The sequence below is a fragment of the Saccopteryx leptura genome, chromosome 3 (assembly GCF_036850995.1).
Source record: "Saccopteryx leptura isolate mSacLep1 chromosome 3, mSacLep1_pri_phased_curated, whole genome shotgun sequence".
Lineage (NCBI taxonomy): Eukaryota > Metazoa > Chordata > Mammalia > Chiroptera > Emballonuridae > Saccopteryx > Saccopteryx leptura.
Window position 1 is genome coordinate 64,603,422 of NC_089505.1, and position 69,354 is coordinate 64,672,775.

At 51.9% G+C, this 69,354-nt stretch overlaps 3 protein-coding genes across 4 annotated transcripts in view; 2 read left to right on the top strand and 1 right to left on the bottom strand.

Annotated features, from left to right (window-relative positions):
* Positions 1 to 1,126: 1,126 nt before the first annotated feature.
* On the top strand, positions 1,127 to 28,685 carry HIF3A (hypoxia inducible factor 3 subunit alpha). Of its 2 annotated transcripts, none has more exons than XM_066373812.1 (15): positions 1,127 to 1,166; positions 6,061 to 6,251; positions 7,307 to 7,452; positions 9,326 to 9,410; positions 9,715 to 9,827; positions 10,322 to 10,530; positions 12,213 to 12,319; positions 12,515 to 12,662; positions 15,475 to 15,593; positions 16,656 to 16,846; positions 17,796 to 17,900; positions 19,808 to 20,076; positions 21,033 to 21,150; positions 23,676 to 23,757; positions 28,506 to 28,685. In XM_066373812.1, the coding sequence occupies exons 1-15, from the start codon at positions 1,141 to 1,143 to the stop codon at positions 28,571 to 28,573; spliced, it is 1,977 nt and encodes a 658-aa protein (XP_066229909.1). In that variant the 5' UTR covers positions 1,127 to 1,140; the 3' UTR covers positions 28,574 to 28,685. The 2 variants fall into 2 exon arrangements, with proteins under 2 accessions (XP_066229909.1, XP_066229908.1); XM_066373811.1 differs by having other exon boundaries at positions 25,973 to 28,678.
* Positions 28,686 to 30,833: 2,148 nt separating this feature from the next.
* PPP5C (protein phosphatase 5 catalytic subunit) lies at positions 30,834 to 53,479 on the top strand. The gene is made up of 13 exons (XM_066373813.1): positions 30,834 to 31,032; positions 37,635 to 37,876; positions 44,875 to 45,022; positions 45,769 to 45,890; positions 48,010 to 48,075; positions 48,392 to 48,490; positions 49,375 to 49,480; positions 50,312 to 50,454; positions 50,599 to 50,686; positions 51,509 to 51,549; positions 51,631 to 51,809; positions 52,704 to 52,785; positions 52,977 to 53,479. Exons 1-13 carry the CDS (start codon positions 30,912 to 30,914, stop codon positions 53,037 to 53,039), a joined length of 1,500 nt encoding a protein of 499 aa, XP_066229910.1. The 5' UTR covers positions 30,834 to 30,911; the 3' UTR covers positions 53,040 to 53,479.
* A 15,859-nt stretch (positions 53,480 to 69,338) lies between these two features.
* Positions 69,339 to 69,354, bottom strand: part of CCDC8 (coiled-coil domain containing 8) — a 3,186-nt gene continuing 3,170 nt past the window's right edge. Inside the window, exon 1 of the mRNA XM_066373814.1 lies at positions 69,339 to 69,354. This exon is cut by the window's right edge and continues 3,170 nt beyond it. The gene's annotated coding sequence lies outside the window, so the exon portion shown is untranslated.

Here is a 69,354-nt window from a genome sequence, read left to right on the forward strand (position 1 = left end):
TGAACCAACCGTTGTGCCCAGGAAAACAGAATAAACTGGTTGGCCGGGTCTGGATCCCATGTCTCTGGAGCCGGTGGGGGTTATGGCCAGCTCTATTCAAACTAAGTAGACTGACAGCAGAGAAGAAGTGGTTTCCCAGAAGAAAACTGAGTAGGATATCGGGTGGGATACAGACTTCTGCTACAGTGTCCCCTGCCCAATGCTGCATCCAGAATATTGGTCATTTGAAGATTACATACGTGCGCGTGCGCGCGTACACACACACACACACACACACTCTCTCTCTCTCTCTCTCTCTATCCGTTATTCAGCTGTGGTGCTTTCTTCCTTCCTTGGTGACCTTGTACCTCTCCTTCCTTATTTCACTGGTTGAAAGATACCATTTCTCTATTGTTTTAAAAAGTGGGTGTGATTGAATTTTACACATTTACTTGACATAAATTTGACATTCAGCAGTGGGAACCTGAAAAGGGAGTTGGAGAGGCAAGGAGGTGGGGCTGGGGCTACCTATAGAGGACTCCAGAGGGCTCGCTGGAGGGTGAGGGCGGAAAGGAGTACTGAGAGGCAATGCAATGGTAAGGTACAGAGGGAGAGAGTTTGTAGAACTGGGGTGTGGTTTGGAAGTTAGGGATGTCAAGGAGAAGTGGGGACTCAGTGGATAAGGAAGAAGAGAGGAGGCAGAGCAGGGCGACTGGAGGGGGTCGAAGGGGCCCAACTGGGGAGTAGAAAATGGCGGGGTAAGCCGGGGTTGGGGGTTAGAGGGGGGGGGCTCGGGTGTAAAGAACAGAGTTAACTGGATGGATCAGAAGAGTTTTGGTGTCGGAACGTCGCGAGAGAGACTGGGTCAGGGAGGCGCGACCGCTGACCAAGCTGGCAACACCGCTGAGAAAGTAGGCGGCGAGGCGCGTGGTTGGGAGGGGGTGTGTGTTCCACGGTCTTCCCCCCTCCCCCTGGTCTTCCAAGTCTGCGTCTCTGGTCCCGCCTCTTCCTCGAAAGTGACAGGTGAATCAACGAATCAAAGTCGCTGGCAGGGCTCAGAGCAGCCAATAACATGTCGGGGGAGGAGCTGAGGAGGGGGCTCGCCGGGCAGGGGAGGGGGCTAGGGCCCTCCAAGGGCTCCCGAGCCGCGACGCGCAAGCCATGGCGCTGGGACTGCAGCGCGCAAGGTACTGGGGTTCAAGGGCAGGAATGATGAAAATTGGGGGTCTCTCCTTCTAGGGACCCTTGACCCGGGTGGGGAAGTGTGAGTGCAAGCTAAAGACGCCCCGAGACGGGCGGCTGGAGGCACGTCTCTGCCGCACCCTCTACCCTAGGTGGTTGCAGGGGTTGGGGGATTTCCCCAGCTGCCCCGCCTATCTTGCCAGGAGCGACTTCAGAGTCGTGATCCCCGATTTCTTGCTGCTCCGCATTCGCTTGCACTCCTGGTTGGGGGTGAAACTCCGGGTCCCCATGGAATTGAGAGTGTTACGTTTGAGCGGTTCCTGGGCTTCTGGGGGGGCGCGTTCTCCCTCCGTATGGACCCTCTGGCCTCTGAACCTCCAAGGTTGAGGTTGTTCTTTGCCGCCAGACCCCGAGATCCCAAGGGATATGGGATACACCCAAATCGAGCCTTCCCAGATATAGAGTCTCTTGGAACAGGCGGTCAGCTCCTAAGTTCAAGGTAAAAGAGATATCCTTTAATTGGACCATCCCTGACACAGTTTCCCAAACTTGGGATCCCTAGAAATATGCAGAGGCAGTCACCTTTCAGATGTTACCTGGGACTCTCCCCAGGGGCCCTTTTCTATCATTGTGAAAGGTAAAGTCACCCCCTTCAATAACAGGAAAACAGCCTGACCACTTGCCAAAGTTTAGGGCCTTATGTCCCTCCTCCACCCCACCCAGTCTCTGTGACTATTGGGGCAGGGGCACCAAGCCTTTTGAAGGGAAACCCAAAGGAGGGTGCTGTGCCTAACTCAGTGCAAGCCATGACAGGAGCAATGCCCAGCTGGGCCACCCTGGGCAGAGGGAGATTCCTGTGTTCAGCTCTCAGTAGGTGCAGATATGCTGGAGCCATCGGGAACCTGTGCTCTGGGTCCGCTGCCACGGGTCTTATCTGGATATGTTTGCATGGGGACCCCGGAAAGTGTCCTAGGCCCTTGGCATCCCCTGTCCAATCTGAGGCATCCAGGAAGCTTTGCCCCTTCCCTCCTTTCTGGCTTCCCAGGTCTGATTGGATCCGTCCACACCCATGTTTTTCACACCTCCTCAAGCCATCTCGCCCCCCCCCCCCAATCTATTCCAGTTTCTGGCTCTGGGCCCACCAGGGAACTCCATCCCATCCCCTCTGAGCCAGCCCTGGCCCAACCCCTCCCGGCGCCCCCTCCTGGCTGGGCAGGAGCCCCTCTTGGCTAAACAGAAGTGCTCTCCCTTCCCACCCAAGGCAAGCCCTTTCCTGTGGTGTCATCCCAGGGCCACACACCACCCACTCATAACTCGCACCCGGATCCCAGCCACACTCCATCCCCTCCTGCACTCCTAGGATGGCACTTGGTCCAAAGGTGGCCTGGGCGATGGTGAGTGGGGCCCCCATACCATCTCACCCCTTCCTTTCTTCCAGCCTGGGCTTACTGCCATCCCACCCCGATCACAGACATTCTCGGGAAGTTCCTGATAGGCACACTGCCTCAAAAGTCCTATCACCTTCAGGAACCCAGGTTAGAGGGTTCCCAAAGAAGATAGAACTTTTGGTATGGGCACCCTACTGGATTACCATATCCTTGGGAATGAGCATGTCAGGGAAGCAGGGAAACTCCTCGGGGCCCACACCCCAAATCCCTTCCTCAAATCCAAACCCTGACTTGGGCCTCTCAGGCCACCTCTGGGAGTCCAAAGAGGGTTCCTTCCTAGATACAGCCAAAGCCCCCCGAAATCCTCTACACTTTTTGCAAAACCCCAATACCCAGCTTGGGGTCAAAAGAGAGGCTCAGGAGCAGCCCTGAATGTGATCCAGGGTCACCCCACTTTCTCTGGGCCTTTGCTCATGGTTGGCCAGTTCTTCAGGACAGGGAAGAAATACACTTCTCCCTCTCCTGGTTTTTTGGGGGGGTCCACGCTCCAGTCCCCATTTTCAGGCCTCACCCTGGGGCCTCCAGGCCCTGGCCCCACCCCCTGTTCTCTGCTGGAACAGAGGAAGGGTGGCAAGGTTCCAGCTGCACGTCCCGAGCTGGGCAGAGTGCCAGGAGGCTGGACCAGGGCTGGGCACGGGGCCAGCTGGGGGGAGACTGTCCATCTGGGGGAATCCAGAGGCAGCTGGGGTGGGACAAGGGGAAGGGATCGAGGCCACTGGGCAAAGGAAGGGCAGGATAGGGATCCCTTGGCTGGGCACACCTGCCAATGCATGGCACTTAAGAGCACAGTTCCCTAAAGTCAGGGGATCAAATCCCAGTTCACCCACTTCCTGGCTGTGTGGCCTTGTGCCAGTGACTATCTCTCTGAGCCTCAGTTTCATATCCTGGAAAAATAGCAGCCATGCCTCCCCTCCCCCATACCACATCAAGTTGAAGAGCAGTGAGGTAACAGATCTTTGGGAGAAGGACACTCCATTGGTATGCAATAAACCATGTTCAACTCAGACAGAGCTCTGGCTGGAAATAGACAGACCTAGTGTTTAACTTGGCGCTGCTGCTAAAAGCTGTGTGGCCTCAGGCAAGTTCCATCACCTCCTTGGACCTGCTTCCTTTTCAGAAAAATAGGGAAAATACTAGTAGCTCCATGGTCATACTGAGACGCCTTGAACACGAGGGCATTGGTGGAGGGTCTCGGATCAGCAGTTGGGCTCCCTGGGCCCATGGTGCCACTGTAACAGGGAGGGAGATCGCTTTGCCTGCTTCTCAGGGTTATTGAAAGGATCTAACGGGGGTCTCTAGCTCCATGAGTGTTCAATACACCAACGCTATCATTACTATCACTATTATTTAGTCTTCTTCCCAAAGCGCTTGAGTAAAAGTCCAATTGCCAGTCCTCTTCTAAGCCCTTGATATATATTAGCTCATTTAATCTTTAAAACAACCCTGTGAGGTAAGTGTTATTACTATGCTCAGGGAGGCTATGTGACTTGTCCAAAGTCACACAGCAAATTAGTAATGGAGTCAAGACTGGACTCCTGAACCGGAGGAACTAGCCCCCACTCTGTTTAATAGGAAAGGCCAGAGACTCAGGGGTTTGTGGAGCCTGTGAGAGGCCCACATTTCCTGTCAGAGCACAGGCTGGGAGCTGAGGGGGGGTCTGCCGCAGCCACCAGCTGGCTCCTTCTATGGAGGGAGAGGTCTGCCACAGAGAAGATTACAGAGCCCAGCTGCCTGGAAGGTGGGGGCCGGCCCCACCCCCTGTTCTGTTCCCACTCTCTGTTCCCTCTGCTCAGACCTCCAGTGAGGCCCACCCACCCCCTCCCTCTGGGCAGGATGACAAACAGGGCTGGAACAGAACCAGAACAGGACAGGACGGAATGTCCTCTGGGCAGAGCAGGACTGGAGGCCCCTGCCTCCGCCCCCCAGCCAGCCAGGAGGGAAGGAATGGGGGCGATCGCTAGCTCTTCCACCCTCCACCCAGCCTGAAGAGTCTTCTCCCTCTACAGCCAGACAGGACAGTCTCCTTCCCCCTCTCCGTCCTGTCTGTGGGTGGCGCTGCAGATCTTCCTGGGAGGGAGGTTGAGGCCTCCTCCAGAAGGCCCTCTGGTTTCTAGGAAGGTATACCCCCCCACACACACACACACTTAAGAGTCTTGCTTCCCTGGGGTGGGTCACAAGGAGGGAGTTAGGAGCATGAAATCTTTAGAACCTCACTGCCTGAGTTCAAATTCCAACTCTGCCAGTTACTGGCTTTGTGACATCTTGAGTAAAGGACTTCCCTTTTTAGATCCTCAGTTCCCCTACTGTGAAATGGAGATTTAAACTGTTTCCTGCCTAGAATTCCCCTAGGATTGAATAAGTACACACAGGCAGAGTCCTTAGTACAGTGCCAGACACATAAGTGCTTAGCAAGTTATAGCTGCTTATTATCAATGGTTTTATCAATATTATAAATATAGATAAGATTATATATGCTATCTGTAATATACTGTATAATTGTTTTTAAAAAACTATAGTTATGATTCAGACAGACCTGGAGTTTGACTTTTAAGACAGTGGTAGAAACAGAAAAAAGCACTAAAACCTAGACATAGACCCAGAGCCAGAGAGACAGAGAAAATAGAAGTTTTCAAACCCTGGCTTTTCTCCTTCTAGGCAAAGTCTGCCTCATTCTGTGCCTCAGTTTCCTCATCTGTTCAGTGGGGATCATTACTTTCCTTCAAGGGCTGTCTGACTCTAAGTGGGTTAATGTATGTTACACACATGGCATAGAGACTAACATAATAAATGCTGAGTAAGTGGCATATATTTCTGACACAAAGATAACTAACTCATCCTTCTACACCCAGCACACCTCACAGAGTTCAGGCATTTGAAGTACATTAAAGGGCAGGGGTGAGTGTTTAGCTGTTGATTGGACAGAACCCTGGGCGGTTGGTTTGCTGTGTCACCCTGCGGGGCCCCTGTTGGTGGGTCCTTGAACTTTGAGATCTGTGCTCCAAGATTCTGAGGACTCAGCTTTGCTGAGGTGGGGGAAGGTCAGTGGAGGGGATTCTGGGAGGCTGTAGGGCAGGGGTTGGAAGACTGCAGGCATCTTCTTCATCCTCCTTCCCTTCCCTGGCTGTGGGCCAGTTCAGCCAGCCCCCTCCCAGCAGGAGGCCCCTCTGTCCCCCAGATGTCCCAAGGCAGGGAATAAAAAGCAGTTAAGTCAGGGAGGGCACAGAGTGGCCCTGTGAGGCACAGGAGGGCAGCATGGTTTGGCGCAGGGACAGATAAAACCCGAAGCTAGAAGCAGCTCCAGAGTGTAACCCCTCCAGGCCCAGACTGCTCCGGAAACTCCTTCGGGCCACACAGCAAGTCCGAGCCCCACGTGGCAGCGTCCCACGTGCTTGTCCAGTCTACCTCTTTCCCTTCCCGAGGGGCCGCCAGTGAACGCTTCCCATGCCCGCAGGTCGAGCACCGAGCTGCGCAAGGAGAAGTCCCGGGATGCGGCTCGCAGCCGGCGCAGCCAGGAGACCGAGGTGCTGTACCAGCTGGCGCACACGCTGCCCTTCTCGCGCGGGGTCAGCGCACACCTGGACAAGGCCTCCATCATGCGCCTCACCATCAGCTACCTGCGCATGCACCGCCTCTGCGCCGCAGGTGAGCCCCGCCCCTGGGAATTCCCACCTTGGCGAGGTCCCGCCCTCGGCAAGCCACACCCCAGGGAGGCCCCTCCTCCGGGAAGCCTTGTCCCGACAAGGCCCCGCCCCCTGACGTCTTCCCTGTCGAGTCACAGCTGCCGTGGAATCCACCTCCCCAGTGCGGCCCCGCCAGTTCTGGGCCTTCGGAGCCTGCCCCCTTAGACGTCTATCACTTGTGAGGCCCCTCCTCTTGGAATACACCCTTGGGAAGCCTTGCCTCCTTAGAACTTGGGATAGGAGGCTGGCTAACTCCCTAAAACGCCTCAACCCTCAGGATTTGGTCCCCCAGGAGGCCTTCTCGGCTAGGTCTCGTCCCCTTGTAATAAATATATCCCTGGGAGGCTTACTCAGCCCAATTTTTAATTTCTTGAGAAAGTCCCCCTTCCCCTCCTCAACTCCCTAGTTCTATTTCTTGTCCCATTAAGTAGCCATCCCTTTGAATTCCCACCCAGTTAGAATTCCACTCTTCAGGAGTCTTTCACACAGAGAAAGAAAGAGAGAGAGAGAGAGAGAGAGAGAGAGAGCGCGTGCGCTTGGAATCCGAGGACCCTTGAAAAGATTGTATTGTATGGAACGAGGAGTATCCTCCCTTGGGTTCTGCCCGTGAAACTTCCCAGACCAGAAAAAGTTACTTCTCTGGGAGGCTCTGCCACTTTAGAATCTGTCACCTTTAGAATTCTGTCCATCTGGAAGGTCCTGCCCCAAGAATTCAGAACCACTGGGAGGCTTGGCCCCTTTAGAATTCCGGCTCCCCCTAAGCCTTGGCCCCTTAGAATTTTGACCACTGGCAATTCCATCTCCTTAGAATTCTGTCTCCCTGGGGGGCCCCACTCCCCAAGAATTCCATTCTTGGTGGCTCTGCCTTCTTCCGTGGGATTCCAAGCCACTGGAATGTGTCCTCCTCACCTGGGGGGTTCCTATAATTTCCTCTGAGTGAGGAAGGGCAGAGGGGAGCTAGCCAGTGGAGCCTACGGCTAACTAGAGATGCCTCACCCACCCTGGCCTGGACACCAGGGGAGTGGAACCAGGTGGGAACAGGGGGAGAACAACTGGATGCCTGCTACCTGAAGGCCCTAGAGGGTTTCGTCATGGTGCTTACCGCCGAGGGAGACATGGCTTACCTGTCGGAGAATGTCAGCAAACACCTGGGCCTCAGTCAGGTGAGAAAAACTGCCTGCTCTGTGTCTGGTCCATACAGGTGATGCTGGGACACAGAGGTGACCAGGACCACCTTAGCCCTGCCTTTACAGGGTTCACAGTACAGAAGGAGACAGACATGTCACTGGACAGGGAGATTCAGAATGCTCAGGGCAGGGATGAGGCGGCCTATGAGGTGTGCAAGCCAGGGAAGGGTGGGCACCTGACCCAACCTGGGGGGAAACCAGGGTTCCCAGGAGGGGATGGCATTTGAGCTGAAGCCTGAAGGACTTAGCCAGTCAAAAGGTATGGAGAACAGATGGGACCAGCAATGACTAGCAATGTAGATAACTAAGGGAACAGAGCATTTTGGGAAAATAAAGACATTTATCCCAATTAGGTGCTGAGTACCATGGGAGAAGGTGAGAGAAAAAAAAGTATAGAGCAGCCATCAAGGACTAGAGAATTAGAGGCAGATTAGAAGGTTGATCTCCAGGGCACTGGGGAGCCATGGAAGGATTTTAAGCAGAAGAGAAATTGTGTTAGAGAGATCGAAACAGATTTACATTTTAGAAAGATCCCTCTAAGTGCTGCACAGAGATAGAATTGGAGCGAGTAGACTAGAGGCTGCAAGATCATCAGAGTGGATGCAGTGCCTCGGGTGGGAGAGGAGGAACAGGCACTGAGGATGGAAAAACAAACAAAAGACACTTGGGGGACAGAGCTAATTTCAGCTAATCCTTATAGCAAGTCCCACGAGAGAGTTGCCATTATTTTTCCTAGTTCATATAAATGGGCTCCCAGCTGGCATCTGTTCCTTTTCCCTGCCTTGTGACCCCACTCCGGGTACCAAGTTGTCCTTCAGTTTGAGCTCTTGGGCTTAGAAAGGTGAATGTCCTGAGCTAGAAAGTAGCAGAGTCAGAATCTGAATCCAGCAACAAGAGGAGCTGTCAGAGGAGGTAGAACCTGTCCTTCCCCCGTTCATCATTACCACTGGACTGGGAGCTTCTGGGGTCCCCTTTCCTCTGTGTCTCCTCCTGCCAGCACCTGAGCAATTCAGCTCATTGCCTGAATTGAAAAAAGGATTTGGGTCTTTGACTTGCCAAACAGGTGAGATTTGAATGGGGGAGGTGTCTCACCTCAGGGCCTTTGCACTTGTTGTTCTGCTTCCCAAAACACTCCAGAGAGCCACAAGACCACCTCACTAGCTTTCTTCAGTAATTTGTTCAAATGTCACCTCCTCAAAGAAGCTGTCTCTGACTATAGCCTCTAAAATGGCAGCCCTTCATTTCATCACTTTACCCTGCTCTAGTTTTCTTCATATTTATTATTATATTATTTTATGTTGCAACACCTTAGTTGTTCATTGATTGCTTTCTCATATGTGCCTTGACCGCGGGCCTTCAGCAGACTGAGTAACCCCTTGCTCAAGCCAGCGACCTTGGGTCCAAGCTGCTGAGCTTTGCTCAAACTAGATGAGCCCGCGCTCAAGCTGGCGACCTTGGGGTCTCGAATCTGGGTCCTCCGCATCCCAGATCGATGCTCTATTCACTGCGCCACGCCTGGTCAGGCTATTATATTATTTTATAAATAGGTTTTGTTTTGTTTTGTTTATTGGTCATCTTCCCTCACTAGCCTGTAAACTGAGTGGAAGGGACTTTGTGTCTGTGGTCACTGCTGTGCCCATAACATCGAGACAAAGGCCTGCCAAATAGTAGTATGCTGGAGAAAGAAAATGAATGAGTGAGTGAATGAATGAATAAATGAATGAGGAGACTGGTGACACAACCCTGGCTCCTGAATTAAGGCTAGGTTGATGGAGCTGGGAAGGAGGAGGTGGGCCAGGCCTTAATAAAATATTCCCTCCAAGACACCCCCTGCTTCCCTCTCTTGCAGCTTGAGCTCATTGGACACAGTATCTTTGATTTCATCCATCCCTGTGACCAAGAGGAACTTCAGGATGCCCTGACTCCCCGGCAGAGTGAGTTTCCTGGAGGCCTCTGTCCCCAACTTACAGAAACCGAGGCTGTGCCCTGCCCTCAGCCTATCCCCTCTTCCTCTGGAACACTGGACTGGACTGGAGAAAATGGGAAGAGGAGGATGTGGCCCTGCTAGGGTCTGGAGGAGCGTACCAACCCCGTGGGAAACCCTCTCAGGGTTCAGGTCCCAGTTTAAGGGATGAGGCTGGAGGGATTTTAGTAACCAGGATGCTGGAGGGAACTAGACCCTATCCAAAGCTGCCCCGGTAACCCACTTCTCCCCCTACCTCCCCATGACCCACCTAGGCCTGTCCAGAAAAAAGCCGGAGGCCCCCACAGAGCGGTGCTTCTCCTTGCGCATGAAGAGCACCCTCACCAGCCGCGGGCGCACCCTCAACCTCAAGGCGGCCACCTGGAAGGTGGGCAGGGCCTGGCCCAAAGGGGAGCCTGCTGGGGCTGCACCTGAGCCCAAAAATTCTTGCAGTGGGTTGGAGTCCAAGGGTCCTCTAGGCAGGGGACCCTGTTGGGACTCTCTCAGGGTGGGTCCTTCGGGAATCTAGGAGGTTGGGTGTCTGTGGAATTGGAGGTCTGGGGGTCCTTGTATCCTTTCTTCATCCAGATCTCTGTAGGTTTAGGGGGAATCCCAGCCTCCTGGGCCTAGAGTCCCCGTGGGGTTTATATCTGGGTCCTCAGGCCTTAATGAGTCTTAAAATCTGGAGATATTCAGAACCTCCTTAGGTCAGGTCTCTGTGAGGTTGGAAGCTGGGGGTCCTCAGAGCTCTCTGAGCTGGGTCCCTGCAGTCCTCAGGGGACTTCTCCTTCTCAGCTCCCTGTAGGCCCCACAGAGACATACCTCCCAGCCCCATGGCTTCCCCAGGTCCTTGTGCATCACACCTCCCCCCTCCCCCACCAGGTGCTACACTGCTCTGGACACATGAGGGTCTACAGGCCCCCTGCACAGACTCCCCCCACCGGGAGCCCCAACTTAGAGCCCCCCCTGCAATGCTTGGTACTCATCTGTGAAGCCATCCCCCACCCGGGCAGCCTGGAGCCCCCACTGGGCCGGGGGGCCTTCCTCAGCCGCCACAGCCTGGACATGAAGTTCACCTACTGCGATGAAAGGTGGGTGCTGCCCACATGCTCACCCGGCACCCAACTCCTCCTCTTTCTTTCTGCCCAAGTTTTCTGAGCTTTTTGTGGGTCTTTTTATCATTGATTCTCTCTCTGCCTCTCTCTCTTTGAGTCTTCCTCATAGTTTCTCCCTCCCTGTCCTGTTGCTTTCCTAAACTCGGTCAATTTATGTGACAAAGTTAGTACCACACCCAACAGGCAGTAAGCACTCAACAAACTGTCGTTATTAATTCTTACTCTTTCTCTTTTCCTCTCTCCCTCTCATCCCTCTGCTCTTCATTTTCTTCCTTCCTTCCTTCATTTTTCTGCATCTTCCCTCTTTCCCTCACCTTGGAGTTGCCCTTAGGAATGGCCACTGTAGGTTCAGACTGCTTAGGTTTAAATCCTGGCTGTGTGTCCTTAGCCAAATGATTTCACCTCTCTGTGCCACATTCTCCTCACCAGTCATACAGAATAACAGAACTTACTGTGAGCAGTTGTTCTGAGCACTCAGTGAGTTGCCTAGTACAAAGCACTATAGAAGCATATATTTTTAAAATCCTGGTTAGGCGGTGGTGCAGTGGATAGAGCATCAGACTGGGATGAGGAGGATCCAGGTTTGAGACCTCGAGGTGGCCAGCTTGGGAACGGGCTTATCTGGTTTGGGCAAAGCTCGCTAGCTTGGACCCAGGGTCGCTGGCTTGAGCGAAGGGTTGCTCGGTCTGCTAAAGGCCCACGGTCAAGGCACATATGAGAAAGCAATCAATGAACAACTGAGGTGTCACAACGAAAAATGATGATGCTTCTCATCTTTCTTCATTCCTGTCTGTCTGTCCCTATCTATCCCTCTCTCTAACTCTCTCTGTATCTCTAAAAAAATAAAATAAAATAAAAAATAAAATCCTTATTATCATTATTTTTATTTCTATTCATTCTTTCTGATCTTTCCTTTTGTGGTTTTCTTTCTCCTCTTCTCTTCCTCTCTCATCTTTCTTTTGCCTTCTTTTTCCCCCTTCTCTTCTCTTCACTCTTCCCATTTCCACCCTCTTTCTTTCCTTGTATTAGTTTCTTGTGGCTTCTGTAACATTACCATGCACACAGTGTCTCCAAACGACACATATTCCGTATCTCAGAGTTCTGAAGGTGAGAAGTCTGAAATGAGTCTCATTCATGAGACTAACATCAAGGGCATGTTTCTACTGTAGTCTCCAGGAAAAAATTTGTTTCTTGCTTTTGCAACTTTTAAAGACTGCCTGCATTCCTTGGCTTGTGGCCCCTTTCTCCATCTTTAAAGCACATCACTTTAACCTCTTCCTCCACCATCACATCTCCTGTCCTCACTCTGATCTCCTGCCTCCCTCTTATAAGAACCCCTGGGACTACATTGGGTCCAACCAAATAATCCAGGATAATCTCCTCATCTCCAGCCCCTTAACTTAATTACACCTGCGAAGTCCCTTTTTTTGTGTAAACTCATATATTCACAGGTTCAGGAATTAGGACAGGACATTTTGGAGGATCATTATTCAGCCTACCACACTCCTCTTTTTCTACTATTTCTTACTCTCTCCCTTTCTCTCTGTTACAACCCTGTTTCTGTCTATCTTGCTAGCTGGGGCTCCCTTCCCCTTCCCTCCACCCACCCTCCACCTCAGCCAGTTGAACTGACCAGGCTCCACTGTACCCCACCCCAGGATTGCTGAAGTCGCCGGCTACAGCCCTGATGATCTGATTGGCTGTTCTGCTTATGAGTACATCCACGCACTGGATTCGGATGCAGTCGGCCAGAGCATCCACACCCGTATGTGTTCCGTTCCATTTCCCTGGGCCTGAGCCTGTGCTGCGTGGCCCCAGCCAAACCAGCTAGCTCCCTGCTCCTTGATCCCCAAGGAACCCGATCTTCCCCGGTCCTTTCATACCTAACTCCTGCCCCCAGAGACTTCCCTCCCCAGTTGCCCCTTCTGTGGCCCTGAGCCCTCCCCGTCCCCCTCCCCAGTGCTGAGCAAGGGACAGGCAGTAACGGGGCGGTATCGCTTCCTGGCGCGGAGTGGTGGCTACCTGTGGACCCAGACTCAGGCCACAGTGGTGTCAGGGGGCCGGGGCCCCCAGTCTGAGAGTATCGTCTGCGTCCATTTCCTGATCAGGTAAGCGGGAGGAGGTGGGGTGACTACATACCTGGGTCTGGTCTGCATGTGTGTGGACAGGGGTGTGTGTGTATGTGTGCGTGCACAAGTGTGGATGTATGTTGTGCACACGTGTGAGTATACACACATACATGTATGTGGAACATGTGTAACTGAACACACGTAGGTCTGCATATGCATATGAATGTCATCAGTGTGTATGCTGTTAAATTAAAAAGACTATATTCAAGTCAAAATAAGGAATCTAGCAGATTCATGGGGACTTGTTTTGCTTTTTTTTAAAAATCCAAGTGTAATTTACATTTAGAAAATTTATTCTTTTTGGTGTATGGTTCTATGAGTTTGGGCAAAGGCATGGAATTGTATAACCATTACCACAATCAAGCTATAGAATAGTTTTACCACCCCCAAAAATTTTCTCATAGTGAAACCCACCCCGCCCCCAGTCCCTAGCAACCACTGATCTGTTCTCTGACCCTGGAACTTGGCCTTTTCTAAAATGTCATGTACCTGGAATTCTACAATATGTAGCCTTTTGAGTCTGGTTTCTTTGACTTAGCATAATATTTAAAATTTATGTTGTGGTATGTGTGACTAGTTCCTTTTTAATGCTGTGGTTTGGATCTGAGTGAGACCCAGTTTGTTTATCCACTCACCAGTGGGAGGACATTTGGGCTGTGTCCTAACTGGGTAATTATGAAAAAGCTACTGTAAACATTCTCATAGAGAACTTTGTGAAACCATATGTTTTCATTTCTCTTTGGTAAACACTTAGGAGTGGAATGAATGGATCATATGGTCAGTGTGTACTTAACTCCATAAGAAACTACCCAACTCTTTTTCCAAAGTGGATCCACTTTACCATTTTGCATTCCCATCAGCGATGTTTGAGGGTTCCAGATGTATCCCTGACAGTGTTTTGTCTCGTTTCTTTTTGTCTTGTTTGGTTTTAACTTTAGCCATTCTAATGGAAGTGTAATGGTGAACCATAGGCTCCACCCCTACCTCTTGTGTATCTTAGAAGTTTTCCACCATAACAACAGGTTGACAAAGACAACAAATTATCACATAAGACAGAGAAAATAACAGCTTTTCTTTGAAGATTACTTCTAGGACATGACACCATTTCTGAAGTCTTAGGAATTTTCCAAGGTTTTTTGATCTAGGAGATATTCTATCAGGAAATAGAAGTTGGTAACAGGAGTCTTCACACACATCTTTATGTTGCACAGGAAAACAACCTGATTGTCTTTTGAATGTTCTCACTTCAACCCCTTTTCAAATCAGAATCTTTGAATAACTTATAGACAGTGAAAGAGAGGGGACCTACCCCCACCTCTTCTGGAAATGCCTTTTATTCATTATGAAGAGTTGCCTTTTATGGCGAGGCCCTGGGATTTCAAGTTTTTGCACTCTATGCAAAGAGCAGAACTGGATATTTCAGTTTTACTGGCAGAAAATTGGTGAGGAATGATAGGGATTTACTCAGTGCTGGTGAATTGAGGAACGTATGGCTTAATCATTCTTACTGCTGTGTACATAGTGTATAGGGCACAGCTGTGAGAGCTATCGGTGTATATTCAGGTGCTTATACATTGTAGAGTCCACCTGCTCCTCTTTACATATAGTAACTCATTTAAGCCTCATAGCAACCTGCAGAGGAGGTACCACTATTATTCCCTCTTTACAGAGGAGGAAAACGAGGCCCAGAGAGGTTCAGCTACATACTCGAGGTCACACAGTGCCTAAGTGGCAGAGCTGGGATTTGAACCCAGGCTGCAATAGCTGCAGAGCCCTTGCTCTTAACTACTAAGCAGTACTGATTGTCTAGGAAATGATTGTGGGATGAATGAATGAGTGAAGTCCACATGCCAGCTCGAGTATATGGAACATGCACACTTATCTGTCCATGTATATCCATGTGTGTATGTGAGTGTTGCCATTTGTGCTTGTGTGTACCTAGTGTGTGTGCATGTGTACTGTGTATGCCTGTGTTTTTCAAAGGGAATGGGGAGGCTTTGGTCCAGCCTAAATTGGGATGTTTCCAGCCCAGAAGGGGTTTGGTAAGGGTGGGAAAGGATCACAGCATCTCTAAGAGCTGGCCAAAGGACCACCCACATTTTGTCTTCATGAGCATTATGCAAATGATATTCAAATAAGGTCTGGTCTGGTCCTCAGCCCCAGACCAATTCTCCAAAAGCCAGTCTGCTCAGGGAACATTTGGATTGTCTCTATAGCTAGAGACTGCGGGGATGGGAGGCACGGGGGACGTAAGAAGGATGTATTTATAAATCCATTCCCTTGAATGTCTATGAATAGAATCTTCAAAAATAAAGTCTTATTCGTTAAAATATATCTCTATGAATTCTTCATATTTGGTAATATAAGAATGTTAAATATATATTCTTCATTAATACATTTTATGAATATGTCCATGAGTGAACATCTATAAAAAGAATATTTAGTTTTTATATCTTTTAACCTCCCCCCTTTCTGCCCCTCAGTTCCCTCAGTATCCCCTTTCTCCCCAAACTATACCAAATGCCAACTCTTTTTTCTGCCTTTCCTTCCACAGAAGGAGCTTGGGAAGACACACTTAACTTTCTTTTAGATACTATTATAATAAAAAGCATTCAAGAAAAATTAAATCCTTAAAAGGAACAAGTAAATGTGGCAAATTATTTTCAGCACGATGCCCTCCTGCCCCTGGATGGGATTGCCTCCTATGCCAGGACGTCATGTGAGGGGGCTGCCTGGGCTGGGGCCGAGGACCCTCCCTGACTCCCACTCCCCTTTCTGCCCTGTACCCCAGCCGGGTGGAAGACACTGGAATGGTGCTGTCCCTGGAGCAAACGGAGCAACACTCTCGCAGACCCGTTCAGCGGGCCACCCCCTCTCAGAAGGACACCCCTAATCCTGGGGACAGCCTTGGTATGGGGCAGGGCTGGGGCCGGGAGGAGTTGTGCCCCCAGGATGCCTAGGAGAAAGCCCAAGTGCCTTAACATGGCTCACCCTCTGGGACCTGCCTCCTGCCTCCTGCCTCTTTGCTTTTCTTACTCACTCAACCACACCAGCTTCCTTGGTGCCCTTTGGAATGTGCCAGACTCTTTTATGCCTCAGGGCCTTTGCACATGCAGTTTTCTTTGCCCGGAATGCTCTCCTTTCTTCTGTCCTCCCTCTTCTCCTGCGTCCCAGGGATGATTGCTTCAGTCTGGTTGCTCTCTGCTCTGAATCCTGCTGTGGCTCCCTATTACCCCCACTCTTCAGTTTGTTCCCTCCTGCTGCCACACTGCTCTTTGCCCTCCAATAATACTGACCTTCTCAAGTCCAGCTCCTTTCTGCCTCTTCCTTCTCCCCACCCACCCATGTCCCCCCAATCCTGGACGAGCTTCCCTCCCTGTTTGTTCTTCAGGGCCTCATCTTTTCCAAGCTGCTGCTGGCAGTCCATGCTCCTGGGTGTGGTGTGGGGTCAACGGTATCCTTTCCTCTTTTGGCTCAGAACTGGCTCAGGCCACATCTTGACCTGCAGGGACTTTAGGACCTCCTTGAGGGCCCTGGGCCAGTCTTTTCTCCTAACATTCGAGCCCCCAGAGCCTAATGGCTGAGTGCTGTTCTGTGCCGCTGCAGAATTGGGTCAGTCATGTGCCCTGGTCCAACCATGTCAATTTGAAATATTAAAATATTTTGCCACCACTGGACAATTGCTAGTGTCTCAAGCCTACTGTGTGCCCCCCACACCACCCTACGTCATGCCCTCCCATAGTACCCTCCATGGACTTGCCATAATCTGACAACCAAAGGGCTAGCACCTGGCTCGGCAGGGCTCCCCCAGGACCCAGCTCCCCAGCACTGTGAATGGTGTCCTCCCTGACTGCTTGTTGAAGACATCAACTCTGCTCCCTGGGGTTGGTGTAGAGGGCTCTGTCCCTTAGCCTCCCCATCTCAATGTGTCCTTGACCATCCTGTGCCTCCCCGTCTCAATGTGTCCTGCAGACACCTCTGGTCCCCGGATCCTGGCCTTCCTACACCCCCCTTCCCTGAGCGAGGCCACCCTGGCTGCTGACCCCCGCCGTTTCTGTAGCCCTGATCTCCGTCGCCTCCTGGCACCTATCCTAGATGGGACTTCAGTAGCCGCCACCCCCAGCGCACCCCCACCTGCACGGCACCCCCAGAGCCCCCTTCCGGTAAGCAGTTCCTCACACTTGAACCCTCAGGATTCAGGCTGCTTTGTCCTCTGGCTTGGATCTTGCTGTTCTCTGGGCCTCAGTTTCTCCATCTGTATAGTGGGAAGGTTGTGGCCTGGGTTCTTTTAAGACCTAGATTCCAGATTGTTCAACTGTTATCTGGACCAAAACCTGGGATGTTGAGATTGGCCTGAGTGACCTCATCCTGGCTTATGACCAAGCACCTAGGGTCTCTGAACTTTGATCTCAAAGAGTCAAGAATGTCTGATGTCTTAAATTATTCAAATCTACATCCAAATCCTGAGTCTGCCATTTACCAGCTGTGTTACCCTGGAAAAGTGGGGCCCCAGTCTCTTAACCTGTAAAGTGAGTATAAGAGCAAATAGCCACCTCATTGGTTACTGCGAGGGTTCAATGAAATTCATGGGAAGACTTCAGTAGGAGCCGGACACCTATAATAATAGGTACTCAATAGACCATAGCAGTTATTATTTTAACATAAGAGTCCAAGTAGTCTGACCTTTGACTCAGCAGTCCATATTATCCAATGTTGACTTTCCTCATCCCAAACCTATGCCCCCCACCAAAAAATCTTTTCTTCACCAGAAAACTAAGCTGTGACCTTTGACTTCACTCTTTAGCCCTGGGATAGCTGGACTGTACATGGTTTTCCCCCAAACACCAAGACCTTTAATCCCAGAGGGTGTGGATGTCTTGGCCTCGGGCTCTGGCCTTTCAAACCTTTGCTATCTTTCCTATTGATCTATACCTAGGCACGTTGAACACCCAGGTTTAGAGCTCATTTGCATTTGCTATTTGACCTCCCTGGTGTCCAGCTGTTTGCCATTTGACCCTCACTTCTACCCTTGAGCTTAAATGTCTAGACTGGCTAACTTTGACCTCTCCCAGGCTCACGATTTCCTTAAGTCTCTACTTTGTCTCCTCACAGGCTGATCTCCCAGATGAGCTACTTATGGACATGGAGAATGCACACAAAGTCTCGGTGTCTGGGAAAGACCTTGAGGCAGTGGAGACAGACTTAGATCTAGCTCAGGTAAGGGCTAGCATGGGAGCTGACATATGTGGGCTTTAGGAAAAGGTAGTGGGATGGTTAAAGGGAATGAGTAGATGGATAGATGGATGGAACATTGTATTCATTAGGGGATGATGGTGGATAGGTAGAAGGGTGATGTTATACAAGTATTTGGGTGGGTGGATAGGTGAATGGATGGATGGATGGATGGATGGATGGATGGATGGATGGATGGATAGGTGTGATGTTTGGATGGGTAGTTAGATAGATAGATCATTGGTTCATTGGATAGATGATGAATGAATAATGTTGCATGACTGAGTGAGTTATTATCCATGTAGTTAACCTGATCACCATCTCTTCCTCCCCCCAAGATACAGTTTCTTTGGAGGTCAGGCTGACTTCACATGGCCCAAAGCCCCAACCTTCTAATCACATGGTTGACCATTCAGTGTAGCCAGCCCTCATCCTGAATCATCTTGTTAGCCCACCATGAACAGCAAAGACACAGCTATCACCCAGGAAATTCCAGTGGGTTAGATGTTACCTCCCAGGAGCCAGGACAACAGCCAAATCTCTTTGGGGGCAAAGTTAACTCTTCAGTACACAGGGAAATTGAGAATTCTCAAGACTTTCAAGCCCCAGCTCCTTCATGTTTAACATTTTTTCCTTTAGCGTTTCTCTCCTCTTGCCTTTTACTCCAAGTAGCTAGAAGAGATTACGCAGCCCCTTTAACAGCCTGGCTAGAAATCTCCTTAGCTAGATCACCCAGTTCACTAGTCACATTTTCTGCTTTCCACACAACTGCAGGTGGCAGTGTTGCTAAACTTTTAGCTACCACAAATCAAAATTCCCCTGCCCTGGCCAGTTTGCTCAGTGGGTAGAGCGTCAGCCTGGTGTGTGGACATCCCGGACTGGACTCCTAGGTCAGGGCACACAAGAGAAGCAACTATCTGCTTCTCTCCCCCTCCCGCTCCCCCTTCTCTTCCTCTGTTGCAGCCAGTGGCTCAGTTGACTAGAGCATCGGCCCCAGACGGGGGTTGCTGGGTAGATCCTGGTCAAGGCACATGCGACAGTCTGTTTATCTCCCCTCCTCTCATTTAAAAAAAAAAAAAATTCTCCTTTTCTATGTTTTCCAATACCATGTTCCTCACTTCCCTTTGAGCCCTCACTGGCAGGCTCCTCTCGGTTTAGATTTTGACTAATTCTTTCTTCAGGGTAATCTAGGCTTTCTCTGCCAGGCTCTCTGGGCAGTGGGCTTTTGTTACAGCAGCACCCCACTCTTGATACCAAAACCTTATTTGTCATCTATTTCTGGATAACAAATTACTCTAAGATTTAGAAGGTTAAAACAGCAATCAAGTATTACTTCCCATAATTTCTGAGGCTCAGGGGTCTGGGAGCCACTTAGCTGGGTGGCTTTAGTGCCAGGTCTCATGAAGTTGTAGTCAAGATGTCATCCAGGGTGTTGTCATCTGAAGGCTTGATTGGGACTAGAGAACCCACTTCCAAGATCACGCACTTAGCTGTTAGCACGACGTGTATTTCTTGCCAAGGGGGCAGCTCACGATGTGGTTTTTCCCAGAGCAAGTGATCTGGGAGAGAGCGCAACAAAAACAAAGCCATGTTGTCTTTACAACCTAATGCTGGAAGTCACACAGCATCACCTCGTCACTATCCTATTGTTCCTCGGGCAGCCCTAGTCACTGTAGTAGGGGACTGCACTAGGGTGTGAGCACTAAGGGAATAGGATCCTTGGGGGCCAGATTGGCAACTGATTATCACAGAATTCTCATACCCATTTTACATATGATAAAAATGAAGCTCAGAACTCAGGCACACATCTCAGCAGTGGTGGAGCTGGGACTCTAGCCCAGGCCCACCCAAGGCCAAGGTTCATGCTCTTAACTCCCTCCTGCCCTCCACAGGACGTCGATGCCCTGGATTTGGAGATGCTGGCCCCCTACATCTCCATGGATGATGACTTCCAGCTCAACTCCAGCGAGCACCTACCCAAGGCCTACCACAGACCTCCGGCGGCTGCGCCCCGACCCCGTGCTCGGAGCTTCCACGGCCGGTCACCTCCAACCTCTGAGCCCTCCCTGCTGCCCCGCTGGGGCAGTGACCCCAGGCTGAGCTGCTCTAACCCATCCAAAGGGGACCCCTCAGCCCCCTCCATGGCTGGGGCTCGGAAGAGGTGAGCCACCGTAGAGGGAGGATATCAAGGGTATAGAGAGAGGGTCCCTGACCCCTGTCTTGCCTCCTCCCTCCTGAACCGCCTCATCGTTCCTCCTACACTGACCTCTGCTCTGGCTGGACCCTCAGTGTCCCCCACACATGGCATGTTTTTCCAACCTCTCTGTCTTTGCCTAGGCTGTGCCTTCCTTCCGGAGTGTCCTTCACTATTTCTCACTGTTCATCCAAATCCCACCAGTCAACCAGGGCCCCCTCCTTTGGAATATATTTATATCAGGCCTAGTGACAGTTTTTGTCATAGTTGAGGACATTGTCACAATGTCAGAGAAACTATCTAGAACTAAGTTTCTCAATACCTTTGAGACTCTGTTGAAAGCCATGACTTTCCCCCCCAAAATTTACACACACATAGACACACATTTTGCATATAATTTCAGAGGGTCTGTGTCCCTCTTTTAAGGATGTTAGATTCCTAATACCCTACATCTTTTCTCTCCCAGTTGTGGGCACGTGCCCACTTAGTTTCCACAGTGGTCTCTTTACTATCCTTATGAGGCTCTTATGCATACATTTCAGTATTCCCCAAGGCCCCCATCTTGGAGCTACGTATACAGTGGGCGCGCTAATAACGACTTGTCAAATGAGGAAGGGAAGAAATTAATGAATATAGTAGGTGGAGGGGTGGATAGATGATGGATGGATGGCAAGTGGGTGAGTGGATAGATGGATAGATACGTGAACGAATGGAAGGATAAATGAATGGGGTTTGTATGGGTGGGTGGATGATGGGTCATTGAATAAATTAATGGGAAGATAAATTGGTGGATGGGTGGGTGGGTTGGTGAATGTATAAGTAAGTGCTTGGGGGAGTAAATGAATGTTCATCATTTACACACACTGGTACCCACACCTGCCCACATTTGCTGTGTTCTGAGATTCTTGACTGTTTCCCTCTAGGTCCCTGGCCCACAGCTCAGAGGACGAGGCTGAGGGAGTGGAGCTGCTGGGAGTGAGACCCCCCAAACGGTCCCCCAGCCCAGTACCTGAAAACTTCCTACTGCCTCCCCTCAGCCTGGTATGTGTGAAGATTTGTGGAGTTCTCTGGCCCTCAGAACCCAGCAGGCTTAAGCTTATTGTTCTGTGGATGGGAAAACCAGGGGGGACAGGGGCTGGCTGACAGTCAAATGAAAGGTCAGTAACCCAGCTGAAGCTAGGACCTTGATATTCTAGCTCAGGTAATACAGTGTGTCTGTAAAGTCATGGTGCACTTTTGACCGGTCACAGGAAAGCAACAAAATGTGAAATCTGCACCAAATAAAAGGAAAGCTCTCCCAGTTTCATACCTATTCAGTGCAGTTCGATGTGGGCTCACGCACAGATTTTTTAGGGCTCCTTAGGTAGCTATCCCATATAGCCTCTACAGACTCGTCACTGACTGATGGCCTACCAGAACGGGGTTTCTCCACCAAACTGCTGGTTTCCTTCAACTGCTTATCCCACCGAGTAATGTTATTCCTATGTGGTGGCACTTCGTTAAAAACGCGCCAATATTCACGTTGCACTTTGGTCACGGATTCGAATTTAGCGAGCCACAGAACACACTGAACTTTCCTCTGTACCGTCCACATCTCGACTGGCATGGCCGTGGGCTGCTCCGCTGTATACACGGTGTTACATTATCATCTGCGCATGCGTACATGCTGCCACATCATCCTACAGAAACTGGGAGGGTTTTCCTTTTATTTGGTGCAGATTTCACATTTCTATCGTCTTTTGTTGCTTTCCTGTGACTGGTCAAAAGTGCACCATGACTTTACAGACACACTGTAGGTTATGAAAGGGCTTTGCAAATTTATGTATGTTGGTAGTAAGTGCTAAAAATAAAATTAGGCAGGGGAAGGGGAGAACGATAAGGGTTAGTATCTGTAGGAATCTTCTCTGCTCCCGTGGCCCCCCTTCCAAACCTAGAACAGGTCTTGGCCTTGTATGATTAGTGTAGCATTAAGAGTACAGACACTAGAGTCAGACTGACTTGGGTTCAAGTCCCAGGTTGGCCACCTAGTAACTGAGACCTTGGACAGGTGATGTCACCACTCTGAGCCTCAGTTTCCTCATCTGAAAAGTTACATCCCATAGGAGTACATGAGAAGCAAGTGAAATCAGGCCCTTTGATGGCCCACAGCTGGCTGTAGACAAGTGAGGGCATAAAAACAAACCAGACTATAGCAGCATCCCTTTCCCCACAGCCTCCCTACCTCCTGACTTGTGCAGCTGTCAGTCCTGCACAGTAACAATCAGACACCCTTTTTAAAAGCCAGCCTAGACTGTGTGGCTTCCACAGGATCTCCCTCCAGGACCTTCCATGGTTCCGTACTGCCCATAGAAGACTTCTCTGGCTCCTCACCCAACATGGCTGTTTGAACATGAGGGGTGTGATTGATAATATCCATAGCTTATATTTATAAGTGCCTACCATGTGCCAGACACTGACTGCACTAATTTCTTGCATGATCAAATTATTCAATCTCCATGACCATTCTTTTTTTTTTAGTGAGAGGAGGGGAGGCAGAGACTGACTCCCTACATGTACCCTGAACGGGATCCAGGATCCAGGATCCACCTAACAAGCCCACTAGGGGGCGATGCTCTGTCCATCAGGGGCCCTTGATCCATTGCAACAGGAGCCATTTTTCAGCATTTGAGGCGGAGGCCATGGAACCCTCCTCAGCACCTGGGCCAACTTGCTCCAATTGAGCCATGGCTGCAGGAGGAGAGGAGGAGAGAGAGAGAGAGAAAGCGAGAGGGGGAGGGGTGGAGAAGCAGATGAGCACTTCTCCTGTGTGCCCGGGAATCGAACCCAGGACATTCACACGCCCGGCCAATGCTCTAGCACTGAGCCAAACCACCAGGGCCTTCATGACCATTCTTGAAATAACCATCATCATCACCATCATCCTCCACATTTACACCTGAGAGTTTAGGCAACGGTATCAATCAGAGTTAGGGCAGGAAACAGCATGCCCAAATGGTGTGTTGAGCATTTAATAACAGGATTGTTGGCAAAGGTGTGGGCAGCACGCAGGGATCAACAAAGGTTGGTGCAGTGTCCCGGGGCACACAATGTGGGAAGCTGGCCTCATCCCTAGCCTGAAGGCACAGGGCAGGGGATGGTCATTGGATCTCGGAGAAAGGAAGGTCTACCTCCTAAGAGCCGAAACCTTCCGTGGAGGGACACAGCCAACCCACGACAACCCAGCAGCTAAAAGATCAAACACCCCCCTTCTCCCTCCTCCCACCTGTTGGCATCTCCCATTCTGTGAACCCAAGAGGGACACGCAGAACCAGGATGAGCACTGATGGAGTCCACACACACAGCCTGCTGGGGCAGAGAGGAAGGAAGAACGAGGCCCTAGAGAGACATGCGGAGTGTCTGGGCCAGCGACTCACCTGAAGTCACACAGCTGATAAGCAGTCACTGAACCCACAGTGCCCTTAACCACTGCACCATCCTGCCTCCTCGGCAATGATGATGATGGTGATGGTGATGATGGTTATGATGATGATGGTGATGGTGGTGGTGGCCTTGTCTCTGCCCTGCAGAGTTTCCTTCTGACAGGAGGACCAGCCCCAGCAAGCCAGCAGAATCCCAGCACCCACCTTCTGGAACTGAATGAGCCGCTGGGTGAGTAGCAGCCTGGGTATTCAGAGGCCCTGGGCTCCCTGTCCTCTGGAAGGTGACCGATGGCTGAGAGAGGGCTGGGGCAATCCTGAAGGCGGGGGGAGGCTGTCAGTGCCCACATGCAATCTTGGTGGAAATGTGCAGCCCTTCCCTCCTCTCAGGGGCACTGTGGGGGCAAAAGAGAGACCCTGAGGGAGGCTGGGGCTGGCAGAGCTACCCCTTGGCATGGAAGCTGGGCCCAGCCGCGGGCCTAGCTCTCCAGAGTCACACCCTGGTCATTAGCAGCTGTGTAGCTTTGGGAAATAGTTTTCGCTTCTGAAGCCTCACTCTCCCCCCACCCCAGTCAATCAGAACCTGTTGTAATAATTCCTGCCTGATGGAGATGTTTGAGGACCTGTAAAGGCATCGCACAGGAAGAACTGAGCATAGACTGGTATTATAGTAAACACTCAAGAAATGCCCACCTTGTGGCATGCTGCTACCACAATTCTCCGCAGAGTGCGAGACGGGCTGCTCTGTCTGTTAACCTTTATCACCATTTCCCAGTCCGACTGTCAATAGCCATAGTTCCATCTAAAACCTCCAGGCATCAGTCAGCGGGAGCTTTCCAAAGCACAAATCTGACCCTGGCCTGCCTCTTCTTGAAATTCTCCCATGGCTCCCCAGTGCTCTTCAGGGAGAGACTTCACCTTGGACTCAACCTCTGGGGTCTGACGGCAGCCTCATCTCAGACCACTCTCGGCTTCACAGCCTCTGTGTCAGCCACTGTCGCTGTCTTCTGAGTCATTCTGTCCTTTGTACATGTAACAAATATATAGAGAACACACAGTAAAAGCCAGACAGTGCCCTAGGGGCTGGAGACACAACTGTGAACAAAACACACAGAAATCCCTGCCCTTGCAGAGCTGACTTTCTAGTGAGGGAGATGGTTGAGAACAAAGAAACAAAGGCAGGAAAGAGTAAAGCGAAGATTGCCCCTAGAGAAATATTCCTACAAAGGCACATGGAGCTCTGGGGCGGGGCGATTCCAATTAGAAGTATGATTAGGCATGGTCTTCTTGAGAAGGTGACATTTGAGCAAAGACCTGAAGGAGGTAAGGGGTGCATCATGACAATTTCTGAGGGAAGAGCACTCCAGGTGGAGGGAAATGTGAATACAAATGTCCTGGGGTGTAGGGAGCATATCTGTTCTATTTGAGGAAAAATAACGCCAGTGTGGCTGAAGCAGAGAGAGGAGGGGCGAGAGGTGTATGGCAGATTTCACAGGGCCTCAGTAGGGCATGGCAATGACTTTGAAATCATCTTACTTGAGGAGGCTGCCTCAAGGCCTTTGCATATGCTGACCCATGTACCTAAAATGCTTTTCCATTTATTCTTTGCCTAATGACTGCATCCTTTAGATCTCTTATCAAATATTACTCCTTCCATGAAGCCTTCCCTAATTTCCTAAGCTCAGGACTCATAACACTCATCACAGACCACATTTACATACGGGTTTACGCAGTTATTTGATTATTGGCTGTCTTCTCCCTGTGGGTGTGAGGGCCGGGCCTGTCTTGGTCACTGCTGTACTCTGCTGTGGGGGAGGAGGCTGGCCAGTGGCTGGGCACAGAGCAGATCCTCAGTATATATTTGTAAATGAAGAGATAACATTTATCTAATATTCTGCCAAGCTCTGTGCTAAATTTATGTACATGACCTAATTGACTCCCCTAACTGGAATGCCAGCCCCACAAGGTCATGGAGTTTCATCTGTCTTGTTCACGGCTGTGTCCCCAGTGCCTGTCACACAGTAGGTGCTCAATAAATGAGGCAGATATAAGTATCTCTGCCTTCCAGGTAGCAACAGCACTAGTTATTGTTACATGGATTCACCCATTTACTCCTCACAACAGTCCTGGGAGAGAAGCACTGTATTTAGCTCATTTTACAGATGAGGTAAGCTAGGCACAGAGAAGTAAATTCACCTGTCCTAGGTCACACAGCCTGTAAATAGCGAAGCCTAGATTCAAACTCACGCAGAGTCTGATTCCAGGCTTCTTACCTACTGTCCTGAACATCCCGAACACCTGAAGTTCAGACAGCAGAACTTGCCCTAGATTTCACTGCTGTTTGAATGCAGGTGTACCTGCTTCATCACCCGCTTTTAACCATCAAGAAAGGCAGACAAGTTGGGGTGATAATTCCCCACTGGTTTACCTTCTATCTTCCCCCACAGGCCTGGGCCCTTCACTGCTCTGTCTCTACCCCGATGAGGACACCACCCAACCCAAGAGCCACTTCCAGCCAGTGACGAGCTTGGCCCAGGCTGACTGAACCAGCCCCTCTTCCCGTCTCCCTGCTCCTTCCCAGAAAGGACCTCAACCACACTCCAAGCTGGCCGCCAACACCCCGGGTGGGGGAACCAGGAGAGGGGCTCCCCTCCTCTTAGTGGTCCCTGCCCACCTCGGGCCCACCTCAGTCCTCACCCCTCTGCCCCTCCCCCATCTGGGGGCTCTTTGGGGTGGTCTCAGCTCAGTGACCTCCAGGAGGGGGTCCCTGGCCCCCTCCTCCTCCTTCTCTCAGGACTTCCCTTGGGGTTCTTGATACTGGTTACCTCATCCCTTTCTCCAATTCTCTTCGCTTTATCTTGGGTAATTGGGGGGAGGTTGGGGTTCAGGTCTGTGTTTTTAGGCTCTGGGACATATTGATAACCATAATCACATTTCTTCCCATCTATATTTCATTTATTATTTTTGTTGTTGTTGTTGTTTTCATGATATATTTTTAATTGCTATGAATTGCCCAGAGTCCATAAGAATGTGGGACTCCAATCTTCACCCCCCACACTGAGGTGTCAATGGGGAGGGAGCCTCAGCCAGGCCTTCCTCCCACACCCTCAGACTTCTGACTGAGTCTCTAGCCTCCCAAGCAGCCACCCAGCTCTGCCTAACTGCCTGCCCCTCTACTCTGGACCCCTGCTGCCCCAGCCTCGCCTGGACACTGACTTCATTTGTGGATCTCCTAATCCAGGTGTAGCCTCCAACTTCCACTGCTTCCAGATGATACAACCTCTAACCTTTCTGGTTATAGACCACACAAATTGAGACCCTCTCTGTTTCTAGACTGCACAACCTCCAACATGGTCGGGTGTAGACCCATCATCCTCCAAACCCCTCTGATTCCAGATCTCACGATCTTCATCTCTCCTCACTCTGGATCTCACAACCTCCAACTGTACTTTCATTCTTTATGGTCGCCAAAGTTGTCTGGTTCTAGGCCTCACAACCTCCAACTCCCTCTGGCTCTAGAGCCTCTGACCATCAGAATCCTCTGGTTCTGGAACTCACTCTGAGTTTCTATGGTTCTAGACCTCTCCCTGTAAACTCCCTTTTTCTATATGTCACACTCTTCCATTTTAGCTGATTCTAGATCTTACAACTGATTGTTTTCTTTGATTCTGGAACCCACAATCCCAAGCTATTGGCTCTAGTCTTCCCAATCTCTAACACATTTGGTTCTAAACCCAGACTTCCTAATTTCTAAATTTCTTGATTCCCAGCTCATTCCTTTTAACTTTCTGTACTCAAGATTTGCTTTTCCCATCAAAAAGAAGTAAATGAGTTTTATGTCTCGATCTTATAACCAGTACCTCCAGAACTGGAAACCATGCTTCAATTCTTTTCTGTTCTAGACCTCATGATCTGCACCATTCACTGGTTTCATACCACACAACCTCTAGACTTGGCAACTTTCAGGGCCCTCTAATTCTAGATCTGATTATCTCCCTTTTCTCTGGTTCTAGAACTTGGCCTCAAATGTATCTGATTTCAGACCTCATACTATAAATTCCCTTTGTCCTAGACCTAGTCTCTAATGCCCCCTCACTCCAGATTTTATGACTCCAAATTACCCTGGGTTTAGAACTCAGCCTTCAAACATCTGATTATAGACTCTGCCTTATAAATTTCTCTGGTTGTAGACCTTACAAATCCCAAATCCTGATTCTAGATCTTATGACTTCAAAATCCCTCCAGAACTTCCCTCCAGAACTTGGTCTTTGGGCTTTTTCTAATTCTAGTCCTTCCTCTGTAAATACTTCTGGTTCTAGACCTCACAGATGCCAACTGCCTCTGATTTCAGATCCAAGTTCTTCTGGTTCTGGAACTCAGCTTCCAAATGCTTCTGATCCTAGAATCCAAACCTCACCCTATAGATTCCCCTGGTTCTGAATCTCACGACCATGACTCCATAATTCTAGACTCCAACCTCCTCCCTCTGTTCTGGCCTTCCCACTCCACTCACCTTGCCCCAATTCCTACTCTCTTTCTTAAGTCTTCCCATTCCAGCCCCGTCATCTGAGTTTCTCTGCTCATGGACTCCATGCTCAAACCTCTCCATTCTCAATCTCATATCCCTAGCATTTGTGTTCCTAGGACCCCCTCCAGTCCCCACCTCGGCCTTCCAGATATGCACTCTCCTTTACTTTATCTACCCCAGTTATCTGGGGAACCTGGGGCTCTCTCATCCCCTTGGAGGTTCACAATCCAGACTCCCCAAGCCGCACAGGCAGATGCACAGCCCTATTGACATATCACGAGGCGGGGAGAGAGGCTAAGACTCTTCAGTTCTCCGCCACCACCCATATGTCCCCAGCTCCCTTTCTACGATGGTGCTACTCTTGGTCTCCCACAGGAAACGGCCTTCCTCTCTCAGTCCAAGTCACCCCCTTTCTGAAAGGCACTTTTCACTGTTCTTTTTTTATTTTTCAGGGAATTGCCTGTCCAGATTGGTGCTATGGGGGGAAAAGGGTTGCACACCTCCCTCCTGCTGGGGGTGACCTGAGCCCTCAATAAAGAGAACTGTGCCAGGCTGGGGGATGGGAAGGGACTTGACCAGCCATGCTGGCTCTGAAATCCACTAATCTCTATACTACCATAAAGACCTCGCCTTGGTAGGCACCATAACTCTGTGTGTTGACTCATCTGTGGAGTTGCTTCAGGAGATGTGGGTGTACTGGGTGACAGGTGTCCATGTCACTTTGTCATTCTATATGTATGTATGTAGCTCTCTGTTCTATGTAACATGTGTGTCTGGTGATGTTGTCATTCTGTGCATAATTGTGTCCTTGTGACATAATTCTGTGAACCTGTGAGGGGGGTTGTAATTCCTTCTACATGTGTGTGTTAGTATCTGAGTGAAATGCTTCTGCCTAATATGTTTCTGGTTATTTTGGGTTTCTGTGTTCCTGAGGTGGGAAGTATTGTGGTCTGTTTGGTTATTTATTATTTGGTTTTTGTATGTGGTTGTGTAGTGTTGAAATTGTGTACATGCATAGAACTGTTTGACACTATAATCCTGTGCACCAATGCCTGTCATACTTCAGTGTGTGTGTGTGTGTGTGTGTGTGTGTGTGTGTGTGTGTGTGTGAGTGTGAGAGAGAGAGAGAGAGAGAGAGAGAAGAGAGAGAGCTTGTCTAGATTCATGTGTGGATGGCTGTTCTTCTGTCATGTCTCTGTGTAACATCCTCATAACCTCTCTCCCGTGTTCTACTATACATAGAAATCTTTTCATGGGTCAGAAACCACTTTCAAGACTTGGCATTTGCTGCTCCCTCTGCCTTAAATGCCTTTTTCCCTTCTCCCCCTCCTTGTTTATCTCTTACTTATACTTTAGATGTAGGCTCAGACATCCTCTCCTCCAGAAAGTGTCCCCTGCTTGCCCCAGCTGGATGAGGTCTTCCCACGGCCTCCTGAGAGTCCCCCCCCCCAACCCATCACAGCTCTAGGCACTCTGTCCCACATTATAATGGAGTTAATGTAAAAAGTGCATACTCTGTGTCAGGCCCTCTCTTACCAAATGCTTCTCTAATCCTATACCTAATCCTATACAATAAACTTGATTATTATCTCCATTTTACAGAGGCTAACACAGGTTCAGAGAGGGTGGTCACTTCCCCAAAGTCACAACGCAAAGAAGGGCTGAGCTGGACTTGAATCCAAATCTATTATGTCAGCCTACCCGCACACCAAAATAATCTCAAAAATCTAGCCCACAGTGGGGGTTCTGGAGCACACAGACAGTAGAGTAGAAATTAAGAGCCCAGGAATTAGGTGAGACAGGTTCAAGTTTGGGCTCTACCACTTTCCTGGTGAATGACCTTTGTCAGTGCATGGATCTCTGCAAATCTGTGTCATTTGTAAAATAGAGGTGATACTAGTATCTTCTAGGGCGACCTTCCAGGCTGGGGGCGAGGTTAGAATGCCAGAAGATTTGCGGGGGGCAGGGGGATAGTTTATGCTTCCCGGAGGGAGCCAGAGCAGAATCCTAAAGGATTTAGCGCTATATGTCGGTTTGAGTAGCGATCGGTTGAGGACTTGGGATAGTCTGAAAGCACGCAATGTGTGGGAATTGAGGGTGGGATGGCATCTGGACCTGTTGCGTGAAGCTATTCAGGGTCTCTTAGGTCGTCAGAAAGAACGTGAATTTTCTCCTAAAGGCATGAGGAGCTATAAAAGGCACTGTGTGTGTTGTGTGTGTGTGTGTGGGGGGGGGGGGGTAATGAAGAAAGGAACAAGCAACAAGCTTCTGAGCCTTGCTCAGGGTAGGGGACTTCATTTAATAACTAAGAAACACTGACCCTCAAGGTTGGCACTTAATTTTGTTTTAAGAAACCACCCATTTTTCAGGAAGGGGTAACAGGCGCTAGAGAAGAAAATATGTTCAAGGTCATACAGTAAAGCACAGTAGGGCTAGAGACTCTCAGCTCCTCCTGTTCCGCGCTGGGCTTGGTGCTGCTTTGCAGAACAGCCACACGTACTGGCGGGGTCACCTACCAATCCCCTGGAGGACCGCGGGTAAAATCCACCCTAAACCCCAAGAATCTTGAGTCTTGGAACACGGCAACTTTAGAAGCAGGGGCCACGCCGGGCCTTTTTCCGGCGCGCCCCTTTTCACCTTCCCCATTGGCTCACTCTAGGGAAGGGTGACGTCCGAGGGCCCTCTGGTCACCTTGTCCTCCGCGCTCTCTATGGCAAAAGAAACCTGCGCAGGCGCGCGAAGGGACCCGCGCTTTACGACACCTGTGCGGCAGCGGCCGCTGTAACTCGGCACTCCTTCGCGACGATTCGGCCGGGTGCCGCTGGCGGCCGTTGCCAGGGTGGGGGTCGCTTTGCGGCATGGCGATGGCGGAGGGCGAGCGGGCTGAGTGTGTTGAGCCCCCACAAGACGAACCCCCGGCTGATACCGCTCTGAAACGAGCAGAGGAGCTCAAGACGCAAGCCAACGACTACTTCAAAGGTACGCCCGCCCTGGAGGGGGCAAGGGGAGCGTGGCGAGCTGCCCCGGTGGAGGGGTGCTGGGCCCGCGCGGAACCATGGCAACACGGAGCGGCAGTCTGGGCGCGGGCCAGGCACTACCAAGTGACCACGCGTGGAAAGGCCCAGGATGGCGCTACCCAGGGGCGACAAAGGGGGCTTTTGAGAGGACAGGTGATACCTAAAAGTGGCGGACGGAGCAGATGCTACGAACTGGGGAGACTGAGGAGGGCGCTGCCAAGTGTGGGACGGGAGGGGGAGAGGAATGAGGGCTCTGCCACATGTGAGACCCCCTTCGAGAGGTGCTACCTTATGTTGAGACCCGAAGGGGCGCTACCAAGTTGTGACATGGGTCGAGGGAGTGATGGCCTATCCATTGGGGAGACCTGGGGTGGGTAGCACCAAGTAGGGGTTTGGGAGAACAGTCCCAATAGAGTAAGGCATCGGGGGGTAAGGAATAGATCATTAGAGTTGGGAGGGCAAGGACGTAAATGTGGAGTCACACTAGGAAAAAGGATATGTGGGAAGTCCTGGGAGTAGGGACTTAGTAGTATGACTTAGGATCTTGAGAACGAGAGGTGTGTGGGCACCCATTCATTCATTCATTCATTCAGCGTGTTTTTTGAGCACCTGCTATGTGCTAAGGACCCTGCTAGACTCTGAGGATGCAGCAACGAATGAGACAGATGCAACCCTGCCCTTTTATAGCTTGTAATTTAGGAGAATCAAACAATGAGTAATCACACCAATTAATAAAATATTTAAAAGTTGTGATGAATGCTTTGGAAAAAAAAAAAAACCCAACACAGTGTGAAGTAGACAGTAAGGGTTGGAGACCACTTTAGGTGGATGGTCAGAGAAAACCTTAGGGAGAGAAGGCCTTTAAATTGAGGAGAATTGAGGAGTGCTCCAGGTGGGTGAAGCCCCATGTGCAAAGATCCGGAGGTAGGAACTGAAAGGAGATTTTTGGGCCTGGAAATTTAGCAAGTGGGTGAGGAGACTGATACAAATGAGTTTAGGGCAAGGGCCAGATCTTTGGGGTTTCATAAGTCATTAACAAGGACCAGTTTGGATTTTACTCAGCTGTCCAAGAAGAGATATTAAGTAGATGGATATGCCAGTTTGGAGCTTCAAGGGGAGGAATTTTGGGCATGACCAGCCTATGGATGGAATAGAACACACTGGAAATGGATGAGGTCACCTAGGAAGAGAAGGGGCCTTGGACGGAATCTTGAGGAATTCTATGTTTAGAACAGAAGAGGAAGAGAGAGAGGAGAAGTGGTCATTGAAGTAGAAAGAAAATTGGGAAAAGTGTCAGGGAAGATGACAGAAGAGAGCGCTTCTAGTAGAAAGGGGCTGTACCCTGGCACAGATGCTGCCAAAGTGAGCATGGAGCTTTGACTGCTGGATTTGACTCAGTGAGTGTTGATAGTCTTGACAAAAGCAATTTCTGGGGAGTGATGGGTGGCCAGCTAGGAGGGCACTGCAGGGTGAACAGGAGTCCTGGAAGTGGAGACAGCAGATGTTGGCAGTGTTTCAAATATGTTGGTTCTGAAGGGGAGTGGAGAAATAGGGGAAGGGGCTTTTTTTTTTCTTTTTTTTTTTTGTATTTTTCTGAAGCTGGAAACAGGGAGGCAGTCAGACAGACTCCCGCATGCGCCCGACCGGGATCCACCTGGCACGCCCACCAGGGGGCGATGCTCTGCCCATCCGGGGCGTCGCTCTGTCGCGACCAGAGCCACTCTAGCGCCAGGCAGAGGCCAAGGAGCCATCCCCAGCACCCGGGCCATCTTTTACTCCAATGGAGCCTCGGCTGCAGGAGGGGGAGGGGTGGAGAAGCAGATGGGCGCCTCTCCTGTGTGCCCTGGCCGGGAATGGAACCCGGGACTTCTGCATGCCAGGCCAACGCTCTACCACTGAGCCAACCTGCCAGGGCCAAAACTTTCTTTCTTTTTTTTTTTTTTATTTATTCATTTTAGAAAGGAGGGTGGAGAGAGAGAGAGGAGAGAGAGAAGGGGGGAGGAGCAGGAAGCATCAACTCCCATATGTGCCTTGACCAGGCAAGCCCAGGGTTTCGAACTGGCGACCTCAGCATTTCCAGGTCGACGCTTTATCCACTGTGCCACCACAGGTCAGGCCTGATTTTTTTAAGGATGGAAGAGACTAGAGTCTGGTGCATGTGTGGTAGAATTGATTGTATAGGAGAGAGGGAAGACTTGCAGCAGCAAAGCCCTGGGGGAGAGATTGGGGTGTGGAATCAATCTAGGGCCCTGGAGGAGAATTGGCCTTTAATAGGAGCACAGACAGAGTCAAACAGTGGGAAAGTTTGTTTGGGCTGGAATGACAAGGAGAAGGTGGGACTGACCAGAGAAGGTAGGTGGGGTAGAGCCCTGAAAGCTGGGTCAGGGAGAATGGATGTCATCCTGGGATAGTAGGGAGCCATGGAAGGTTTTAAGAGAGGAGCAGTATGGTCTGATTAGTATTTGAGAGAGCTCTCTCCCAGCCGTCTTGTGCGGATTGGACACGAGGGTCAGCCTGGAGACCAGGAAGGAGACTGGAACAGTGGGCAGGTGAAAAGTACTGGTGCTGCCAACCAGGCTGGAGAGATGGAAACTGACTCAGAAATGTTTCTGATTGGCTACCTGGCGAGAGGGATGAGGGAGCTCCAGGCAGAAAGAACAGATGGCACCAAGATTGGAATGGGTTGGAGTGCGAGAGGTAAGAGGAATTCGTTTTGGTGAGTCTGCAGGGAGGAGCCTGAGCTTTCCGCTGAGGACTCTGGGGGGCCCTGGCTGCTTCTTAGTAGGGAAAGGACAGGGTCAGGGTTGTGCTTTAGAAAGGCCCTTCTCTCTATCGCTTCTCAGCCTTTTGGCTAAGATCAAGTGTAGAAAGGCCCCTCTAAGGGGCAGGACTGGAGGCTGGGGCAGGGACCTGGGCAGGAGAGAAGGAAGGCCAGCCCAGGACGGGGTGGGGCTGGAGGGATGGAAATGAATAGATTTGAGAGTTGTTCATGAGGCTGACTTGACAGAACATGGTGACTGCCTGGCTTTGGGATCTGAGGGCTCAGCAGGTGTCCAGGATAAGGCGCAGTCTCCAGCTGGGAGGTGACATGGAAGGAGGGTCATCCCTGAAGTGGGGTTTGGGAGGAGCAAGTATGGGGGTTGATGCTGAGGCAAAGTTAGAATTCTGGGAAACGGTAAGCAATTGGGAAGGACCCCTTTCCCCCTACGATCTGGGGTATGAGTTCTCAGGAGTCCTTGAGCTGGGTGGGCAGCCAGAGGCCCTGTGATGAGCTGGCATGGAAGAGAATGCCCCTCCTGGTCCAGGCCCCTCTCTGTGTGGCAGGCAGTGGCAGGCATGGAGCCCTAGCCTGTGGAATAACAATAAAAAGAATAATGACAGCTCCCTTCATTGCGCCCCTGTGGTGGCCAGGTACACACTTTGTTTAATCTTCCCTGGAGCATTGGGAGGTAGGTAGGAGCTGCCCTGTTTATTTTAAAGAGGAAGCTGAGGCTCAGAAGTAAAACCACGTGCCCAAGGTCAGAGTGTGTGAGCGGCAGAGCCCGGATATCCCCTTCCTCACCACGTGTTTGGCTCCCACATTCAGAATCCTTACCCTGGCCTACCTGGCCCCCTGTGGGGTGCAGAGGGACACCAGGGGTTCAGAAGGTCCCCCACCTACCTGTCCCCCAGCAAGGCTGGGTCACCTCTGAGCTCAGGCGCATTCCAGAGGCTCAGGCAGCAGAGCCTGGTCCCTGATGCTGTCCAGCTCTCTTCCCTCTCTCTGGACCTCATCAGCCTCCTGTAAAGTGGGAGAGGTTGTATTTAGCCCCCCAAGGAGGCCTTCAGGTCTAAGAAGGCTGCCTGGGTTCAAATCTTGTTTTTTCCTCTTCCCTGTTGTGTGACTCCTGGGCAAATGACTTAACCCCTCTGTGCCTCAGTTTCCCCATCTCTACACTGGGGATTATCTTGATTAAATACGCTCATATTTGTCAAATACTTAGAACAGGGCGGGGATATGGTGTCTTTGGGTAGATGTGTGAAGTAAGGGCCCCTCCCATTTCCTCTACTCCTTGCTCTTCTTCCCTTCGCTTAGTCATTCATTTCCTTCTTTTACAAGTATCAGCTGTATCCTCATTTTATACATGAGTTCATTTAGCCCCCACATCCACACCATGAAGCAGGGCTGTTTGTGATTCCACATTTCCAGTAATCAGACTGAGGCTGGGAGGCTGTTTGCCTGAGATCTCATGGGCGAAATCTGCAGAGCCAGATGTCAGACTTTCAGACACCAGGTTTTCTGCCCTACACCAGACAGCCATTCAAGTGACATCTCACCCAACAAGAGAGCTGGCCAGTCAGCCCCTGGAACACCGCCAGGAGGCTGGAAGGAGTCCTCGAAGGCACTGGCATTCCAGGGAGGGTCGGTGAGATTTGGGCTGCCTGGTTCTGCCCTTGCTTGTTTCTGGGAAGTCCTGGGCCTGCCCCTTGGGACTCACAGTCCTGTGGGACACACTCATCAGTTAATGATGACAGCCCAGAGTGGGCAGGGCTGGGATAGGTAAGCCCAGAGGGGTATCTGACCCAGCCTAGGTGTCAAGGAGGGCTTCCTGAAGGAGGGGACATGAGGCTGTTTGAAAGATGGCCAGATGTTAGCCTGTAAAATGAATCATTGTTTTATTGTTCCCAGCCATCTCCTTAGGTCCTGGCTTTTTCTTTCTCTTTCTCTAGTGTTATTCAGTTGAGCTGTCTATCTGTCTCCTTCCTTCTTTTCTTCTTTCTTTCCTTCCTTCCTTCTTTCTTTCCTTTCCTTTCCTTTCCTTTCCTTTCCTTTCCTTTCCTTTCTTTCCTTCCTCCCTCCCTCCCTTCCTTCCTTCCTTCCTTCCTTCCTTCCTTCCTTCCTTCCTTCCTTCCTTCCTTCCATTCATCCATCATGATGTTTGGAACCCTATTACCCTGGCCTCTATTCCCTTCTATTTCTTCTCCTGACTCACTCTCTTCTCTTACCCTCTAGGTCTCTGCTCCAACATTCCCCCTGGACTCCCTAGCCCTCAACACTCTTGGCTATTACTTCATGGTGGTGGGTCTGTGTGTTGTGTCTCCCCCACCCCTACCACCCTGGCCTCCACTGGACTTTGAGCCCCAGGAGGACAGGGCCGAGGGGTCCTGTGTCCTTAGACAGGACACGGACTCAAAAGAGTAAGACAAACAAAGCCCCTTCCCTTCTGGGGCATAGGCTGAAATTGGGAAGATGGATTATAAGCAAACAAACAAAACAAAAAGAAACCTAGTGGTTTATCAGGTGACGGGGGAGAAGTAAGTGGAAGTTAGGGCAGGAATTTCCATTGTAAGCTGGGTATTAGGAGAACTCTGAAACTCTAGTCCAAAGGGGGAATGTGAGTTGCCCAAAGGGCACCCTGTCACTAAGAAGCAGAGCCAGGCATGGGGCCTGGACCACTTGCTCCTGTGACTGTTCCTGCCCCTGTCCCCTGTGCCTGGCTCTCCCAGAGGCTACCAGGTTGGGGGGGAGGGGGTAAGAGGGAGGCATTTGTGTCTTGGCCTGGCTCAGAATTCCTTCCTGCTACTTATGGACTTTGCCTCTCTGAACCTCAGTCCCCTTATCTAGAAAATGAGGCTGATGCACATAATATGTCATGGTTCCCAATTCTGGCAAGCCTTGGTCTGCCTGTCAAGTGGTGGCACGGGAGGGGTCTATGAATATAGACTAGGTGCTTGACCTTGAACAAGACCCAATGACTCATCTGTAAAGTGAGCACCAGATGGTGCTCATGCATGGAGATGTGAGGATTCCATGGGTCAGGATTTAAAGCGCAGGGCACAGCCATAGCTCATTTTAAGTAAAATTGATCTTTTCCCCTTGGCCAGATGTCGTTCCACACTTAGAACATCAGTGTCCAGACCCTGCTGTGGCCTCCCGGATCTGTCCTGCCAGCCTTTCTGCCCAAATCTGCACCCTTCCCCAGCCACTCTGATCGGCCACACCAGCCTCCCCCAACCCCCAGGGCCTTTGCACCTGCTGTTCTTCTGTCAGGAATGTTCTTCAGTTTGGTTTGTCTCTTTCTTTGAGTCTTGGCTGATATGTCCCCTTCTTCTTGAGGCCTAAGTAGGTTCCTTCTCCTTCCCCACTTCCTCTTCTAGGTCTCCTTTTTGGGCTTGTGTCCTTGCTTTTGGGGCTGGACAGTCGGGACTCAGGCGGACTCGTATTTGCTGACTGACATCTCAGTACCATATCTTCTCCGGGCCATGGGGGGATTCAGTGAGACCCTTCTGAAGTCCTGGAAGAAGTGTCACCCAGCCCAGGGCCTGGAGAGTGGTGGTTGGGTGGGCTGGTGTGTGGGAGTGACCTTGGGTCCTAGGGATTTGGACCCTAGGAGACAAGGCCTTGTGCTAGGTGGGACAGTTGGGACAAGGAAGAGGGGCAGGCTGGAGAGACATTCCTGAGCTCCACTCCAGACCTCAGTTTCCCATCTCTTAGTGGGGAGACTGGGCCACTATGCAGTCTGGGGCCTCTTCTTGCTGGGCGTCTTGCCCTGCCTCATGCTGCCTCCTCCTCTCTCTCCACAGCCAAGGACTACGAGAACGCGATCAAGTTCTACAGCCAGGCCATTGAGCTGAACCCCAGCAATGCCATCTACTATGGCAACCGCAGCCTGGCCTACCTGCGCACCGAGTGCTATGGCTACGCCTTGGCTGATGCCACGCGGGCCATCGAGATCGACAAGAAGTACATCAAGGGCTATTACCGGCGGGCCGCCAGCAACATGGCACTTGGCAAGTTCCGAGCCGCCCTACGCGACTACGAGACGGTGAGCCAGCCTGGGGGAGGAGGCCAGTTCCCTGTGCCAGGTGGATGCTGAGGGCTGATGTGGCGGGCTGGGTAGGACAGCTCGGTGTGCATGCCGGGGAAGGGGGGTTGGGAGAAGGACATTCACAAGGTCCTCAGCATCCACTCATCCACCCTGGAGCAGATGGCCTGGGTCACATCCGGCCCTGCCATCAGTCACGTGGCTACCTGGACAGGTTACCTGGCCCTCTGTGCCTTCTTGTCACACCTGTGGAATGGGTTACCATGAAGAATAAGTGAGTTTCTGCTTTTCAAGCCTTTAGAACAGACCCTGACACAGTGTTCTGTAACCATGAACTGTTCGGGTGAGTGTCGGTGGTGGTGAATGAGAGCCACAGCCCTCCTCCCAGCGGAGCTGGGAGTTCAGAGGAGCGCAAAAAGCAAACTGTCACTGACCATGTAAACAAAACCAGTGCAGGTGAGGACACGTGCAGGGAAAATGAATAGGGGAATGTGCTCTGAGGGACAGTGAGCGGGTGTGTTGTAATGAGGTGACGAGGGTGGGGCCCGAGAGAACAGCGAGGATTCGCTCATTCCCACTCACTGGCCACTCCCAGAGCTGTAATCGCTCTGATGATAGTAATGATAGTCGGAGGGACTTACGAAGCACATGCCTTCCTGTCAGGCACCCTCTACAGCCCTCATGTAGACGGGCTGAATGAATTGTGGTGGCCTTGTGAGTTGGGGACTGTGGTTACCCCAACTGTACAGATGAGATGGCAGCCCAGATGGGTTAAGTCACCTGCCTGCCACCATGCAGCTGGCAAGCTGGGATTGGAGCCGAGGCAGCCTGGCCCCTGGCTCCCGGCACCCCCACTTCAGACAGTTAGTTCCCCGCGAGTGTGCATTTCATCTGTTCTGTTCATTGGGACGGTGCTCCCAGCAGGGGCCAGTCAGTGTTTGTGGATTGAACTCTTGCTCCACCCTCAGTACACGTGCACCCTCACTCCCTCCTTTCCTTTCATCCACAGCACTGAGCAGCTGCTGCTGTGTGGAGGGGAGGGGCGGCCGGGGGGCCAAGAATCAGGGTCAGACGCTGCTGGCCTGGGGTAGGGGGTGTGTTTCAGGCCCTGTGAAGGCTTGTACTGGCCTTGGGCCAGAGGACCCCTGTGTCGGCACAGGGGCAGGTGTTCAGGAGGGGGTAATTTAAAGATTGAGGGGCACAATGGAGGAGGATGCTGAGGTGACACCCAGGAGGATGAGGGGAGGAGCAACAAACAGAGTCCTTGTAAGCTTGGGCTCCCGAGTCACTCCTCAGTCAGCCTCTCCCTTGTCCGTGTCCTCATCTGGAGAACGGGGACGAGGAGAGACTGTGGGCGCTGCTGGAGAAGTGTGAGTGCATCTCACGGGACTGCAGGCTCAGTAATGCGGAACCCGGGGACAGTGGGGTTGGGGGGTAGGGCTTTCTGGGGCTCCAGGCTCGGGGCAGGGAGTCTTAGAGGGGGGCATTTGAAAATGAGGAAAGATCCAAGCACAGATATGTCACAGGGCCTTTACCACTCCTGGGACAAGAAGCAGGGCTTCTTCTCACGGCTGCGGCCCGACTGGGGCCTGACCCTGCGTGCACTGTGAGACTGAGGCAGTCCGTACTGGCCATCCTGTGTGTGTACCAAATCTGAACTGTACCCCAGGCCTGTGGTTGTCATGGAGGGCTAGCAGGGATTTCCTCAGCCTTTTTCAAATCAACATGAGGTGCAGCCACACGCAGCATTTAATTGTCACCACCCCTTTCCCTGTGGGGGCTCTGCCAGTAGCACTGGGGAGTCTAAGATCCTTGCCCGCCTGGGCCTGAGTCTGACCCACCATCCTCCGGCCACCCATTGTCTGCAGGCTGTTCCCCTGTCTGCAGGCTTGTCCACTCTGACCCGTCTCTTCAGGCTCTGTGGGCACAGGGCAGAGGGGCGGGGCCCTGGGCAGCTCCCCTTCTGGAAACTCCGCCTCCCCTCCGGAGCTGTTTCATGGAACTTGTGCCCAGGCCTCCTCAGATCTGGGCATTCTTGGAGGCAGAGCCCAGATGTGACCTTGGTTGAACAAACAAGCCCAAGGATTTCCCTCTCAGCAGCCTGGGCCCTCAGGTGAAGGGCCTCTCCTTTCTCAGCCTCAGATTCCCCATCCGCATGCTCACTGTGTGCCTAGCTCACTGTGGTGAGCTCTTGACATTCATGAATTCAGTTCATTTTATAGGAAGGAAATAGGTGTGGAGAAGGTCAGCCCCTGCTCACCCAGCAGAGAAAGGGCAGAGCTGGGACTTAAACCCTGAGTCCATGCTTGTAACTGTGTGCCAAGTTAATGATGGTTTGAAACCAGCACTTGTGCCTTCATCAAATGCAGTAAAGAAAAAACCTTCATAATTTGGAGAACGTTGTGTATGCATTGTTTTGTGGGGAAAAAAGTTTACTTACGTGAATTTAGGTGTGTGTTAAGGTGTGATAGAAAATAGGTATTTCTTCCTGTACGTCAGAATCCGAGTCTGTGGGTCTGTAGTGCAGTTGGAGGCGCCCGCTCCATGGTCAGGATGCCAGCTATGAGCTGTGTGCCTGAGGGCTTTCTTCTCCAAACTCAGTGTCCTTGTCTGTGAAAGGGGAGAGGAGTGGGGCCCACCTCCACGTCCTTGTGGGGATTAAAGAGGCAGTGCATTTAGAGTGGGTCCTGCCCCAACTCAGCACTCCATGCGCTTTCAGGGAGAGCCTGCACCCACGGAAGCGCTGTGCCAGGGGCCAGGACCTTGTCGGGAGCCTGGGAGCTGTGGTGACCCCTTTCTGCTCTCCCTGCATGGCCAAGCCCCAGGCCCTCGGCAGGAACCCAGCTCCCTCTCCTGGGTCCACAATGAATCCCGCCCCCAACCCCCTTCATCCCAAGTTAAGCTTACTTCAGGATTCCCTGCCCCCTCATTGGGTCACCTTTTCAGAAGACCCCACCTGTGTTCTCTCCTGTTTGCGGTTGGAACTCAGATAGTCACGTGGGCCCAGGCTAGATCTGAAGACTTTTGCACGCCTGCTCCTCTCTGGGTTTGTTCGGTTTGGTTTGTAATGTGGTTTGCACTTGGGTTTCTTACAGTGTAGTCCAGCACAGTTAGGTAGACGTGCGTCTGCCTTGCAAGCCCGTACAGGCGCCCGTACCCCTGGTAGTAGCAGGAGTAGTCTTAGCTAACACCTAATGCAACACTCACCAAGGGCCCGTCATGCCCTAGTAACTCCTGTGACCTTCATAGCAACCCTGCCCAGTGGAGTCTGTTGTCAGACAGATGAGGAAACTGAGGCCAGAGAGTAAGTCACTCCCCCAAGGTCCCACAGCCGGGGGTGACACCCTGGTAGCAGAGTTGGGCTCCTGACCAGTGGATACATGCCACAGGCAGAGGTTTCCTGGCACCGTGCTCACCCTCAGCTCAGGCAGTGCGCCCGATGGCCTTTCTCTTCTCTTATTATTAGGGTAGCACTGGCCGAATCCATCACTGGGGGCCCAGCCCGTGGAGTGCAGACCCACGTGTTGTACTTAAGGTCCTTACAATGCAGTACCCTCCCAAAAAGCCAGCAGCCCGTTGGCTGTTTGCCTCAGGCGGGCTCAGCACTCTGTGCACATGTCTGTCGTTGTCACCGTAGATAATCATAACGTCCGTCAGACGTTGTCGTGTGCGTTCCCTGAGGTCAGGAGCACGTGCTATGGGGTCTGGCTCCTGCTCTGGTCTGTAGTCCCTCACCCTCCGTTCTAAGCCCAGGCTTTTCTAAAAACCACAGTTGTAGCAAGTTTGGGCAACTCATTTGGTGGCAGAATATGACCTGAGCTAATAAGAGGCCAGTGGTGGACGTGATGGCTGCCACGTGGTGTGGCTAGAGGTTTTGCTGCAGGACTGGGAGTGTGCGTGATGACCAGGTGCCACACATTCCTGCTGGGGCTGTCTAACACAGAGGACCTGCACTGTGTCATCTTTCTACAATCCAGAAAATACCCAGCTTCCAAACCCATGCAGCCCCCGTGGCTTCACAGAGGGACTGCCAACCCATGTTGTCGTTTCATCGGTTCAAGCATAATTGCCTGTGAGCACTCCCAGCTGAAGATACTTTTTAAAAACAGCTTTTTATTTTGAGGGCATTGTCAGAAGTAATGCAGAGATGGCCTCCCAGCTCCCTCAGAGTATACATGTGGCATAGCTGCGTAAACATCAGTCAGGAGACGGACAGTGATCCAGTCCAGGTGACACTTTTGAAAGAAAGTCCAGCATTAAGCTGTGACCCAGTGGGCCTTAATTCCTGAAGGACCCCCGGGCCCTGTGGTCGGGAGCCCTGGCCTTCCCTGGGAGCGGGAGCCTGACAGGGCGGCCCCCCTCCCCCAGTTCTTGAGTAAGCAGCAGCAGCCACCGTCCCTGAAATGAGGCCTGGCTCGCTGCTAGACCCTGGGATGGGTCCGATGGTGAATTCTCACGCCACCCCCCACAGGGCTTTTGGCACCCTCCCTACTTTCTAGAAGCTGAGGGAGGCCAAGGGGGGGCTGCTTGCCCTGGAGGCCTGACCCCAGGGCAGGCACTCGTGACCACTGCCCCACACTGCCTCCCTGGAGGGCATACAGGGTGCTGTGGGACAAGTGGCATCGGGCAAGGAAAGGAAACTGTCTCAGCACACGTGGTAGAAGTCAGGAGCCTCCACAAAGAGAACAGAGTCCTCGCTTCTTGGGTCAGTGACACACCGCTGGGCTTCAGTCTCATCAAATGGGATTGTGATAACACCACATAAAATTGCTTTGAGGATAAAATGAGCACATTAAATGCTTACAGCAATGTCAAGCACATAGCAAGTGCTCAGAAAATTACCTGTGTTGGAAATTTCTGCTTCTGGCCTCTTTTCCCGTAGTCATCAGGGTTGCAGTTCATCTGTTCATTCAGGGCGTTCATTCCCTGCTGGGATTCAACCTCAGCCCCACCCTCATGGGCCACCTTCCAGTGGGGAGACAGCCCCTGTCTGACTAGCCCAGTGATCCAAGGGCTGTGGGAGCCCCGGGGGAGGGCGCTGCCTTACCCAGCCTGAGTGATGGGGTAGGGAGCACCCAGAGGAGAAGTTAGGGAGGACTTGGAGGGAGGTAGTATGAGGTTCTGGGTTTGGGGCAGCCTGTCCAGGACCTGGAGGTGAGAAGAGGTGGCGCAGGTGGGGGCTTAAGAGTTTGGTCTGGCTGGGCAGTGCTGGGCAAACAGAAAGCGGGTTCTTGTGAACCAGGCCAACGGGTGGTTTGGACTTTATCCCGGGGTGTGGACTCATAACCTCTCCCCATTGGGAAGGACTCCAGGGGATGTCTGGTGCTGCCTCCCTCCCAAGCTTTGTGCCACACCCACACCCCAGGTGGAGCCGCCTGGCAGGGTGCCCTAGCCTGAGCCTGCCTGCCCTGACAGGAAGGATGCAACTCAGTTTTCTACCACACGCCTGGTCTACAGTCGTTCCCAGGGTGGCCGAGCCACAGGGACCTTCAAGGGTTAGTGAGTAAACCTTTGTTTGCATAGACTTTGACTCACTCTGCCAGGCCTTCCACCAGGGGGCATTATCAGCACCCCTCTCTGCTGCTCGCCCTCCTAACTGTCCGAGGCTCAGAGAGGGGAAGTCACTTGCCCAAGGTCACACAGCAAGCACGTGGCAGAGCAGGGATCTGAATCCAGCCCTCTGTTTCTGAGCTTGGAGGATCAGAGTTTGTAGGAAGCGAGATAGAAGGTGGAGAGGAATGGACTCCTTTTACCAAGAACCTACTGCATCCCAGAGCGAAGCCATGTTCTTTTTGCATATGAGTGGGTTTAGTCAGTACAGCCTCCGTGAAAGGGGCCTCGAGGGGCCGCTGACGCTTTCACAGGGTTGACTCCAGCCTGGTGCCACTGCACACCCCGCAGGAGTGTGCGCTCCTTCAGCCCTCACGGCAGCCCTCCCGTCTTACAGAGGAGACTGTGCCATGGAGAGGCAGACTCTTGACCGAGGTTACGCAGCTGATCCTTGGAAGCTGGGATTTGAACCTGGGCAGCCTGGATCTGTGGCCCACTTCCCTTCAGAAAAGGGAACTCATTTGTCCTGGGTCTCCTGAAAGCCCCAAGTTGAGCAAGGAACGTGATTCCACTCAGCGCTGGCTGTGCCTACCTAGCCCTGTGTTCATTACTCATTCCCAGCAGCCCTGGTAGGGGGGCCTGTTATCTCCTTCGTTTTATAGATGAAGAAATAGGTTCAGGGAGTCAGGACCATCCAGCAAATCATGGGCCCCTTGGGTGAGTCCGAGCCGTTAATCATGACTTTAGGCCTGACCTGTGGTGGCGCAGTGGATAAAGCATTGACCTGGAAATGCTGAGGTCGCCGGTTCAAAACCCTGGGCTTGCCTGGTCAAGGCACATATGGGAGTTGATGCTTCCTGCTCCTCCCCCCTTCTCTCTCTCTCTGTCTCTCTCCCTCTCTCTCTCCTCTCTAAAAATGAATAAATAAAATAAAAAAATAAAATAAAATCATGACTTCAGACCCAGCATGTCCTTCCCTCTCAGGCCCACCCACCTTGACGTTAACTATAGCAGGAGAGTGTGCCTCTGCCTCTGCCTCTGCCCTGCTCCCAACCGGAACCAGAAGCTGAACACGTACTCCTTGTACTCCTTGGATGGGGCAGTTGTGTTTTAATAAAGGAGTTAAGATTTATTGAGAACCCATGTGGGTTCCGTGTTTACCCCTCACGCCGCCTATGTGGTCTAGTTTGGGGATGCAGAAACCTAGGCTGGGAGGCGACAGGGTAGCAGCACTAGTGCGTGATGGCCCGGGCATTCTGCTCCGTCGTTCATGGAGCCCAGGGCGGGGTAGACCGTGGGCAACTGCAGCGTCCCCGCCTCCCGACTGCTCTCTGCCCCCTCCTTGGTCTGAGTGTTGATGCCCCCTTCCTTCCTTCCTTCCTCCCCTTCCTCTCTTCTCCTCTTCCCCTCCCTCCCTCCCTCGTTCCCTCCACGCCATGCATGCCCAGGTGGTGAAGGTGAAGCCTCACGACAAAGATGCCAAACTGAAATACCAGGAATGCAACAAGATTGTGAAGCAGAAGGCCTTCGAGCGGGCCATCGCGGGTGACGAGCACAAGCGCTCTGTCGTGGACTCGTTGGACATCGAGAGCATGAGTGAGTCAGGCCAGGTGTCCCACCCCAGCCAGCTCAGAACATGCCACGTCTTCGCACGGCCTCTCCATGCCCTGCGCAGCCTGTGGGGTGGGGAGCTAGGGCTCAGGGTCGCCTCGGGTTTCTGTCCCCAGGCCACTGTCTGTTGCTTCCCTACCTGCATTCCTGGGGACTCCAAAGTCCAGATTTGGGGTTTGAGTCACCCAGTTTGGGGTGAGCCCCTCCTCCTCCTGCCCAGCCCAGCTCCTTGGCAGTAACGTCCACCCCTCCCAGGCCTCCTGTGTCGGATTTGTCTCTAGGTCTTCTAAACACTCAGATAATCCAGTTATTCATTCCACAGATAATTACTGAGTACCTACTATGTGCCAGACACTGTTCTAGGTACCAACAATACAGCTGTGAACAAAACGGTCTCTGCCCTCATGGAGCTGATGTTTTGTTGGGGAGAGAGATGATTAGTCAACAGATGAATTAATAATGTTAAGTGCTATAAAATCAAGTAGGCAGAAGGGAGCACCCTGGAACGGAGGTCAGGGAGAGGCCTTTGAGCTGGCCTGAATGGGAGGGGTGGGCCGTGGGAGGACCTGGCTGGGGAGTGGAATCCTCTCACTCCATCCACGTTTCAACCTGAGTGTCCAGAGCCGTGTCTGCCCCATGCCTGGGAGCCAGCCCCCTGCCCATGCGTGCATGCATGTACGCACACGCACGCACACTATGGCCACTGACTCATTCCCATATTCACCCGCCAGCTATCGAGGATGAGTACAGTGGGCCCAAGCTTGAGGACGGCAAGGTGACAATCACCTTCATGAAGGATCTCATGCAGTGGTACAAAGACCAAAAGAAATTGCACCGGAAATGCGCCTACCAGGTAACACACCTACTGGGTGCCGCACACACCTGGGAGCCCAGGCAGCATCCAGCTCTGGCAGTGCTGAAACTCGGCACAAGGTGGGGGGTCACAGAGAAGCAGAGAAGAACGGGAACGGAGGGTTACACTCCCTGAGCTGGCGCTGTGCCGGACAGCATGAATTCTTTATGTCTGGTAGTGTATGTTTTATTTTTAGCATTTCCATTTGGTTCTTTTTCAATAGTTTCCATCTCTCTGTCTCATATGTTCATGCATGTTGTTTCTATTCCACTAGGTCCGCTAAGACTTTTATCAGAATTATTTTAAAGTCTGTCTGGTGCTTCCACATCTCTGGGTCTGCTTCTGCTGTCTGTTCTTCACATGTCATAATTTTTTATTGTATGCCAGACTTTTTGTGTAAAAGAGAATGAGATGAAACTTTGGCAAAAACCAGCAGGACTTTCTTCTAGGAAGCTGCTAGTGTGGGGCACTATCATCTCACCCACAGCCTAGGGCGCGTGGGGGGTTCAGTTCACCGCTGGCTTTAAATGTTTGCAGAGCGCAGTGAGGGTCTCCCTTCAGCAGGGCGTGGGCTGCGGCGATGTCTGTATGGCGTACAGGCGCCAGCCTTTGGAACTGTGGGGGACTCTGATGCCAGGCCCCCCACTCACAGGGCCAGAGTTGTGGGTTGCTGGGAGCTCTCCACTCTGCACCCTCGCCCCTACCTTTGTGCCTCAGGACGTCTGAGTCTGCCCTGCTGCTCTGCGCCTCGCCGTCTGTGCCAGCTGGTGAGAGTTGGCAGGTGAGGCCAGAGGCATTCCGCTGCCGGCCCATCTGTCACAGCAGCCGCGCCTGGCGTGACCTCTGCCGCTTCCCCACACCTGGCCTTGGCGGACTGGCCCTCCTGCCACGCTGCCAGGGTGGGTGACCAGGATGAAAGCAGTCCCGCCTTCCCCCAAGGAAGGGCCTGTCACAGTCCACACCTGGTTTAATTTAGGTTTCTTTGCATCCTCGGCTCTCAGATTTTTTTTTTAATTTAATTTTGTTGGGATTTTGGCTTTTTCTCATCATTAGGGTCAGAGTGACAGTCTTTTATAACTTTATACATTCTGACCAGAGTGGACATTGCTTTTAACACATAATTTTTTTCCACTTTTTATTTTGAAAAATTATCAGTACAGTTAACACCTGTGTAGATTCACCATTAACATCCTTTTTGTTTACTGAGCCATATGAGGATGAGTTGCATATAACCCACATCTCCTAAACAGGATGTTATCCTGCATAACTACGGGTCAGTTTGTTGCCCCTTAGGAATTGAGCGTTGGTACAATACTACTTACTGACTAACACAGACAGTCGGCAGACTGCCAGTGAAGTCTGGAACCGCTGTCAAATATACATGACATTGTCAAGGTCATCTTCAATTAGTAAAAACTAATGTTATTTACATTTCTAGACAAATATTTAAATTTTCCCCAGTTTTCCCCCAAACACCCTTTTAGCTGTTTCTTTAAAATTCATAATCCACCCTGGCCAGATGGCTCAGTTGGTTGGAGCATCATCCTGAAGCACAGAGGTTGCGAGTTCGAGTCCTAGTCAGGGCACATACCAGAGCAGATTGAGGTTCCTCTCTCTCTCTCTCTCTCTCTCTCTCTCTCTCTCTCACCATCCCTCTCTCACTAAAATCAATAAAATAATCCAGAATCCATTGGAGGATCAAATGTTGCATATGACTGCCTTTTTACTTCTTTTCATTTAGACTAGTCTTGTGCCTTCAGAGACATGGGCATTTAGCTGTGTCCGGGCTAGTTGTTTTATAAAATGTTCCGCATCTGGATTCATCTATGTATTTGTGATGCTGATTATTTTAATAGAAACCAAGAATATCAATCTTTATGTGAAGTAACATGTTTAAATGACATAGAGGCCACTCGGGTCACAGTTGGGGGAACCCCTCTGGCTCCAGCCAGCACCCACTTGTCTGGGCCTTCCCTTCCCGTTCCTCTCCTCTTCCCACCTCTCCCTGCCCCTCAGCCCAGTGGGTCTCCTAATCAGTCTAGGCTTCCCGGGGCTGGGGTCAGGGCTGGGGTCGGCAGGCCCTGCAGTCAGTTCCTCTCACAACTGTCCTGCCTTCCAGATTCTGGTACAGGTCAAAGAGGTCCTGTCCAAGCTGAGCACGCTCGTGGAGACCACGCTCAAAGAGGTGTGCGCTGTGGGGCAGTGTGCGGGTGGGCCAGGGGTGGGGGCTTCCTGGCTGGGGAGGGGCCACGGAGCTCAGAAACTCACAGACCCACCTGGCTTGGTCTCCCCTGTCCCCCCACCCCATGTCTGTCCCCCTTGATGTCTTTCTTCTCCTGGCCTCTCCATCTCTATCCCACCCTCTTCATGTCTGTGTCCCCTGCCTGTCTTTGCATGGTTCTTCTTGGTCTGTCATGACCTCTTGCCCATCCCCTCCCTCCTGCCCCCTCCCCACCTCTCTCTCTGGGCCCCTCCCTCTCCGGTGGCCTCTTTTCTTCCAGACAGAGAAGATTACAGTGTGCGGGGACACCCATGGCCAGTTCTATGACCTCCTCAACATATTTGAGCTCAACGGTTTACCCTCGGAGACCAACCCCTATGTATCCTTCCGCAGAAGCGCAGCCCCTCCCCCCACTGGATTTGGGAGAGGAGCCCCAGCAGAGAAGACAGAGCCTGGGAAGAGAGAAGCCTGAGCACTAACTTGCACCGGATGTGGGTGGAGCGCAGGCCGGCCCTGGACTCCGGCTCTGGCTCCGGCTCCGGCTCCGGCTCCAGGAGCAGACAGGCCTGGGCCAGTCCCACTGCTGTGTGACCAGGCAGGCGGCTCAGTCTCTGCGTCCCAGCTTTTCTTCATCTTGAAATGGGGTCACTGTAGGATCATACCCAGCAACATCTGATGCTACCCGTGCGGGTTCCCTCCTGGCTTTGCCACTTCCCGGCTGTGTCACCTTCACAGCTTACTTCACCTGTCAGTGCCTCAGTTTCTTTCCTCATTTGCAAAGTGCAGATAATAATAGGGCCTACCTTATGAGGTTATAGAGAGCAGTAAATGAGTTAATACGTGTGAAGTGCTAAGTGGCACATAATCAGTGCTATTTAAGTATTTGCTGTTATGACAGTTACTTGATAAATGGCCACTGTTAGGTCCACCAGGCAGTGTTGGGTGGGAGGGACCTTGCCCCCTTATCCCCGTGGCTTTGGGCCTGTATTTAGAGGAAAACTGAAGCTTGCTGAACACCTAGTATCTGCCCTTCCACCATCAGTTTCCCTGAGAAACAGGTGATTGGGGACCTCAGTACATCTTACTAAGGCTCAGAGAAGCCAAGCTGCTGGGCCAGAGCCACACAGTGAGGAGAGAGACAAACACCATATCCCCCAATCCCTGCTGACGTCCTTGTTCCTAGGGGGTGCTGACGGGAGCTGTGGGGTGTGGAGAGACTGGGGGAGGAGTGGTACCCTTCCCTCGTTTTCCTTAGCGGGGCAGATATTTAATGGCGACTTTGTGGACCGCGGCTCTTTCTCCGTAGAAGTGATCCTCACCCTTTTCGGCTTTAAGCTCCTATACCCAGATCACTTTCATCTACTTCGAGGTGAGCTGGAGGCTGCAGGCTCTGGAGCCAGTGAGGGGCCCTCACTTTCTCCTCTGAGCCTCCGATCCCTTGTCTGTCAAGCGGGAATACTGGTTGCAGCTGTGTTTATGCTGCGCATTCATGGAGGGCATGCACAGGGCTGCCCTGTGAGGTTGGGCGGGTTGTGGACTGCATGCTGGCATCACACACGCTCTGTGGGCCATGGGGAGGACTTTGGTCATGGGAGGGCTCTCAGCAGAGGAGGGTCAAGGTGTTAACAGGATCTCTTGGGCCTCCATGTGGTGAACAGACCAATGGCCAAGGGTGGGAGCGGGAGGACGACATGGTGGCGCTGGCCCAGGAGTGGGGAGCAATGCTGGGGTCGGACTCCTTTTAACGTAGAACCCAGAGTGTTTGCTGGCGGGCTGCACGCCGGTGTGAGAGAATCGGCTAAAGGGATACTCCAGGGTTTTGGCTGGAGCACCTGGAGGCCTATGGCTGCTAGTGACAAACGGGAGACAGAAAGACGCTGGTGGGGCCAGGAGAAGACGGCTGGGCTCTGGACGTGGCTGTGAAACAGAGAAGAGCTGTCAGTTGCTCCCATGGCAATGACTACAGGCCTGGGCCCTGTGGCCACATGCTGTATGTGGTGCTCGGCCTGTGTGCTCCTCCAGAAAGGGGCTGAGAACGGTCTATACCTCATCAGTTTCTGTGAGGGGCCAAGGAGCTGATGCATGAATGTCATTGGCTGGGGCCACCACACAGGCCTCCCTGGGCCCCCCAGTGTGCATCTGAAGGCTCCTGGGTCCAGGGGGAGGGGCTGAGGTTTCTCTTCATCCTGTTGTTGGCCAGGCAACCATGAGACAGACAACATGAACCAGATCTATGGCTTTGAGGGTGAGGTGAAAGCCAAGTACACAGCCCAGATGTATGAACTCTTCAGCGAGGTGTTTGAGTGGCTCCCTCTGGCCCAGTGCATCAACGGCAAAGTGCTGGTGAGGACCGCAGCCAGGGCTCCGTGAGCTCCCTGCCCACCCGCCACACAGAACCACACGTGGGCATGTGTGCTAGCAAAGCGGGTCGGAGGGTTGGGATGTGGCTGGCGCCTTCCCACACAGCTGTCCCCAACTTAATCCCAGATCATGCACGGGGGTTTGTTCAGTGAAGACGGCGTCACCCTGGACGATATCAGGAAGATTGAGCGGAATCGGCAGCCCCCAGATTCAGGTGACTAGGTGGGCCCGGTAACAGCCCCTTCCCTCCCGGGGGCCTCAGTGTCTCCAACAGAGAGGAGCGCCCTGGGGTCAGATCTGAGCTGCTGTGACCAAGGCCTGCTCTGGATGAGCTTTGTGCCCCTGGCAAGGACAGCAAGGTTGGGCCTCAGTTTCCTTAGCTGTAGCTTGGTCAGTGCACCTGCCCTGCGGGGCCGCACTGACAGGGGAGCATTCGTGCCGAGGCCAGAGCACACTTCAGTCGTTCATTCATGAGTTCGGCTCCTGGCGCCTGGAGGGACGCAGTAGGGCTTCTTTTCTAATGACTGGGGCAGACACGAGAGGATTCATGCCCATGCATGTCTGCACACGCATGCGCACTCTGGGAACTGTTAGAGGGCATGGGTAGACTGCTGTGACAGGTGGGCAAGCATGGGGTGGGGGGTCCCAAGGCAGGGGAAGCTTGAAGGTGGGAGGGACAGCCAGGAGGCCAAGTGGTTTTGGAGTGAGCAGGGAAATGCTTTAAAGGGGTTGATGAGGCCAGAACCTATGAACCCACAGGCCCAAGTGAAGACCTTGGTGTTTGTCCCCTGGGTGGGGAGCCGCGAGAGGCCTGGAGCGGGAGAGGGACTGGAGTTGAGTGGCAGTGTTAACCCTTCTGGCTGTGAGGCCACAGTGGATTGAAATGGGCCTGGAGGGGGCAGGAAGCTTGCGCTGCTCTGGATCCCATGCCCCCTCTGCAGTGGGTACCCCCTGGGGTTGGCTGGGAGGTGGTCTGTGAGCACGCACAGCCCATGCAGGCGGGTCAGGTCCTGATATTTCCCTCTAATCCCTCCAGGTCCCATGTGCGACCTGCTCTGGTCAGACCCACAGCCACAGGTCAGTTTGCTCAGGAGCCATGGGCAGCGGGTATGGGCAGGGGCTTGGTGAACAGGCACCTTAAGCTCCCTGTGTCCCCAGAATGGACGCTCAGTCAGTAAGCGGGGTGTGAGCTGCCAGTTTGGGCCCGACGTCACCAAGGCCTTCCTGGAGGAGAACCACCTGGACTACATCATCCGCAGCCACGAGGTCAAGGCCGAGGGCTACGAGGTGGCGCACGGCGGTCGCTGCGTCACTGTCTTTTCTGCCCCCAACTACTGGTGCGTCCCCATCTGCTCTGCACATCTGATCCTCTTTCCCTAGCACACTTTTTATGATAGAATATTCCAAAGACATGTAGGAGTAGATAAAATAGTATAATGAACGCCCACATACTCACCACCCAGCTTCAACAGTACCCACTCACTCAGGCCAATCCAACGCTCCACTCTCCACCCCCAACCCCCGCTTGGGTTATTTTAAAGCAGACACCAGGCATGAGCTGTGCCATGCATTGCTGCCCCAGGGTGTTTCTGAACTTTATGTGTTTAACTGTAGCACCATGTGTCAGACCTTCATAAAAGGTCCTCTGACCTCAGCCGAAGTTCTGTTTCCCCACATCTCTCCTGAGGATCTTTTCAGGGGATTTCTTTGGAGCAGGATCCAAACAAGAGCCACATTGTCAGTCTTCTTATCTTTGCATTCCCTGTCCCTTGCCATTTTTGGTTGAAACCGGGTTCCTTGTCCTGCTAGTTGGCAGTGCTCTGGACCAGGCTGGTTCCGATCCCAGGGCGCTGGTCACCACATTCCTCTGTCCCTTGTGTCTCCCGGGGGTGAGGGCCAGTCATGGTCAGGATAGAGCCCAGGACTCTGAGAGCCCCGCCCCGTGTGTACCCTTCCTGCTTCCTGTGCTTTCAAGTGTCACCTTCACCCTCATTCCCTGTTCTCCAGAGCCCCCCTCGTTGCTCTGCATTCCTCTCTCTCCCATGCCTGTCTGCCTGTCTGCCATGGGCTCTGCCTCCATCTCCCTCTTTCTCAGCCTTTCTGTCATCCGGCCGCCGGGGTCTTGCTCTCCCCCGCCCACCTCTCACTTCCAGTCTTTCCTCTGCACAGCCCTTCTCTGCCCCCTAGCCTGGCCCAGCCTCTGACTGGCCACTCTGTCCCTGTCCCCACAGTGACCAGATGGGGAACAAGGCCTCCTACATTCACCTCCGGGGCTCCGACCTGCGGCCCCAGTTCCACCAGTTCACAGCAGTGGTGAGTCACCCCTTGGTCCCCATGTGCCTGGGGGGGGGGGGAGCGGGAGGAAATGGCTACGAGGCCTGGTTGGTGGGGAGCAGGCATAACGGCTCAAGGGGACAAGTGGGTGTCTGCATCTGGTGTTCGGAGATACCCCTAAAGCTGCCCTGTCTCTGTCTCTGTCTCTGTCATGTGTGCCCGGTCTGCAGCCTCATCCCGACGTCAAGCCCATGGCCTATGCCAGCACGCTGCTGCAGCTAGGGATGATGTGAGGCCCGCACAGCGGGGTCTTCGCTCCCGCCCGACCCTAGGCCCCGCCCAGGGCAACATTGGACCCCCTTTTACTTTGTAAAGTTTGTATTTATTCCCCTTTAGGTTTGCAGAGGGGGTAGGGGGCTGGCCAGAGTGTCTACTCCCTGGACAAAGAAGAAGGTGGAGAGGCTGGGTTGGGGCACTGTCTGGGCATTTCAGAGGGAGGCCAGCATGGGGGAGGCGGGGCCCAGAGGCTGCCCGTCCCCCTTGTTTGCATGGCCTCTCCCCAGCTAAAGCAATAGGGCCAGCCATAGGAAGACCCTGGAAGGGGGGTCATCAGGGAGGCCTCACCACCCCCCCTTGGCAGCCCCGGGATGGGGCTGGGCTGGGGCTCACCCCTTCCCCAGCTATTTTATGTCTGTAATTAAATATGTTAAAATAAAGTCATTATTGTAAGTCAGCTTGTCTCGGATGCTAGAGCTGCTAGGATTAGGATGACCACTTTATTAGGGAATCGGAGGGATGAGGAGCCACAAAGTCCCACCCCCTTTGTCTCCATCTCTCTGGGCACCAGGCAGCTGCCCAGCCAGGGTGGGGATGACCAGCCCTTATGTCCACTTGTCATAGCGAGCTCCTGAGAGGGAGTTAGTTTGCTACCTGGGATGGGGAACTGTCATCAGAAACATTGAGAGAGACGAGGTAAAGGGCGCGCTAGCGAGGCTGGGTCACAGCGGAAGCTGGGAGACCCTCCTCTCCGTCATGGTCACAGCGCTGCCCTTGGGCCTCTCACCGTCCAGGGCGCCGCCTTATGCAGCAGGCCCAGCTCTGGTTCTTGCATCACACAACAAGGCAGGTGTTTCCACCTGCCAAGGAAGACCAAAGGTATTCCCACTGCTCCCCTCTCCCTCCTTCGCAGTTTGGCACTGATTCCCGCTCAGGCTGCCTGGCCTGGGCCCTCTGGAGAGATTCCTATTTTCAAGTCCGCTCTCTGGGACCCACCTCCTCCCGGGGAGGTGCACCCCTGGGGATTGTCTCCTCCGGGCAGGTGACACCTGAGGTAGGAGGGAACCTGGTGAGCACTTTGCCCACCTTGGTTGCTTTCCCCGGGGCAGAAATGAGGCAATCACAATCATAATTCTGTGTGGGCATTCAGGGAGGCTTCGTGGGCAGGTGTGGACACCTTCCTGCAGGCTGTGCTGTGCAGTTTACAGTGTCCTAAGGGGAAGAAGCATGAGTCCCAGGTGGGTAGTTTTGTTCATTTTCCCTGAGAAAGAAGTGTGAGAGTCCGTCAGACCGGCAGAGGGAGCTCAGCCGAGTGAGAAGCCACAGTGTCCCAGGCACCCCGGTGCTGTTGGTGGTCGCTGCTGCGCTCAGGAGTCCCCAAGCCCACCTCACATTCAATAGTTTGCAGTGGTGTTAGCCCAGGGTGGCTCCATTTCTTATCAGGGTTTTCCCAAGATGTGTGTTACCTCTGTCTGCCCACAGCTGGTGATAATTATGTCTTTACCTGTGTACATGGACAGCTACAGCAATCTGTCACTGCAGCCACATCAGCAGCTGTGTCCTTGACTGTGTCTGTGTCGATACCTAGACCAGATCCAGACCTATGGTCACATTTGTGTTAGTGTCCTGGGGCCGCCGGGATAAATCCTCCCATCTGGGTGGCTAAAAACAACAGAAATATACTTGTTCTTAATTTTGGAGGTCAGAAGGCTCCATCAGGGCCCTCGGGGAGAATTCTTCCTGCTGCTGCCAGTTTCTCGTGGCTCCAGTCTCTCCCTCCAACTTTACATGGCCTTCTCCTTTTCTCTGTATCTTCTGTCTCTCATAATGACACATCATTGAATTTAGAGCCCTATTGAATTTCCAGGGTGACCTCATTTGAGATCCTAAATTACATTTGCAAAGATCTTTTTTCCCAATGAGGTCACACTTGCAGGCTCCAGGAGTTGGGTTAGGATATGGACATACTGAGGGGTGCAGAATTCTACGCACCAAAACGTGTCTGTCCACAGCTGTATCTACTTCTGTGTCCTTATCTCTATATCTGATACATACTTCTGTCCTTGTCTACATCTATGTCATTATCTGTATCTCTGTAATAGGATATAAGTATACAGCCAACAGTGGGAGTTACTTCTGGTCAAAGAATCCTAGCTGATTTTAATTTTTGATTTTATATTTATCCAAATTTAATGATCATGTATTACTTTTGTAACAAAAAATAAGAAATCTATTACTATATTGAAGAATATATTACTGCTCACAAAAATTAGGGGCTATTTTATCACTTCATATTCATTTTGAGACTATCCCCTAATTTTTGTGAGCAGTATAGTTAAACCTTCACTATGTGTAAAACTGACCTCATTATCCTCTCATTCCAAGCCTTCTCCCCTACTGTCCCATCTCAGAGGTGGCTGCCCCATTCTCTGTCACTCAGGGCATGGCCCCAGCCTTGTTCTGATTCCCATAGGTCTCGGTGGCCGCCCTCCCATCTTCCCCAGATTTGCCCCAGGTGTGATTCACCATTCCCGTGCCTGAGGTTTGTTTTCCATATTGAGGGTTGATGGTGCCCGTCTCCTGTTCTAGGCAAATCCATGCCCCCTTGTGTCCTCAGGATAAACCGCTAGCAGAGCCCAGCAGCACAGTCTGACCTCACCTTGCCACAAACCCTTCACCCCAATTAAAACTAAATTTAAGAATTGGGGGCTTCTATATCTCTGTAGATTATCTTATTTCTGGGCTTCAAAAAACTTTGCACTTTATACTCTGTGTGTAAGTATTAAATATGGGGGTATATTAAATGTGGGGAGGAGGTATGTGGAATTCATACAATTAAAAGTGCATCCAAATTGAACATTAAAAATAGTACATGGTAGCTGAAGAAATGAATGAGAGCAAAGAATTAGAGGTAATAGTGGTCCAACACCACTGATCTCAAATACCAGTAAAAATTCAAATAAGTGTTTGGAGACTCAAGAAACCATCCACTCCAACTTGGTCAGACTCCCACTGTGAGCCGGCGCCCACATAGTTCCTTATAAACCCCGTCCTCGCTCGGCTGTGTCTGTGAGAACTGAGGAGGCTGCTGTCAGGGAGGCCGGGCAGTACCGGAGCACGGACTCTGTCACTGTCATCCTTTTTCTGAGGAATGTGCTTATTAAAACATTCTTTCAACCCTGAGAAACTCAGGCCAATATCTTCCTCTGGCTTCAGTCAGCAAATACTTTCTTATATTCTGTACACAAACTTAAAATGAATGGCTTGGGGATCATAAAATGAAATAATTTGATTAGAAGTGTAGCAATGAGAGACCATGAACATCTGGACAAATGGGATCAACAGAAGACTGGTTTTAAATAAATCCCCGTTTACTCCGTTATATCCATTGGTACCAGCTGTCTATGAAAAAAATGTTGCTAAAGAAATGAACATGGTGCACAGAAGATTCACAAACTTTTGTTGAAGTGAACTTACAGCTGTGGCCTAGAGTCAGAACTCTTTATCCGTAGATTCTTACTCAAGCCAACATCTTCCCACGATTTATTGTACTATTTTAAAAATACCTCTTTCATTATAAAATATACTGGACCAGTACAAATGCTCTAGAAAACAGACACTGCTCAGTTGCCTGCCAGGACCACTGCCTTTGCTGTACATGCATGTCACTCCTCCCACCCACAAGGGGCAGTCTACTTCCCCGTCCCCATGACTAGGCAGAATTGTTTTTACCAACTAAATTCAGTGGAAGTGGTGCTGTGTCAATTTTGGACCTAATCTTTACAAGGCCTTGCAGCTTCCATTTTTGCTTTCTTGGCAACCAGCTGCCATTTTGCAAGGAAGCTCAAGTTACATTACAGGATAATGAAAGATCAAGGCCTCATGAAGAACTAACCAGGCGTCCTGGCCACCAGCCCCAGCCCATCACCAACAAAAGAACCATTCGGTGAACCTACAATGTATGGTAATAATCATTGCTCTTTGAAGTCCACCCCTTGAATTTTTTTTTTTAAGGTGAGAAGCGGGGAGATAGGCAGGCTCCCCCATGTGCTCCGACCAGGATCCACCCGGCAACCCCATCTCAGGATGATGCTTGAATCAACTGAACTATTTTTAGTGCCTGAGGCTGATGCACTCAGACTAACCAAGCTATCCTCAGTGCCCGGGCTTATACTCGAACCAATCGAGCCACTGGTTGCAGGAGGGGGAGAGGGAGAGAAGGGGGAACAGGAGGGGGAGAAGCAAATGTGGTCACTTCTCGTGTGCCCTGACTGAAAATCTAACCTAGGACCTCCATATGCTGGACCAACACTGGCCATTGAGCCACTGGCCAAGGTCAGTGCCTTGGGACTCAATAATCCATAGAGTTGACAGGTGGTCATTAAACAGCTGTGTGACTAACACTGTCTGAGGGAACCAAACCTATATTGATCACAACTGTATTCATCCAAGATGGGTGCTCTGTTTGATTGATGAGCTGATGGATGAAAGAATGAACGAGTGAATGAATGAATTAGTGAATGAATGGCAGGAGTGGCCCTGCCAAAGGCTGTCGGATATAGCTGTGGAATCTGGGGGCTGAGGTGTGAGAGCACCTGTGTTCACTTCCTGTCCTGCTATTTCCTGTCTGGCTGTGTGGGCTTGGCAAGACCCCCCAGTACTTCTCCCCATCAAGCCTCATGTTTCTCTGGAAAATGGATGTTAATAGACATTGATGTTAAATATAGCTTTCTCATGTCTCTGGTCTTACAGGTATAAAACAACAACTGGTTAGTTTATCTCTAATTTTTAGGATTCTGAGCATCTAATCATATGTAGATGAGCCTTTAATTGTATCCCCTTTTCAAACCTGCCTGCTGGTATTTTTACCTGTTTTTCTATTGTGCTTGCCTCCTTTTTCTCCGTGATTTGCCATTCTCTTGTGTCTTTGTCTATGGTGAGGCAGAAATTCTTAATTCTGACTATTTCATCCGTGTTTTGCCTAATACATTTATGTTTTTGGAGTTTTGTTCAGGATGTTATTCTTTCTGACTGTGTCCCCAGGCCATCAAGATGGTTCCCTGTGTCCCAGTCTGGTGAACTTTATGTTGTTCTTTTGCATTAATGTCTTCTAGAATCCACCTTTGTTTGCAGTGTAAATTAGGGATTCATTTTTTGTTTTCTACATATTTATTCAGCTCTTTGTGAATCATCTGCTCTTTTCAAACACATCTCTCTTCTGACAGCTACCTGTTTGTATGTTTTGACAAGCACCAGTACAGTGGTTGGCACACTGAGGTACAGTATTTTTACATTTTATGGGGAACCACAGCGACATCTGTCGGACACTGCGGGAACAACCAGCCCTGGGTTCGCAGCTTAGCCAGTTTGGCAGCCCCTTCGATGACGTCATATCTCCTGCAAAGCTGAGTTTTCGTTGGTTGAGGGGATAAAAAGCAACTCCCACTCCAGAATCAGTGCCCGACAAGAAGTGAGGGTGGTGGTGCTCAACCTGATCCCTAGGTTTGAGAAGTACGCCAGGCTCAAACATCCCGTTAGTAAACATGCTTAAGAATAAAATAAAAATACTGTTTTCTTTCAAGTTACATATTTTCCTATATAATTTTTATATATTAATAAAAATATTTCTTCCTAATAGCTATTAAGTTTTTAGAACATAAATACCAGGTCGTTTGGACCTAACTAGATGGTAGATGAAATTGTTGGATATCATGGCGGGGTGCCATAAAAACATGACAGAAAGATTAAGATCCCGCGCACAGAGCCAGCCATGCGGGGCTGTGGGCTCCAGGGAGCAGGGCTTGAGAGCTCTGGGGTCGGAAGACCTGGGTTTGTAATCGGGATGTGCCCCTCAGACTTCATGCAATTTGTTTGCCTGTAAAATGGGAACACTCAGTTATGCAGATGAAGGACAAGTTCATGTAAAACTCTTAAGACAATTCCTAGCATGTCAGTAGCTGGCAGTACGTGCTAGCTTTATGAAAGTAATTAACCAAAATGACATCTTTCTATATACCTATTTCAACCGAAGGGGTTTTTTCCTGCACCTAATATTACCAGGACAGCTTTTCCCACTCTATAAGGGAACTAGATTTTCCCAATAACTGCACAATTGAACCGTTTCTTCCTTTTTCCACAGTCTGCATCTTTCAAGTTTTTTGTAAAATAAGAATTTCAAGACCTCGAAGTTCCCTGGGTTCCCCTGAACCTTTGATGCAGACCTACGAGGGGCTGCCATTTCCTCTTGTTCTCCTCCGACCCCGCCCTTTGCTACTCCCTCCTCCTCTGAGGAAGGCGTTTCATCTATCTCATCCTGGTATTGCAGGCCTCTGTTCTACCCTGGCTGCGGCCTCCTGCAGGATAAATCACATCTCTGCCATCTCCGTGCCTCTGACCCTGGGCAGCCCTCAACCTCCCTTAGCCTCAGTTTTCTCATCTGTATAATGGCAATGATAACAGGCCCCACATCATCTGACTGCTAAGACAATAACAGGTCAGCATCTAAGGCTTTGAAGAACCTGTCCAATAGCACATAAGCAGTGGGATTGGTGCCCGGCTGGAGGCCCCCTTTCATCAAGGCCAGGCCTAGACACAATCATCTCTTGGGGACCGTGGCAAAGCAGAGAAGTCACAGAAGCTGGGACCGGAAGCTTATCTGCAGCTTAGACATGTGACGGGAAAATTAAATACCTCTCCGAGCTTCGCTTTTTTCATCCATCTTGGTTAGGTCTCATCCAGCTGTTGATGTCGAGACTGGGTGTGAGGAGCACTTACCACGGCCTGGCACACAGAGGGCTGAATTACCAGTTGTTGGTTTTACTGTTATTTTTCAATGTCCATGACGGCATCTGCCCTGAATTAAATATTTGTTGGGCCAGTGCGCCCTCTGATGGGCACAGAAAACCACAGCTCGAGGGGGAAAGGAATATGGACCCAAAGTTTAAACTGACAATTATTTCATTCCTCTATTCAACAAACTTCCTTGAGCCCCTTCGTGCTGGGTGGTATTGGGTACCCATTAATGACACAACACTTCTGGACCTGCCCTCCTAGGGTTCACAGTTCAGTGGGGGTGACAGAGTGACAGCCCAGAGGAGACACCTGACCCGGTCCAGGCACTTGAGGCTGGAATGAGACCCAGAGGGAGACAGGCCAGACCTTCCGGACCTCCTGGGACATGGTGACATGCTGGGCTTGTCTTAAGGTCACTGGGGCGCTATAGCAAGTCCTGAGCATAGGAGGGGCAATGTTAGATTCAAAGTCTGATGGGAAGGGGTGGTACTGGGGAGAGAGGCCAGGAAGGAGACTGGCCCAGGCTTCCAACTACACATCCCCACCTAGAGTTCCCCTCTACAGCCCCTCAGCCCAGAGGGTCCAGGTCCCCCAATGCCCACAGCAAGTCCTAGCCCTTGGAACAGGCCCAGATCTGCCAAGGGTGACAAGAAAAAAAATATTTGGCACCAACCTGGGAAGAAAGAATGGGCACATTTATAACAAAGATGACTGGAGGAGAGAGCTGAGTCTGTGTGTGTGTCAGGGCATGACTGTGTGGATGTGAGAGGGTTTCAGCAGTGTATGAGTCTGTGTGTACCTGGATGGGTGGGGTGTGATTGTGTGGTGTGCTGGGTGTCAGTGAGTTAGTGTGCATTCGTGTGATCGTGACATGAGCTGATGTGAGCTACTCCACATTTTAAAATTACCAAACATCCCAGTGTCTCTGAAAGGAGTCACCACCGGGAGTTTACCGGTCCTGAACAGGGTGCCGAAGTTTGGATATTGCCCTCCTGACATCCCTGCGTGTTGGGGACTCCCAAGTACAAGGTCACTAACTTCTCTTGTGGCCTAAAACAAATAAAAAAACAAACATAAAAATAAAAACCAGCCCGGCAAGTTGGCTCAGTGGATAGAGCGTCAGCCCAGCATGTGGACATCCTGGGTTCAATTCCTGGTCAGGACACACAGGAGAAGCAACCGTCTGCTTCTCCCTCTCCCTCTTCTTCCGCAGCCAGTGGTTTCGTTGGTTTGAGCATGGCTCCAGGCACTGAGGATAGCTCGATTGGTCCCAGAACGTCAGCTTCAGGTGCTAAAAATAGTTCGGTACTCAAGCATCATCCCCAGACAGATGGATCCCTGTCCAGGCACATGCAGGAGACTACCTCACTATCTCCCCTCCTCTCACCTAAAAAAAAAAAATCAATCCACAAAACCAGGAGTGAGTGGGAGATAATCTCAAAGTAAAACTATTCTTTTAAAATGAAATCCATTTAGGTTTATCTAAACCAGGAGTCCCCCAACTATTTACACAGGGGGCCAGTTCACTGTCCCTCAGACCATTGGAGGGCCGGACTATAAAAAAACTACGAACAAATCCCTATGTACACTGCACATATCTTATTTTAAAGTAAAAAAACAAAATGGGAACAAATACAATATTTAAAATAAAGAACAAGTAAATTTAAATCAACAAACTGACCAGTATTTCAATGGGAACTATGCTCCTCTCACTGACCACCAATGAAAGAGCTGCCCCCCTGCCCGACCAGGTGGTGGCGCAGTGGATAGAGCGTCGGACTGGGATGCGGAAGGACCCAGGTTCGAGACCCCGAGCTCACCAGCTTGAGCGCGGGCTCATCTGGCTTGAGCAAAGAGCTCACCAGCTTGGACCCAAGGTTGCTGGCTCCAGCAGGGAGTTACTCAGTCTGCTGAAGGCCTACGGTCAAGGCACATGTGAGAAAGCAATCAATGAACAACTAAGAAGTCGCAACGCGCAACGAGAAACTGATGATTTGATGCTTCTCATCGCTCTCCGTTCCTGTCTGTCTGTCCCTGTCTATCTCTGCCTCTGTAAAAAAAAAGAAGCAACTATGAGGTGATGATTCCTGCTCCTCCCCTCTTCTCTCTCTCTCCTCTCTCTAAAATAAATAAATAAATAAATAAATAAATAAATAAATAAATAAATAAATAAAAGAGCTGCCCCTTCCGGAAGTGTGGCGGGGCCGGATAAATGGCCTCAGGGGGCCGCATGTGGCCCGTGGGCCGTAGTTTGGGGACCCCTGATATAAACTGTACTTCCTATTCAGCTCCCCTTACCCCTTTTCATGTTCTAACCAACAGGCAGAAGCCAGGCCAGGCGCCTTACCGGGTCTGACACTGGGGAAAAGGACGAAGGCAGATTTTCACCCCATTTCCCGGATCAGGAAACTGAGGCCCAGAGAGGTGGGGAAGAGCTCAAACTGGGTCTCTCTGGCTTCGAGGTCCTTATCGTCACCGCCCCCATTTCCGCAGGAGGAGCAGAGCGGATACCCCAGCCTAATGCCTGGGCGTTACTCTTAGACCAGGACCTACCCTCCCCATCCTCCATTCACACACCACCCCCTGAGGTTGACTCTGTCATGGCCTCAGACATGGAGTGGGGTGCCCCTGACTTTCTCATGTGTGACCAGGTCTTACAACAGTCGTAAGGAAGAATGAGGGCTCCAGGAACAGAAAGCGACCTCCTTCTGACCAACCCCAGCTCAGGTAGTGGCATCCGCCCACGCAAGTCGCAGCGTCCGAGGTTCCCACCAGGGGGCGCTCCAGGACCGCTGGCTGGAAATGCACGGGGCTAAATAACTTGCCCAGATTGACTCATCTCTTAAATGGGTCCAGCTCGCTGGGCACTGGGCTTTGCTCTAAGCACAAGACGTCACAGCCTCTCCCATCTTCCTGACGCTAACCCTAAAACAACATGATCCCCGTTTTCAGGGGGCATAAATGAAGACACCGAGAGGTAAGTAACCAGCCCCAGCCCTAAGAAGGATGGAGGGAAGTGGGAGTCAGCCTAGGCAGCTCCACTGCCAATATCTGTACCCATAGCCTCACTTGGGCATCTCCCCATGCTCCGCCCATAGAATGGGGAACCAAAAATGTTTCCATTTATCTCCCTCCCAGATACAGGCTCTCCCCTCTGCACATCTGTCCTTCTCTTAGGTGACTTAGATGACGGCAAGGGGAAGCTGGGGCTGTCCAGATAAACTCATTTAGAGACAAAACCCGGATTTTCTAGGACGGCCACCTTGAAAATCCTGCTGAGTCTGAAACCACAACCCCACAGGCATCCACGGGCTGAATTTAAGTGCTGGGCCTGCAGGCATCTTTGAAATCCTCCTGCCTTAAAAATGGTGAACATGCTGGCCCTGGCCGGTTGGCTCCATGGATAGAGTGTCAGCCCAGAGTGCGGACGTCCTGGTTCGATACCTGGTCAGGACACACATGAGAAGCAACCATCTGCTCCTCCCCCCCCCACACACACACACACCACCACCACACCCCGTTCTCTCTCTCCTCCCCTCTCGCCAGTGGCTCGATTGGTCCGAGCGCCGGCCCGTCGGTCCTGGCGCTGATAGCTCGCCCCCAGGCGGGGAGTTGCCAGGAGGATCGCGGTCGGGACGCATGCAGGAGTCTGTCTCTGTATTTCCCCTTCTCTCACTTAAAAAAAAAAAAAAAAAAAAGGTGAACGTGCTTGCTGCCATCTCCGAGTCACCGATGTGTCCACCCACATCTCAGCCCTAGGCGGATGCTCATACTAGGGTCAGCAGGACAGATCCGGTTGTGTCCACAGTGGAGACAAACTGACGCCTACTCCCCTCTGCCAGCGCCGCCAGAGGGCGCACCTGGGAAACTGTCTCCAAAATGGCCGCCTCGGGCCCTCCCCCTCCCTGTGTGCGCCTCGAATGTCTCCTGTTAAGAGATAGAGACTGAATCTGATCAGCCATGTGACTTGTTTAACTTGGTTTGACCAAGAAGTCAAGTCCTAGCCAATCACTCCCTCCCCCAAATCCTCTAATGGCTTCCTATGTCACTTAAGGTCAAAGTCTTATAATTGGTTAGATCTTGGGCCAATACCACTGGCCAATTGGGACAATTTAAATTTAAATGTAATTAAATAAAATTGAACTTTTTTTTTTTTCCAGTTGTACCAGCCACCTTACAAGTACTCAAGAGCCACGTGTGGCTGACCAGGCCGTGAGCCTCAGGCAGGGACGCGAAGGACCCAGGTTCGAAACGCTGAGGTCGCCGGCTTCAGCGCAGGTTCATCCGGCTTAAGCCCAAGGTCACTGGCTTGAGCGAGGGGTTACTCGCTCTGCTGTAGCCCCCCACCCCCCCACCCCCGGCAAGGCACATATGAGAATGCAATCAAAGAACTAAGGAGCTGCAACGAAGAACTGATGCTTCTCATCTATCTCCCTTCCTGTCTGTCAGTCCCTATCTGTCCTTCTCTCTGGCTCTCTCTCTCTGTCAAAAAAAGAAAGAAAAAAAAAAGAGCCACGTGTAACTAGAGGACATTTTCATCATCACAGAAAGTTCTCTTTGACAACTCTGGTCTACTCACTCTGTCTCTGTCCTGGCTCTGCTTTGTCCCCTGCTGACCAGGGAACACTGGGGTATATTCCTGCCTCAGGGCCTTTGCACTTGTTCCTGCTGCTGGGCGTGCCCTGCCCAGGATATTTGCGTGGCTCTGTCCTTCACTTCATGCGGGTCTTTCTTCAAATGTCACATTCCCAGGAAAGGCTTCCCTGACCACTCGATTAAAAATGGCACCCTTCCGCCCATCCCCACCTTATTTCCAGAGCTCTGCCTGCCACCTGGTACACTTCCTTATTTTTAAATAGCACCCTGACTGTATGTGGGAGAGGCCGAGGGGTTAGTGAAGGGAATTGACACGGGTTTGCAGGCACAGTGCAGAAAGGGGAGGTCAGGCTGCCCACAGACTAGAAACGCAGCAGCTGCTCGGGCCCAGGGGACGCTGCTGTCCGGAGCCCAGGTCACTGGGTCGCTGAGGTTCCATAAACAGCCGATTGGCCTGAGGAGGGACCAGAGGCCCCTGGCACACCGCTGCCACCGCAGCCCCAGCAGCCTTTAGGTAGTTCACCCCGCCAGCCCCCCGCTGCCAGCCTCCGCCAGTGCCCGCGGCCGGCAGCGCCGCGGGCAGAGGAACCGGGACGCGGCTGAGGCCCGGGGTGCACCCGGCGGTGGGGGCTGCGGGTGGGTGAGCGAGGGGTTTGGGGCAGTGAGGCGGTCAGGGCCGCTCTCCGCGCCGAGTGTGGGCCGTCCCGTCCCCGCCGCGTCCCCAGCGCCAGCCCGGTGCCCGCACACGGTGGCTGCTCGGTTTCCAGTGTCGAATGACTGAGGCCCCGATGGACCGCGCGGGCTCAGCGAACCAGACCCAGATGCACCCGGCGAGGAAGGTGCTGGGACGCTCCGGCCCGGCGGGAGGGAGCCTGGGGGCGCAGAGCGGCGCCTCGGGACCCAGGAGCAGCGGGAGGCCCGGGAACCCGCCGGGCAGGGCGGTGCGAGGAGCCCAGCAGGGCCCCTTCGCGCGGGTTCGTCCCCGCGGGGCGCTCGAGGTGTCTGGGCCCCGGAGGCGGAGTGGGGGTGCTCCACGACCGGTGCGAGCCCCCAAGGACGGGCACCCAGGCCGGGGGCTGGGGCTGGGGCTGCGGCGGGAGGCGGGGCGGACAGGGGCGGAGCCCCGGAGTGTCCTGGCGGCGGGGCGGGGGTGGGGACAGAGACGAAGCCTTCTAGCGAAGCGTCCTGCATCAGACGGCGGTGACGGCGGGGAGAAGCCGGCGGGCGGGGGCCTGAGCGTGCGGGCGGGAGGGTGCACAACCACCACCTGTTGAAGGTCGTGCGAGAACCGCGCACTGGGGTGAAATCCCGAAAAAGGTCGGATACCCGAGGGAAGCGCACCCTGGGGCAAGAACAGCGGGAACAAAAGCCCTAGGGGGTCATTCACGTGTCACCACTGACCCCTCTAGTGCCAGGCTCCCGCGCTGGGCTTGTGCTTCTTTCCCAGATGAGAAACTGAGGCTCGGAGAGGCGGGAAAGGGAGCTCAAACCCTGTCCTATTCAAGGGCTCCCTCGCCTAACCGTTCTGGAGCAAGAAGCTGAGGCGCCTTGGCCTGAAACCCCATTTCCTACCCAAACTCGCCCCTTCCCCCAGGCTGACCCTGCCCTGGCTTCTCGGTCGCTCAAGTCCCGAGTGTGTCAGGTCCTAGAACTACTGAAAAGGAAGATCTGGGGTGCCAGGAGCAGTGAACAACCCTTCTTTGCACTACTTACCCCTGGGGACTGGGGGCAGACAGTCCGCAGCGGCTGTGGCGCCCGGCGCTACCCGCGGTGACCAACAGACGGCGCTCCAGGACCGCTAATTAAAGGTGCTTTGGGTACTAACCCAGAGCGAAAGGTTCCACCTGGCCTTTGGATGCCAAGTTGGGGAAAGTGAACATTCTTGGAGGGCAACTCTCCTTCAAATGCGATTCTGGGATCGTTAGCATCACCTGGATATTTGATAGAAATGCGTATTCTTGGATCCATCCCAGATGCACAGCATCATTTGGGTTTGGGAATCCAGCAAGCAAGCAAGCAAGGGCTGGTGGGCGTGCGTGCATGCATGCGTGCGTGCGTGTGTTTTCTGGGAGAAAGACAGGGAGAGGAGAGACAGACAGACAGGAAAGGAGTGAGATGAGACACATCAACTCGTAGTTGAGTCACTTTAGTTGTTTATCGATTGCTTCTCATACGTGCCTTGACCAGGGGGCTCAAGCCAAGCCAGTGACCCCTTGCTCAAGCCAGTGACCCTTTGCTCAAGCCAGCAACCGTTAGGCTTAAGCTGGTGGGCCTGTGCTCAAGACAAATGAGCCCACTCTCAAGCTGTTGACCTCAGGGTTTCGAATCTGCAACCTCAGTGGCCCAGGTTGATGCCCTATCCACTGCACACCACCTGGTAGGCAGTAATCTGTTTTTGTTCATTTGTTTTTGTTTTATTCAGTGAGAAGAAAGGAGGCAGAGAGACAGACTCCCACATGTGTCCCAATAGTGATCCACCCAGTAAGCCCACCAAGGGGCTTGCTCAGCACTCAAGCTCTTCTTAGCACCTGAGGTGGAGGCCATGGAGCCATCGTCAGTGCCCAGGGCCAACTCGCTCCAATCGAGCCATGGCTGCAGGAGGAGGAGGAGAGAGAGAGAGAGAGAGAGAGAGAGAGAAGCAAAATAGGGAGAAGTGGAGAAGCAGATGGGCGCTTCTCCTGTGTGCCCTGACTGGGAATCAAACATGGGACATCCACACACCAGGCCAACTCTCTACCACTAAGTCAACCAACCAGGGCCAGCAACCTGTGTTTTAAAAGGTCCTCCAACTCATGGACATAGATAAAAGTAAAGTGCTTACCAGAGGGAAGAGGGTGGGGAGAGGGGACTAAAGAGGGAAAAATATATGGTAACAGAAAATGATTTGACTTTGGGTGATAGGCACACAATGCAGTCAACAGTTCAAATGCTATAGTAATGTTCACCTGAAATATTTGTACTTTTATTGATCAATGTCACTCTATTAAATTTAATTTCTAAGTAAAATAAAAATAACAGATCCTCCAATGATTCTGATGCATGACCAGTTTGAGGTTTATCTCCTGGAGCCCTAAGGTAGCAGTTCTTAGCCCTGGTTCACATTGGAATCACCCAGGAAGTTTCAGGAATCTGGATACCCTGACTACACCCCAGACCAGTTTCATGAGAACCGGAGAGTGCAGGCTGGGCATGGTGTTTAAAAGCTCTCAGGTAATTTCACGCAGCAGCCAGGATTGGGAACCGCTGCCCTAGGAGTCCCAAACAGGGCTGAGATGTCTTGCAAAGGATTGGCTGCCTCTAATATATAACAGGAATAAGATGAGATGACATCTATTGGGGGGTGATTTGAACCTTAATATATCAGATCTTCTTCAATCCTCTCAGAAATCCTGAAAGGAAAGCTTCATGGTGATTACTCTTTCAGACGAGTAAGTGCTGTCACAGAGAAGTTAAGTAGCCAGGCCAAGGTCACACAGCTTGTCAGAGGCAGTGCTAGAGGTGAGATGAGCAGCCTGACTCTAAATCCCTCCTCATTCTGTCCCCATAACAGTTTCCTCTTTTCCTGTCACTCCCCATGAGGCCTGGAAAGGGGGATCCAGAAAGCCCCTGCCTGTCATGGGTTGGCATCTCTGTGTCCATGTTCCTTTCTTCCCTCTTTGGTTACAGCTAGGGGAGTTGGGGCCAGTGCAAATAAGGGCTGGTTTGGAAACAAAACTCCAGTTTCCTGGGGCTTCCTCATTGAAAATCCCAGCATGCTTGAAACCACCCCAGGAGGCACTAACAGACTGCATTTGGGGACTGGACCCCCATGGGCACCATTTGAAACCCCCTTGAACTGAAAAGAATACTAAAAGCCCTGGTACCATCTCAGGTTACTCAAGGGTCCTCCTACTTCCTAGGCCTCGCTGGATGCTCATGCTGGGGACACTGAGGAAAGGTGGGACAAACTGAGAATCAGCAGGGGAGGGGAGACGGACAGACTGCCTTAAGTCTCTGAGACTGTCCGGGCGTCTCTCACCACCTCTGCTTCCAGCTCTTTTCACCTTCTAGCACTCCAGACAGACAGGCTCCCCCACCTCCCATTCCAAGGAGACTGCTATTCTTCAACATGGGCAATAGCCACGGACAGCCCCCCCCCCCCTGCTGCTGCCAACCTGGCATCCAGTGTTCACTGGCCCCTCCACAGACAGCTCCTCCCACTTTGATTATTCCCCTGCCCCCCTGCTCCCAAAGTCCGTCCCTCCAAGTGGAGTTCAAAGCCCACTGGGGGCTTCTTCTTGCCGAGGCTATGCGCTGTGACTTCCACCCAGTACAAAGCTACTCTGAGCATCACAGCAAGCGGCACCCACATGACCACTTCTGGGGCGGGGGCAGGAGAGGCCGTATCATTCTTTCATTCCAAGGGGAGAAAACTAAGAAACTTAGGCCAGACTGCAGCCTCAGTCAGGAAGACAGAGCTGGCCTTTTGTGAATTTCCTTTCCTGCTCCCATGGGGCCTTAGCAACGCCCTTCTCTCCCAACTGTAATCACAGCACACTCCACAATACCCTCTCCATCATCTTGTTTGGGGTCGTTCCTATTGCAGCGATTTGTCCAGTGGTCCAGCTGCCCCAGGGGGTGTTTGTAGGACCTGATCAAAGCAGATTCCTGGGCCGCACAGTCAGTGCTAGCAAACCCACAGCTCTGGCGCGAAGGGCTGCAGAATCTGCATTTGGGCTCGTTTCCCAATAAGTATTCTGTCTCTCGTACAGTGCATGAAGTGTATAAACTGCTGACCCCAGACACTTGGAGCCAGCAGAATCTAGGCGTGCAGGGATGGTGAGCAAAGTGACATAAACACTGGTCACTATCATGGAGGGTGGAGAGGACAAGGGCATGACCAAATCACCCAGGAGCACTCTTCAGCCGCCAACTCCAAAGCCAAGAAATAAGTTTGTAAACATT

What these genes read in the sequence shown, in the direction of transcription:
- HIF3A (XM_066373811.1), top strand. Translation starts at nt 1,141, where the DNA reads ATGGCGCTGGGACTGCAGCGCGCAAG. An exon ending in TCAAGGCGGCCACCTGGAAG is followed by an intron (nt 9,828 to 10,321) that starts GTGGGCAGGGCC and finishes CTCCCCCACCAG; the next exon opens with GTGCTACACTGCTCTGGACA. An exon ending in TAATCCTGGGGACAGCCTTG is followed by an intron (nt 15,594 to 16,655) that starts GTATGGGGCAGG and finishes TGTGTCCTGCAG; the next exon opens with ACACCTCTGGTCCCCGGATC.
- PPP5C (XM_066373813.1), top strand. Translation starts at nt 30,912, where the DNA reads ATGGCGATGGCGGAGGGCGAGCGGGCTGAGTGTGTTGAGCCCCCACAA. An exon ending in AGCCAACGACTACTTCAAAG is followed by an intron (nt 31,033 to 37,634) that starts GTACGCCCGCCC and finishes CTCTCTCCACAG; the next exon opens with CCAAGGACTACGAGAACGCG. An exon ending in GTTGGACATCGAGAGCATGA is followed by an intron (nt 45,023 to 45,768) that starts GTGAGTCAGGCC and finishes TTCACCCGCCAG; the next exon opens with CTATCGAGGATGAGTACAGT.